Source organism: Phoenix dactylifera, chromosome 4 (assembly GCF_051530095.1).
Source record: "Phoenix dactylifera cultivar Ajwa chromosome 4, Ajwa_hap1_PhDact_Kaust_v1.1, whole genome shotgun sequence".
In the NCBI taxonomy this organism is placed as follows: domain Eukaryota; kingdom Viridiplantae; phylum Streptophyta; class Magnoliopsida; order Arecales; family Arecaceae; genus Phoenix; species Phoenix dactylifera.
Window position 1 is genome coordinate 23,903,387 of NC_143193.1, and position 72,089 is coordinate 23,975,475.

At 41.6% G+C, this 72,089-nt stretch overlaps 3 pseudogenes; all 3 read left to right on the plus strand.

Moving 5' to 3' along the window:
- Positions 1-22,324: 22,324 nt before the first annotated feature.
- Positions 22,325-22,422, plus strand: LOC149753739 (small nucleolar RNA R71; annotated as a pseudogene).
- Positions 22,423-34,911: 12,489 nt separating this feature from the next.
- On the plus strand, positions 34,912-35,009 carry LOC120106694 (small nucleolar RNA R71; annotated as a pseudogene).
- Positions 35,010-47,499: 12,490 nt separating this feature from the next.
- On the plus strand, positions 47,500-47,597 carry LOC149753740 (small nucleolar RNA R71; annotated as a pseudogene).
- The last annotated feature ends 24,492 nt before the right edge of the window (positions 47,598-72,089 follow it).

Below are 72,089 nucleotides of genomic sequence, written 5' to 3' on the forward strand. Positions count from 1 at the left end.
AACTTCGACTTCCTCTCCCGGGAAGGATTTACTTTAGGGCATCACCTTAGAGCCCAAGGCCTAGATCATTTTTGCTCCCTTGACCTCCCTACATACCCAGGGTTAGTTAGGAAATTCTATGGGACCGTCACACGGGGTGGCGGTTGTATCCAAGGGACTATAGCAAATGTCTCTATTTCTGTTTCGGAGGATCTCATTGCTCGAGTCCTCCACCTCTTCCGAGAGGGAATTGCTCCCACAAATCCCACTGATAGGACTGAGGCCCTTACGGCCATCTTACGGAGACCACCTCAATCCCCCATAGAGGAGGTGTTTGCAAATCAACTTTCAGCTGAAATGCGACTCCTCCTGAGTATCATCTCTAGGACTCGATTCTCTAAGACCGGTAGGTTTGATTTCATCTCAGAAAAAGACCTAGCATTGATGTTCTACATTCTACATGACATTTCCCTAAACTTTCCAAAACTTATCTATAGCTACATCTGTGAACCCCTAGGCAAGCCTAGGTTGAGTCTCCCCTACGGTATGCTTTTTATACTCATCTTTAGGGAGTTAGAAGTCCCTATCCCTGAGGGAGAACCCTCTCGCTCACTCAGGTATACCGATCATATGGGTGAGGGGCTCTCCACCGGATGGGTTTCCACAAGGTGGAGGGGACTTGGGTTAGGAAGTCATCCACATCCACACCATCTGAGCCCACTACTCATCACTCACCTACCTCTGACCATGATCAGGACCACTTCACAGAACCTTCCACCTTTCCATCCACAGCTGGTCCCTCATTCACTACCGAGCCCTCGACCTCTGCTGGACCTTCCACAGTCCCACCACCTCAGTAGCCACTAGAGGTCAGGATTAGTCCTGAACAGTTTCGAGAGTGGAGGGATGATATAGTGAGGAAACTTAGGGGTACCTCCAGTGCACCCTCCACTGACCTCACCCCCTCCACAGTAGCAGTCTCCATGATGGTAGCTGAAGTAAAAGAGGAGCTGTCAAGTCTAAGGGGTCTAGTTCAGGGTCAGTACTTGAGCCTTACAGCTATTAAGGAAGACACGAGGCAAATGCGAGACAATATTAGATCAGAGCTGCTAAGGAAAAGTCAAGGTGCAGAAAGACTTGCAAATGTATTGATAGACAAGCTTGACACAATCAATGAAAGTGTGACCCAACTGACCCAGACACACGCTACGACGAACTCAGAGATTATTGCACAACTAGGGAATGTGTCTGAAGAAATAAGCTTGGTTATGCAGGCTCATCGGCGGAGCATGGGCGCATCATCCTCTTCTACTAGACGTCCTTAGATTTGTACTTTTATGTAATCATTTAAAGTCCTTTTGAACTTTCCATCATGTACTCAAATTTTGTAATCAATGAACTGAAGTCATTTTCTGAAAAATTGAGCATTGTGTCTTTTGTGTTATGACTTTGTGTGTTATGTGCTTCTACATTGATTCTTTGATACTTCACCTTTTTGCTATGATGGCAAAAAGGGGGAGAAAATATGATACATTGAATGTAAAAGGAATCTCTAAACAAAAATTTTTTTTTAAGCAAAATATGATTTGTCTTTGTGGATTTGATACCTCGAGGCTCATTATCTCTCTGTTGGAGCTCTTCAAGGAGTAATCTCCAGAATCTATTCAAGAGAATATTCGGAGATTAGTTGAATCATATTCAAGAACAAATCATCAAATTTTTCCTTCTATAATTAAGAATTTCAAGTTTAAAACATTAAATGAAAATTCAAACAAAATTGAATGCACATACTGAGGGGGAGAATCTAAAATTTTAAGAAAGCAAATTCATTAAAAATATATAAGCCAAACAATTGATTGCATGATTTGAAGGCTTATATAATTCCAAATGAAAGGAGGAGCTTTAATTTCAAAGTATACTGACTCATACCTTTCAATTTTGGATACACTAAATGACTAGACATTTGAATTCATTTCGAAACTTTATTACAATTCACTTCTTGATTGAGCAATTCACTTTACAAATACTCAATATTTTGTCATCATCAAAAAGGGGGAGATTGTGGAGTGATTGAGTAAATCTGTGGAGTGATTGATTAAAACCCTATTTGATTTTGATGAGCTCAAAGCATTTGAGTATATCTTTTGTCTACTAATGAATTCAATTGAGTGTTTCAGTGAAAATCTTGTCTAAGTGTCCCTAGACTTGGTTCAAGATATTTTGGATAAGTTAAGAAGTCAGTTTGAACCAAAGTCTGAGACTCGAGTCGACTCCAGGATATTACGAGTCGACTCCAAGCGTATCAGGATCACTGGCACGGGCTCGAGTCGACTCCGGATCATTATGAGTCGACTCCGACTGAGAACAGACAGATAGACAGAAGGAATCAACTTAAAATCTGTCAGCGAGTCGACTTCGATGTTTACCGAGTCGACTCCGGAGAAGTATGAGTCGACTCCAAGGAGTTACAGGCAGAAAAGTCAGAGAGCGGTTTTCGACCCTGAGATTCAAGTCGACTCCTGTGGAACGCGAGTCGACTCCAAGGATTGGCAGGTCGACTCCAAAGAAAGCGAGAGTCGACTCTCAGCGGTACACAAAGAAAAAGTCAGAGGGCAGTTTTTTGACTCTGAGATTCGAGTCGACTCCCGCATTGCACGAGTCGACTCAGAGACACCGCGACCCCAAAGAAGACAGAAGACCAATTTGCTGTCTCTGAGATTCGAGTCGACTCCCAGACAGCTCGAGTCGACTCCAAGGCAGCGCTTCACTAAAAACACAGAAGACTAAGTTTCGGAAACTGAGAGCCGAATCGACTCCGGAACAGTTCGAGTCGACTCCAAGACTGGACGAGCCAAAAGACAGTAGATCGGGATTTCGGGCTCTGAGCGCCGAGTCGACTCCCAGGATTGTTGAGTCGACTCGAGTGGACCAAATTCAAAAATAGATCCACGGACTTCATGGGATGAGCCGACTCCGAAAAAGCCAAGTCAGCTCCAGAAGTTGGCGAGTCGACTCCGGGTCAAGTCGAGTCGACTCCCAGTCGAAGAGGCGACTTTAATTCAAATCCGGAACAGCTGCCGAGTCGACTCCAGAAAAGCATGAGTCGACTCCCGCTACAGCCGAGTCGACTCCTGATCGCGCGAGTCGACTCCAACCCACCAACGGACATATTGTCAGGCTGTGCAGAGTGTGCAGAACGGGCAGAAAAAGGTCTCTAACGGCTAGTTTCCGTGGGGGATGGCTTAAATAGCCTCAGAGGACTGTAGCAAGGCAGAGAACAACTATTCCACTCAAAGAAATCAAGCATTCAATCTCTGCAACCTGTTCTTCAACGGAAAAGAGGGAAGAGCGACATTAACTCCATCCAACTTCCTCTTCCCAGCATTTAAGGAAGCCTCCTCCTGCATTCAAGTCGATCACACATTCAAGAGGAGACCCGAAGTTCGAGAAGCCCTACTCAACTCCAACTCAAACGTGTTTGAGGGCTTCTAACTTCTCTTCTGTTTATATTGTTGCTTATCTGCTTTTGAGAAGCTTTGTTTTCTATTTGTCCCTTTTATTTACAACTTGTCTTTGCTTGATTCAATCGAGGGATTGAATCAAGAGTCTTGAGGTTGGTTGGTGAGCCGAGTGTAAAACCAACGTGTGTAAGGGTTCGATTGTGATCCCGGGAAAACAATCGGGGTGGTTCTAGTCGGTGAGCCTGGGAAAACCGACCGAGTTCGTTGTGAGCTCGTAAAACAACAAGTTTGGTTGTGAGCTTGTAAAACAACCGGCTGTAATCCAAGGGGTTATAGTGAATTCCCAAGTGAGACTTGGGGAGTGGACGTAGGAGCAAGGGTTAGCTCCGAACCACTATAAAATCCTTGTGTTTGTGATTGTTTGTCTCTTTCCTTTACTCTCATTTCATTCACAGCACATAGCAATTAATTAATCATCTGGGTAAAGCATTAATTAGTCATCCACAACGTTTTAAATAGCTAAATTCTTTTAAATCCCAATTCACCCCCCCCCCCTCTTGGGTTGTCTATCTGGGCAACAAAATCCCTATATGATTTTGATGAGCTCAAAGCATATGAGTATATTTTATGTTGTATTAATAAATTCAATCTAGTGTTTCAAACAAATATGTGTGAATTTCTAGTTAAGTGCCTTAAGCCTTGGTTCAAAGTAATTTGGATAAATATTGGACTCAATTTGAACCAAAGTCTGCATCCCAACTCGACTCCGGAAGATTACAAGTTGACTTCGGATGGTTTAAAGGTTCTGGCACAAGCTCGAGTCGACTCCGATACTCTACGAGTCGACTCCGACTGAGAACAGACAGAAAGACAGAAAGAAGAGTTTCAGACACTGTCAGCGAGTCGACTCCAAAATGTTTCGAGTCGACTCCGATGCTTGCCGAGTCGACTCCCGACGGATCCGAGTCGACTCCAAAGGGTAATAGACAGAAAGACAGAACGATGAATTTTAGACCCTGTTACCGAGTCGACTCCAGAAGGTTACGAGTCGACTCCGACGTTTGGCGAGTCGACTCCTATTTATGTTCGAGTCGACTCCCAGAGGAAAGCAGTCTGAAAGACAGAGAACCAATCTTGGAAACCCTATGAACAAGTCGACTCCAAGAGTTCTAGAGTCGACCCCCAAGTCAGCCGAGTCGACTCCAACAAAGCGTGAGTCGACTCCGAGGCAGATCAGTTCAATAAACAGAGAATCGATTTTTCGGACTCTGAGAGCGAGTCGTCTCCCGAAGATCTCGAATCGCCTCTCAAGAGAGCCGAGTTGAATCCAAGAATACCCGAGTCGACTCGAGGAAGAAAAACAGAAAGATGGGATTCTGGAATCCTGAGAACGAGCCGACTCCTAAGTGCCCGAGTCATCTCCAGATGTTGGCGAGTCGACTCGAGGTTTGATCCGAGTCGATTTCTGGACGGGATAAGCACTTTAATTCAAATCCTGAACAACGGGCGAGTCGTCTCCAGTAAAGCATGAGTCAACTCCAGCAACAGCCGAGTCGACTCCAGATCGCATGAGTCAACTCCGATCCCAACGGATATATTGTCAGGATGTGCAGACTGGACAGAACGACTCCAAATCACTCTCTAACGGCTAATTTTTGAATAGAACCACTTAAATAGCTAGAGTGAACAATAGTAGACAATAGGAGAGCTATTCCATCTAAGCATTAAAGCATTTCAACCACCAAGAGCTTCCGTTGAGTAAATCCAAGAAAAAGAAGGAAGAAGTGCATTCAACTCAAATCTGAAAGTGCTTCCTTCGCATTCAAGGCTCTACTACTGTCCTCCATCATTCGGCACATTCAAGAGGAGACTCAGAAAATGAGAAGCCCCCACTTTCTTATCTGAAATCTGTTTGTGGGCTTCTAACTCTACTTTGCTTATATTATTCTCACACTTGCTTTTTTAGAAGCTTTCTTTGTGAACTCCCAACCTTTGTTTTTCTTACTTGATTCAATCAGGGGATTGAATCAAGAATTGTAAGGTTTGTTGGTGAGCCAAAGATAAAACCAACGGTGTAAGGTTGTGGTTGGTGAACCGAGAAAAATCAACTGGGTTTGATTATGAACCCGCCAAAACAATCGGATGGTTCTAGTCAGTGAGCCTATGAAAACTGACCGAGTTCGTTGTGATCTCGTGAAAACAACAAGTTGGGTTGTGAGCTTGTAAAACAATAGGCTGTAATCCTAGGGATTATAGTGAACTCCCAAGTGCGGCTTGGGGAGTGGACGTAGGAGCAAGAGTCATTGGCTCCGAACCACTATAAACTTTTCTGTGTTTGTATTGGTTGTTATCTCTTTCTCTCTCTTCACTCACTGCATCTAGTGAACTAACTAATTTGCTTGCAATAGATTTAGTTAATTACTCATTATATTTTTAATTGATCAATATTTAATTAAAATCCAATTCACCCCCCTCTTGGGTTGTCTTGTTGGGCAACAACAAGTTATGTAAGCGCCCTAGAATAGATAATATCACGGATGTCTACTGATGCAAAAATAAAATTGTTCTCCCAAGTGCAGGAGAATCACACAAGTAGTAAAATCTCGGGAGTCCGAGATCGAATCCTCAGGGAACGAAATATATATTAGATTATTTAATATAATTTTAGATTAATTAATTCAATAAATTCGTGGATTAAGATGGTGTTTTGATTTTCAGAAATTAAAAACAAAGAATGATATGCAACTAAACAAAGTTCAATGAAATAAAGATGGTAGGGATCTGGAATCCCCCTTAATGATATTGCATCCAAGAAATAAACTTTATGATTTTTGATTAAAAATGAATGGTAGGATAGATCTAATCATGGTATATGTTTCATGAACATATGAACTCAATTTCTAAGCATTCATCGTGCTTTCTACGTCTACGACGAATCAAATACTAAAGCAATCCATATATCAATAATCATAATCCATTAAAGAGCTATCTACGAAATAACTATGCATGGATCAAAAACATATCAGTAAATATGATTCATTGAAGGCAAAAGTTTAGAGTTTACTTCAAAGAGCAATACATCAAAGGTTCCTCCATCTCCCTCCTAAGAAATCAGCCACCCATTTTAAAAATTAGTCCCCCTTTCATTTTCCTCTTTTCCTTTCTTTCTTTTTCTTTTCGGAAACAGGGGAGGCCCTGTTTCCTCTCTCTGTTTTTTTCTTTGAATGGGGACTGAGGCAGCCTCTGTTTTTCTTCTCTTTTAAACTGTCACGACCCCCGCCCCGTTCCCGGCGGGCCGCCGCGACGGTCCTAGGGTGCGGGTAGGCATAAGGCCACCAGCCACCGCGTAGAACCCTACTACCTATCAATCATCAATAAATCTTGAAAACTTTGGCATGATGCATGCACAAAATGATCACTTTTCCTATAGTGACCTGTCAGGATTATCTCAATACATACAACACACTACCTGTCAGAGCAGCAATCACATAATCCGTCACATAATGAACCTGGATAATATATATCAATACATTATCTCAGGCATATAACTCATATGTATAAAATCTGGTTCCCATTCCATCCATGGTCAAACCCATATCCACAACAGGATCTATGACTGTAACTATATACTATATACAACAGAAGGTTTATAATACACCAAAAGGGTATAAACCTCTATCTACATTATACTATACTATACTATGGAGCGGCACAGCTAGCAGGCAATCTCTAACCCTGCTCTTCTCTATACAATACCTGCCCTGCAATCAAAAACACCAAACTGGGGAGTGAGTATATAAATACTCAGTGAGTGGAGTAGAGAGTACTATGCACATGAGACAGAATATAATCATGGCTCGAGATGAAATCTCAAGATCAATAACAACATGAACATGAACTCAACATAGAGAATATAGAGTAAATCATCAATATCACCACAATCAATATCAACTCATCTGAAGCATATATGGAATAATCAAGTAAACATATATGCTACTCATGAATATGCTCAACAGATCATAATGCTGGAACATACAAATCAGGTGTCAATATGCTGAAATCATCACTAGACAGCTGTCGGGAGGTGGGTTTTACGCCCCAGGCGAACCAGCAACAACTCCCTACTGTCACATGCATATGCAGGATAAGACACCATATCGATAATGTAAATGCTAGACAGCTGTCGGAAGGTGGGTTTTACGCCCCAGGCGAACCAGCAACAACTCCCTACTGTCACATGCATATGCAGGATAAGACACCACACTAATCATGTAAATGCTGGCCAGTATCCAGAACAGAAATCCATCTCACATCTACATACTAAACGGCACCTCGCGGGAATTCTACATCCGCGGAAAGCCATACTGCACCTCGCGGGATCTTACTATGCCCGGCGGCAAGCAGAATATAAGTCGTAGGACCGGCCGATCCTACGCCTAGGGCCGTGTCCCCCCAAGGAAGGAACTGGGCTCCGCCCACCCAGAAGGCTACTATGTGCACAAAGGCCGATGTTCAACCCCATCGACTATAGGTGTCCTGCAGATACTGTCAAGCCATGCATGAATGCCATAATGCACCCTCCCAATACTCTACTAAAAATGAGTATAATCAAGACTACCACTCACTTGATCATGACCCAATCATAAACTAACATCAGGGTTAGGAGTGAGGGGTCAAGGGTGTGCAATGCAACTCAATATACCACTGAAATGGGCTCTACAAATCTTTGAAATAGAGGAAATGAAATCAATTTACAAAAGAAGTCATTTCACAATTCAGATCCAATTTAATTACTCATAAAGGAGTATAATCAAGGCTACCACTCACAAGTCTTTGAAATGGAGGAAATGAAATCAATTTACAAAAGAAGTTATTTCACAATTTGGAACCAATTTAATTACTCATAAAAGAGTATAATCAAGCTACGACTCACAAGTCTTTAAAATAGAGGAAATAAAATCAATTTACAAAAGAAATCATTTCACAATTCGGAATCAATTTGATTACTCATCAACCTCTCGTAATTCCTCTCAATGTTCCCTCAAATGCATGTACAGAATAATCAAGCATGGAGAATCAAGATTATAGAGGAATCAACTACAATATCAATCAATATGCTCAAGTGGAATCAATTCACACTTGGCGACATTCATGAAAATGAATTAAGGATGCTCATGGTGCAAAGTACATGACTCCCACTCACCTGTCAATCTGGCACAGCCTCGATACGCCTTTAGAATTTTACAGTAGGCAGCAGGGGACTTCTTCCTCTTGTTCCCTAGCTTCTTGCCCAACTGTGACATGCATTTACAATACATTTAGTTTTGTATCAAGGGCTATAATCTACGTGCCAATTATAACATAGGGAACTTTAATTGATTCAACTTCCCTGTTCCCTAAATCTTTTCTTTTCTTTCTTTTTTTCTTTTTCTATTAAATAACTCATCATTTATGTATACCAGGGATTCCCTTGCATGAGTACAAGGTCCCTTTTAGCTTGATCTAGGCTTAATACTCTATTATAGCATGAAATTCCCTATTTTCCACCCGGATAAACAGTAACCCGGACCGACAGCCGGTTACTTCATCCCGGGTTTGATCCACTTTTCAGACTCCAAATTTGATGAAATTTTTACCTAACATTCTACACTCATAGAGGATTCCAAAGAGATAACATGCATCGCTATCGGAGGTCGTTTGACCCCCTAAATAATTCGCCGAAGTTGGGACTTCGACACAGTTTTTCCGTAGTGCCGGAAAAATTTGTCAAAATCCGATTCTTCCTCTTTTAACCGCCTCTACAACCCATATCCGACCTCTCTAGACTATATCCACCCTTTGTATAGCCTAATGTCATCAAAAGACTAGATAGGAATGGATATTTACCTTTTTCTTTTTGGAAATCGAAGTCCTTGCGTAGAGGGGAAGGAGATCTACGTTTTTCCCTTCAGCTGGAAGTGCAACCGGGATCCCTTTCCCTCTCGAATCCCCTTCCTCTTCTTCTTTCTTCTTCTTCTTCTTCTCTTTTTCTTTCTTTCTTTCCTCTCTGTTTCACGCCTGAGACTCCCTCTCTCTCGGTTTCATTCCACCGACAGCACAACCCTCTAATTAAATCACATCAAAACACTATTCACCCTTTGTTTAATATTATTAAATTCCCATTTTGCCCTTGCCACTTCGATATATCTGCAATTATGCCATTATCTTTTGATTCCTTCCTATTTTGCCCCTAACACTTCAACGCATCTACTATTATGCCATTAACTTTTGATTCCTTCCAATTTTACCCCTTATATTAATTTTAAAGGACTATTCTATCCCTTTTTATAAAAAAAATTTTGGGGTTGTTACATCCTCCCCCCCTTATATTAAATTCGTCCTCGAATTTAAAAGGGTAAATTACCTGATTACTCAAAGGGGTGACTGTATCTGCTCTTCATATTCTGCTCGGTGTGGTATTGAGAATCAAATAAATTGGGAGTGTTTTACCTTCTATCTCTACCACATAGGTAGGATATACATACTTCGCTTCTATACTATCCCCTACAGGTGTACTAATAGCTAAGGGGATATGCATTAATATCTTATCCTTAGCTAACTTTTTAGCAAAATAAGGGTACACAAATAAATGGGTAGCTCCACAATCAAACAACACTCTAGCTTTAATCTTATCAATGAGGAGCATACATGTCACAGCTGCATTCGATGCCTGTGCCTCTTGTGGATTTACCGTGAACACCCTTCCTTGCCCTCTACCTACTGGAGCTGATGGCTGAGATGGTCCAGCATTCTGCTGTGACACTGGTGTCTGACCTCTGCCTCTGCCTACAGGCCCCCTACTACTAGGCCTGTCCATCTGTACAGAAGAGTAGGATGTTAAAGGCACAAACTGCTGGGTGGCACCCTGCGGGCATTCTCTGACAAAATGACCCAGCTGTCCACATCTGTAGCACACTCCCTGACCCATTCTGCATCTGCCAGGGTGCTGCTTCCCACATATGCTACATACTGGCCATGATTGGAACCTAGATTCAGTTCTGGCCATAGTGACTGGAGGATGAGGTACTGATGGTAGAAAAGTATCTTGTGATTGACCTCTTTCCCTCCATTTCCTCTTACGTGGGGCAGGTGGAGCTGAGCGTACAGACTGCTCCGTCGGGCCCTCCGAGAGATCTACTCCCTCAGATCTATTTCTACTGCTTTGCTCCTTCCCCACACTCATTTTCCTCTGTTCTCTTTCATCCCTTTCCTCTTTGTTTCTGATCTCCCACTGTTTTGCTTTATCAATCAGCTTAGACAAGGTGGGGACCTCTACTGCCAGTACTGCATTATAAAGCGGGAAAATCAGACCTCGTCTGAACCTTTCTATCCTGGCAGCTTCAGTGGGGATGATGTAAGGAGCATACTTCCCCAATCTAGTGAACTCACGAGCGTACTCAGATACGCTCATTCCGGGCATCTGCTTCAGCCTCTCAAACTGAAGAGCCCGATTCTCTCTCTCAGCCGGAGACAAGAACTCATCCATCACTGCTTGCCTGAACTCTTCCCAGGTTGGAGGATTCCTACTGTACAATCTGTCCTCCACTTGTCTCTGGTACCAGTCCCAGGCATCTTCCTTCATTGTAAGCCCTACAAGTTCTATAGCTCTTGCATCAGAACAGGGCAATCTCCGTATCATCTTTTCAGTCTCCTCCAGGAATCTCTGAGGATCTTCACCTTCTTCCCCCTTAAACTCCGGGGTTCTGAGCCTCAGAAACTCCTGTACAGTAATCCCCTCATCATCTAGAGCCCGCCTGGCCAAACTTCTTGGCACGGGTACAGGAGGTGGGATAGATACTACTGACGGGGCAGGAGGTTTCCCCCGAGCAATCTGCTCCCTCAGAGCCTGATTCTCCGCCAGTAACTGTTCCATTAATGCATCTCTACTTCCTACCTCTCCTTGATCATCAACCCTCCGTCTATCAGCAGGAGGAGATTTTTCTCTTTGGGGCTCGACATGTGCGGAACCCGCATCCAATGCTATATCTGGCTCCATCCTCCTTCCAGGACGAGCAGATTCTCTCCTTGGAGGTATTTTTTATATGTCTCTAAAAGAGTTAAAAAGAGAGGGCAGTCGTTACACACTGAGTCATAATATATTTTACTGAATTGTAAATGACTCATAAATTAACATACAGAAAAACCTTATGCTCCATAGTATAATCCTATACTTAATCCTGACTCACCCTATTGCTCTGACAGGACTCTTCTTAACCTTTGCTCTGATACCAAGCTTTGTCACGACCCCCGCCCCGTTCCCGGCGGGCCGCCGCGACGGTCCTAGGGTGTGGGTAGGCATAAGGCCACCAGCCACCGCGTAGAACCCTACTACCTATCAATCATCAATAAATCTTGAAAACTTTGGCATGATGCATGCACAAAATGATCACTTTTCCTATAGTGACCTGTCAGGATTATCTCAATACATACAACACACTACCTGTCAGAGCAGCAATCACATAATCCGTCACATAATGAACCTGGATAATATATATCAATACATTATCTCAGGCATATAACTCATATGTATAAAAATCTGGTTCCCATTCCATCCATGGTCAAACCCATATCCACAACAGGATCTATGACTGTAACTATATACTATATACAACAGAAGGTTTATAATACACCAAAAGGGTATAAACCTCTATCTACATTATACTATACTATACTATGGAGCGGCACAGCTAGCAGGCAATCTCTAACCCTGCTCTTCTCTATACAATACCTGCCCTGCAATCAAAAATACCAAACTGGGGAGTGAGTATATAAATACTCAGTGAGTGGAGTAGAGAGTACTATGCACATGAGACAGAATATAATCATGGCTCGAGATGAAATCTCAAGATCAATAACAACATGAACATGAACTCAACATAGAGAATATAGAGTAAATCATCAATATCACCACAATCAATATCAACTCATCTGAAGCATATATGGAATAATCAAGTAAACATATATGCTACTCATGAATATGCTCAACAGATCATAATGCTGGAACATACAAATCAGGTGTCAATATGCTGAAATCATCACTAGACAGCTGTCGGGAGGTGGGTTTTACGCCCCAGGCGAACCAGCAACAACTCCCTACTGTCACATGCATATGCAGGATAAGACACCATATCGATAATGTAAATGCTAGACAGCTGTCGGAAGGTGGGTTTTACGCCCCAGGCGAACCAGCAACAACTCCCTACTGTCACATGCATATGCAGGATAAGACACCACACTAATCATGTAAATGCTGGCCAGTATCCAGAACAGAAATCCATCTCACATCTACATACTAAACGGCACCTCGCGGGAATTCTACATCCGCGGAAAGCCATACTGCACCTCGCGGGGTCTTACTATGCCCGGCGGCAAGCAGAATATAAGTCGTAGGACCGGCCGATCCTACGCCTAGGGCCGTGTCCCCCCTAGGAAGGGACTGGGCTCCGCCCACCCAGAAGGCTACTATGTGCACAAAGGCCGATGTTCAACCCCATCGACTATAGGTGTCCTGCAGATACTGTCAAGCCATGCATGAATGCCATAATGCACCCTCCCAATACTCTACTAAAAATGAGTATAATCAAGACTACCACTCACTTGATCATGACCCAATCATAAACTAACATCAGGGTTAGGAGTGAGGGGTCAAGGGTGTGCAATGCAACTCAATATACCACTGAAATGGGCTCTACAAATCTTTGAAATAGAGGAAATGAAATCAATTTACAAAAGAAGTCATTTCACAATTCAGATCCAATTTAATTACTCATAAAGGAGTATAATCAAGGCTACCACTCACAAGTCTTTGAAATGGAGGAAATGAAATCAATTTACAAAAGAAGTTATTTCACAATTTGGAACCAATTTAATTACTCATAAAAGAGTATAATCAAGCTACGACTCACAAGTCTTTAAAATAGAGGAAATAAAATCAATTTACAAAAGAAATCATTTCACAATTCGGAATCAATTTGATTACTCATCAACCTCTCGTAATTCCTCTCAATGTTCCCTCAAATGCATGTACAGAATAATCAAGCATGGAGAATCAAGATTATAGAGGAATCTACTACAATATCAATCAATATGCTCAAGTGGAATCAATTCACACTTGGCGACATTCATGAAAATGAATTAAGGATGCTCATGGTGCAAAGTACATGACTCCCACTCACCTGTCAATCTGGCACAGCCTCGATACGCCTCTAGAATTTTACAGTAGGCAGCAGGGGACTTCTTCCTCTTGTTCCCTAGCTTCTTGCCCAACTGTGACATGCATTTACAATACATTTAGTTTTGTATCAAGGGCTATAATCTACGTGCCAATTATAACATAGGGAACTTTAATTGATTCAACTCTCCTGTTCCCTAAATCTTTTCTTTTCTTTCTTTTTTTCTTTTTCTATTAAATAACTCATCATTTATGTATACCAGGGATTCCCTTGCATGAGTACAAGGTCCCTTTTAGCTTGATCTAGGCTTAATACTCTATTATAGCATGAAATCCCCTATTTTCCACCGGATGAACAGTAACCCGGACCGACAGCCGGTTACTTCATCCCGGGTTTGATCCACTTTTCAGACTCCAAATTTGATGAAATTTTTACCTAACATTCTACACTCATAGAGAATTCCAAAGAGATAACATGCATCACTATCGAAGGTCGTTTGACCCCCTAAATAATTCGCCGAAGTTGGGACTTCGACACAGTTTTTCCGTAGTGCCGGAAAAATTTGTCAAAATCCGATTCTTCCTCTTTTAACCGCCTCTACAACCCATATCCGACCCCTCTAGACTATATCCACCCTTTGTATAGCCTAATGTCATCAAAAGACTAGATAGGGATGGATATTTACCTTTTTCTTTTTGGAAATCGAAGTCCTTGCGTAGAGGGGAAGGAGATCTACGTTTTTCCCTTCAGCTGGAAGTGCAATCGGGATCCCTTTCCCTCTCGAATCCCCTTCCTCTTCTTCTTTCTTCTTCTTCTTCTTCTCTTTTTCTTTCTTTCTTTCCTCTCTGTTTCACGCCTGAGACTCCCTCTCTCTCGGTTTCATTCCACCGACAGCACAACCCTCTAATTAAATCACATCAAAACACTATTCACCCTTTGTTTAATATTATTAAATTCCCATTTTGCCCTTGCCACTTCGATATATCTGCAATTATGCCATTATCTTTTGATTCCTTCCTATTTTGCCCCTAACACTTCAACGCATCTACTATTATGCCATTAACTTTTGATTCCTTCCAATTTTACCCCTTATATTAATTTTAAAGGACTATTCTATCCCTTTTTATAAAAAAAATTTTGGGGTTGTTACATAAACCCCCCGAGAGCCTCCCTTCCCTTCCCAGCCGAGAGGGACATGCGGTGGAGATGGCCGGATGAGATGAAATCCCGGGAGAAGGGGATGGACGTGGACGGCTAGAGATGCTCGCGGACGGAAGGATGAAGCTATGGATCCGGAAGAAGTGGATGGATGCGAACGGGAGATGATCACTGATGCTGAGATCACGGGATGCCGGGATCTTCGGACGCGGACGTGGCGGATGGGTGCGAGGAGGATCGTTAGGACGCACGGACGCGGGTGATGCCTCGCAGGATGCTGGAAACTCGGACGATTTGCTGGATGATCACCAAGCTGGAGATGAATCTTGGACTCAAGAGGCCTGGACGGATGGAGCTTGATCGTTGGAGCTGGGACGCGTGGACTGCGAGGAAGACGGAAGCCGCGGACGTGAACAGATGCTGAGATACGGGATGCCGACCTACACGCGGACGGATGAAGCTGAAGCGCGTGAGAGGATGCTTCACGGGCGCCGGGAGCTGATAGCAGAAGCTTGGGATCTCAGGACGTTGGGAGGTTGGGTGGTCGTTCGAAGCATACATCCCGGCTGAGAGCTGGATCTCCGGACGCGTGAAGGAAGCTGATCACAGACGTGGCATGCTGGGATGAGGTGCGAACGAGGCGTGCGCTCGTGAGGAACTCGGACGTGGACGCTTAGATGAAGTCGGATGGAGCTTGGATGCAGACATGGAAGCTTCACAGGCAGATCACGATCACGGAGCTGGGAGGCGCTGTGAACCGAAATCACGGGTGATGAACCTGAGACGCTGGCGCTGAGATCACGGAACTGGGAGCTTAATATGAGATGGTGGATGGATGAACTCGGGCTCGCGAGCGAAGCGGACTCATATGCAGAGAAGATGGACTCGAAATGCTGGCCGCAGGATGAGATTTGGGTGCTGGGAGGTTGCACGAACGTGATGAGAGATCACACGCTAGGCTCGTAGAAGACTGAAGCTGCAATGAAGTGGACAGCTGATCTTGACCTCCTTCTAGTGTGCAACTGGGGTTGACACAAGCGGTTGGCTGATCACCTGCAGTGATGCATATTTTTAGACCCAATGTGCATTTTAGCTTGATTTCTGATCACCTGCACCCTACAAAAATATAATATTAATACAGCACTTCTATAATCATTTGTTAGCAATAATACTAATTTGAGTGATGTGTAGATTGCACTTTTGTGCTCTCATCACACCCCCCAACTAGCTTATTGCTAGTCTCTAGCAATTAACGAGCAGATAATAAAATGAGAGTGCAAAAGGTGTTGGTTGATCCTTTGATGTTTTATTAGAACTAATTGCATAAAATTAAGATAAGTACTCACTTTCGTAGGAATCACGATTGCACTTAGCACGTGCAACAAGCTGTTAAACCCCTAGGTTACCCTAGTGGACGAGTGTTGTCTCGTGAGGGTTTTCAGGGATGTTACCCACAAACATCATGAATTATATGACATGAGATTCTAATAAAAATAAACCCTAAGCTAATACACATGTAATTAATTGACATATATTTTCAAGTATGGCAACCGTCAAAGCAAGGAATATAAAAGTGTAGTCTGCATCAAATCATATGACTTTCTCAGAGTACTAATACCTCCACCACAACAGAGCACCGCCTGAGTTTTAGGTGCACTACTCAAATCCACAAATGTTTTCTACACTTTATTAGAACCTGATCCATCAAATTTTCAGAATATCACTTGTTGACTAAATTTGTCAAGAATGGTTCGCATATAAAGAAAGAGCTATCAATCTCAACTAAACAACCCGGGTACACAGAGGTCCAATACAATGGAGTCAAACCAGCCATTACCACATGTCACTAGGTTCAGCCTAACCAACTCATTCATGCTTATTTTTATTTCATTTTTTTTTTTCAATACACATGACAACTACAGCTATCCAACCCCATTAGGCTCTAGTAAGGTCCATGTAGCGAGCTTTCAGTCAATGACCCCCGATCCAGTTGGCTCAAGACATTAGGTGAAACACCCCTCGGACTTAATTACTCGAACCAGACTACGCCACGAGGCCAGACTTGTCATCATAAGTTTTTTTTTTTTTTGAATAATAATTATGCAAGAAAAGAAATGATAGACTGAACCATATAAATATTTTTATTATATATGTGACTGCATCGTGACTATAGGTCAACCAAAGTCGGATCATAAGGCACCTAAGTAATCTAGTCGGGATATTCAACCTCTATCTTTATGTGAAAACCAAATCCTGAATCTTATGGTACGAACAAGGATACTCATACTTCTTTTATGGATAAGGCTAACAAAAATGCAGTTAACAAATATGAACTCCTGAGGCCTTCCTATTGTCATTAAGTACACGTGTGGAGATCTAATAATAGGTCTCTAATCAGTCATAGTATGCATGTGTTCCTTGCCTTAATAGTTGTACACACTCAATATGAAAATACATGTGCATTTGCTCAGAAAAGAAAGTAATAGAATAAATCAAATACAAAAAACAAGTTTTTTTTTTTTTTTTGTCAAAATATTTCCCTCCCCCCAACTTAAACATTGCATTGTCCTCAATGTAAAAAAATGCAAGAAAACTATATATGAGAGACAATAGAGAAAATAATAGAGAGAAGAAGAATACCTTGAGCTGTTGATTTTCAGAAAAGAAGACCTACAAAATAAGAAGAAAACTAGAAATAAAAGAAAAAAATAATAATTCTAACTAATATACACATACCTTGGCCTTCATGTTCAGTCATAAGAAGGCTCCCCTAAGAAAAAGGAGTCCTCTTCATCTGCAAAATTTTCAAGAAAAGGTTTTAATCTGTGTCCATTAACCTTAAAAATTTTGCCATCCTGTGGATTCTCAATTTCAATTGCCCCGTGTGGAAAAACAGTTTTTACAATGAAAGGACCTGTCCATCTTGATCGTAACTTTCCAGAAAACAGATGTAAGCGAGAGTCATACAAAAGAACTTTTTGTGCAGGCTCAAAAGATTTTCTTAGAATTGAGTTATCATGCCTAATTTTCATTCGTTCTTTACAAAGTCTAGTATTGTCATACGCATCCCGACGAATTTCATTCAATTCACTTAATTGTAATTTTCTAGCGAAACCAGCATCTGACAGTTCAAAGTTTAATTTTCTAATGGCCCAATATGATTTATGCTCTATTTCAACAGGTAGATGACATGCTTTTCCATAGACTAGCCGATACGGGAACATACCAAGAATAGTTTTATAAGCAGTACGGTAAGCCCACAATGCATCAGAAAGTTTTAAAGACCAGTCTTTGCGTGATGGATTCACCGTTTTCTCTAAAATTCGTTTAATCTCCCGATTGGCTAGCTCTACTTGGCCACTAGTCTGCGGGTGATAAGGAGTTGCAATTCTATGAGTGACACCGTACTTTCGTAATAGGATCTCAAAAGGCTTATTACAGAAATGTTTTCCCCCATCACTAATTATAACCTTGGGCATCCCAAATCGTGAAAAAATATTTTCTTTTAGAAATTTCAAAACAGGTTTGTGATCATTAGTTCTACAGGCAACAGCTTCTACCCATTTTGACACATACTCAACACCAACTAAAATATACTCATATCCAAAAGACGGTGGGAATGGGCCCATAAAATCGATGCTCCACATGTCAAAAATTTCAATAGCAGTAATGGGCTGAAGAGGCATCATTTGCCTACGAGTTAGACTTCCAACACGTTGACATGGGTCACATGTCCTACAGAACTCGTGGGCATCTTTAAATAGTGTAGGCCAATAAAAACCACATTGCAACACCTTAGCTGCCGTTTTCTTAGATGCAAAGTGTCCTCCACAAGCACTGGCATGACAAAAAGAGAGTACACTTTGTATCTCATGTTCCGGAATGCATCTTCTAAAGATTTGATCATTGCAATACTTGAACAAATAAGGAGCATCATAATAATAATTTCTTACTTCACGCAAGAAATTATTCTTATCATTCGATCCCCAATGCTCCGGCATCCGGTTAGTGACAAGAAAGTTTACAATATCAGCATACCATGGCATAGTAGAAAGTGCAAACAATTGCTCTTCAGGGAACGAGTCCTTGATGGGCAACTGTGGCACCGAGTTATTAAAAACTAGCCGTGATAAATGGTCAGCAACAACATTCTCTACTCCCTTTTTATCTTTGATAGTGATGTCAAATTCTTGGAGTAGAAGTATCCATCGTATTAAGCGTGGTTTAGCCTCTTTCTTATCCAGTAAATATTTTAGCGCTGCATGATCCGTAAAGATAACAATAGGAGCACCAAGGATATAAGAGCGAAATTTGTCTAATGCAAATACTACTGCAAGCAATTCCTTTTCGGTGGTGGTGTAATTCATTTGAGCATCATTTAAAGTTTTGCTTGCATAGTAAATGACATATGGCTTATTATCCTTGCGTTGTCCTAGGACAGCTCCTATCGCATAGTCACTAGCATCACACATGATCTCAAAAGGTAATGACCAATCGGGTGGTCGCACGATGGGTGCAGTGCTAAGCATAGACTTCAACTTTTCGAATGCCTCTTGACAGGTTTCAGTCCAATTGAACGGTGTATCAAGGGATAGGAGGTTACATAATGGTCGGGCTATGACACTAAAGTCCTTGATGAACCTCCTATAAAATCCGGCATGACCCAAAAATGATCTAACATCTCTAACCATCTTGGGTGCAGGTAGCTTGGCGATTAAGTCAATCTTAGCTCTATCAACTTCCATGCCCTTCGATGAAACAATATGTCCTAGGACAATTCCCTTTGGCACCATGAAGTGGCATTTCTCCCAATTCAGTATCAGGTTCTTTTCTATACACCGAGCTAAGACAGCTTGTAAATGTAGTAAACAATCATCAAAAGAATCGCCAAAAATAGAAAAATCATCCATGAACACTTCCAAAAACTTCTCGTTCATGTCTTCAAAAATACTGAGCATGCATCTTTGAAATGTTGCAGGTGCATTACATAACCCGAACGGCATCTGACGGAAAGCGAATGTACCAAAAGGACAAGTGAAAGTAGTCTTCTCTTGATCTTCTGGTGAAATCTCGATTTGGTAGTATCCGGAATAGCCATCGAGAAAACAATAAAAATTATGTCCTGCAACTCTTTCCAAAACTTGGTCTAGGAAGGGTAAGGGAAAGTGATCTTTCCTAGTGACCAAATTCAATTTTCGATAGTCAACACACATGCGCCAACTCGTGGGGACACGAGTCGGGACTAACTCACCCTGCTCATTTTTGACTACCGTCAGACCTGCTTTTTTGGGCACGACTTGAGTAGGACTTACCCACTTGCTATCGGAAATTGGGTAAATAATACCCACGTCAAGCAACTTGAGGACTTCTGCTTTAACCACATCTCTCATCATAGGATTCAACCTGCGTTGCATTTGCCTTGTGGTTTTGGCATTGTCCTCCAAATATATCCGGTGCGTGCAAATTAAAGGGCTAATCCCCTTCAAGTCTGCAATAGACCACCCTAAAGCTCCTCTATGATTCTTTAGAACACCAAGTAATTTTCTTTCTTGGGCATGATCAAGATCAGATGAGATGATTATAGGAAAAGTGTCATCGGATCCAAGAAAGGCATACTTGAGTTCCTTCGGTAAAGGTTTCAACTCGAGCTTAGGTGCTTGTTCATGGGATGGTACTATCTTTGCTCCTCGAGATGGCAAATATTCAAATTCCTCTATTCTTGGTCTCCACCCATTGACCATCATGACATCCAAGTTATCTAAAATAGGTGGGACCGTATCATCAGCAGTACCTTCAGAACACCAATCTATCAAACCATTGTCGGCCGATTCAGTAAATATTTCTTTTAACAAATATTCTTCCGCAATGGTTTCAACCCATTCAACTTCTTTACTTTCTTCATGATCACTGGGTTGTTTACCTATACTAAAGACGTTCAGTTCCAAGGTCATATTTCCAAAAGAAAGTTTCATGACACCATTCCTACAATTGATCAATGCATTAGAAGTTGCAAGGAATGGGCGTCCTAAGATGACCGGAATCTGAGATGGTGAATTGGAAGCCGGATGTGTTTCCAATATGATAAAATCAACAGGAAAATAGAACTTGTCTACTTGGACCAACACATCTTCGATAATCCCTCTAGGAACCTTCACTGACCTGTCAGCTAATTGTAAGGTCACAGTTGTTGGCTTCAACTCACCCAAACCGAGTTGCTCATATACCGTATATGGCAACAAATTCACACTTGCTCCTAAATCTAGCAATGCTCGCTCAATCCTAAAATTGCCAATGATGCACGAGATAGTTGGGCAACCTGGATCCTTATATTTAGGAAGAATGTTATGCTGTAAAATTGCACTCACATTTTCAGCCAGAAATGCCTTCTTCTTGACATTTAAACGACGCTTGACAGTGCACAAATCTTTTAAAAATTTTGCATAGGAAGGCACTTGTTTTATTGCATCAAGAAGAGGTACATTGATTTTTACTTGCTTAAAAAGCTCAAGAATTTCAGAGTTTGGTTCAAGCTTTTGCAAGGGCTTTAATCTTTGTGGAAATGGTGCAGGAAAAGGACATTCAATTTTTTCAGTAGATGTTGGTGCTTCAGTTTCTTCATTATCCTTTTCTTTTGTCTTGGGAGGGTCAGAATCCAGTATGACTTGTGTTTGTTCTGGGACTGGTCGGTCAATAATCTTTCCACTTCGCAAAGTTATTATACTCTTTGCTTGCTCTTTATGCGAAGTTGAAGATGATGCATTACTACCGCCATAGACTTGAGGATTAGGTTGTGGTTGAGCTGGTAGCTTACCTTTCTCTTGAGCACTTAAAACAGTGGTCAGCGTTGTCAGTTGATTTCTTAATTCATCATTGATTTTGGCTTGACCTTGCATGAAAGATTGCAAAGTTTCTTCGAGACTGGATTTTTGAGGGGGTGGGTGTGCATAATGAGGTTGCGGAGGTGGAGGAGTTGGGTTATATACTTGTTGAGGTTGGTCATTCCTCCACCTGAAATTTGGATGGTTCTTCCATCCAGGGTTGTAAGTACCCGAAAAAGGATTATTGAAAGATTTTTGATAGGTATTCATAACATTGGCCTGATCGTGCAAGACTTCCTTGAATGCGGGTATTGTGGGGCAATCAGTGATGAGATGGCCAGGCATCTCGCAAATCCTACAACACTCGCTGTTATGTTCTACGGTCTTGACGGGTTCAATCCTTCTAAGTTCAATTTCCTCTACCTTCCTAGTAAGGGCTGCCATTTTAGCTTGAATATCATCCTGAGTATTAAGGTTGTAAAGGCCCCCGTGTGGAATGCTAGTAGTCTTAGGCAAAGGTTTATTCACTCTATCCCCTGTATCCCATAATTGTGCAGTCTCTGCGAGAGAGTCTAAATAGTCCCATGCCTCATCGGGTTGCTTTTCCAGAAATAGACCATTGCACATAGTCTCTATAAATTGTTTCAACTGTGGGGACAACCCTTCGTAAAAGAAACTAATGGTTCTCCATGTTTCAAACCCATGATGAGGACAAGAGAGAAGCAAATCTTTAAATCTCTCCCAGCATTCATAAAATGTTTCATGGTCTTTTTGCTGGAAATTACTAATGTGCCTTTTCAAAAAGTTAGTCCTTTGTGCGGAAAAGAATTTTTTCAAGAATTCTCTTTGCATATCATGCCATGTTCCTAACGATTTTGGTCTCAAGGAGTTCAGCCATGTTTTGGCTTTATCCTTCAAGGAAAAAGGAAACAAGGTTAATTTAAGGACATCTTCCGATACATTTGGCACTCTAAATGTGATACTAATTTCCTCAAAATTCTTAAGATGAAGATAAGGGTTCTCGGATTCCATTCCATGATACTTTGGCAGCAATTGAATTACTCCTGGTTTGATTTCAAAGTGTCCTACATTTTCAGGAATAATCATGCATGAAGGTTGACTAGTCCTAGTGGGATGTAAGTATTGTCGAAGTGTCATAACTGGGGGTCTACCTTCATTACCATGGTGACTTCCTACATCATCAGCCATCTCACCAGATCTGAGATTTTGCGAAAAAGTTTCAATAATGTGATCTAAGGAATTGTCAAAAGGTTGTCGACTCAGACGTCCAGTGTTGTCCCTATTCCAACCTAGCATACAAAATTTCAGAGTTTATTTATTTGTTTGTTTTTTTTTTTGTTTTTTTTGTTTTTTTAATGATTACCCTTGATCTTTTCTTAAAGTTCTTATCAATTTTCAAGTAGCAACAAGGGTTAATGAGATATGATGATAATAAAATTTTGATTCACAGAAAATTCAAAGCAGACAGCAGCAAAGTTTATATTACTTTAATGGTCGTAAAAGTATCCGAATATCAATCAGACCATTCAGATGAAAGAAACATGTGTCCTACAGCAGCCGACGAAATTTGAGTGCAATCAGACGGTGGATTACTCAGATATCAGAGTTTGATGCAGACTGTGCAGGAAATAAAAACAGCAGAATTTTTTTTTTTTTTGAAAGAAAAAGACTAAATAATAAGATACTGATTAAATCTAAAATTATACTAATAAATCAGCCGTTCCCCGGCAACGGCGCCAAAAACTTGATGCAAAAATAAAATTGTTCTCCCAAGTGCAGGAGAATCGCACAAGTAGTAAAATCTCGGGAGTCCGAGGTCGAATCCTCAGGAAACGAAATATATATTAGATTATTTAATATAATTTTAGATTAATTAATTCAATAAATTCGTGGATTAAGATGGTGTTTTGATTTTCAGAAATTAAAAACAAAGAATGATATGCAACTAAACAAAGTTCAATGAAATAAAGATGGTAGGGATCTGGAATCCCCCTTAATGATATTGCATCCAAGAAATAAACTCTATGGTTTTTGATTAAAAATGAATGGTAGGATAGATCTAATCATGGTATATGTTTCATGAACATATGAACTCAATTTCTAAGCATTCATCGTGCTTTCTACGTCTACGACGAATCAAATACTAAAGCAATCCATATATCAATAATCATAATCCATTAAAGAGCTATCTACGAAATAACTATGCATGGATCAAAAACATATCAGTAAATATGATTCATGGAAGGCAAAAGTTTAGAGTTTACTTCAAAGAGCAATACATCAAAGGTTCCTCCATCTCCCTCCTAAGAAATCAGCCACCCATTTTAAAAATTAGTCCCCCTTTCATTTTCCTCTTTTCCTTTCTTTTTCTTTTCGAAAACAGGGGAGGCCCTGTTTCCTCTCTCTGTTTTTTTCTTTGAATGGGGACTGAGGCAGCCTCTGTTTTTCTTCTCTTTTAAACCCCCCGAGAGCCTCCCTTCCCTTCCCAGCCGAGAGGGACATGCGGTGGAGATGGCCGGATGAGATGAAATCCTGGGAGAAGGGGATGGACGTGGACGGCTAGAGATGCTCGCGGACGGAAGGATGAAGCTGTGGATCCGGAAGAAGTGGATGGATGCGAACGGGAGATGATCGCTGATGCTGAGATCACGGGATGCCGGGATCTTCGGACGCGGACGTGGCGGATGGGTGCGAGGAGGATCGTTAGGACGCACGGACGCGGGTGATGCCTCGCAGGATGCTGGAAACTCGGACGATTTGCTGGATGATCACCAAGCTGGAGATGAATCTTGGACTCAAGAGGCCTGGACGGATGGAGCTTGATCGTTGGAGCTGGGACGCGTGGACTGCGAGGAAGACGGAAGCCGCAGACGTGAACAGATGCTGAGATACGGGATGCCGACCTACACGCGGACGGATGAAGCTGAAGCGCGTGAGAGGATGCTTCACGGGCGCCGGGAGCTGATAGCAGAAGCTTGGGATCTCAGGACGTTGGGAGGTTGGGTGGTCATTCGAAGCATACATCCCGGCTGAGAGCTGGATCTCCGGACGCGTGAAGGAAGCTGATCACGGACGTGGCATGCTGGGATGAGGTGCGGACGAGGCGTGCGCTCGTGAGGAACTCGGACGTGGACGCTTAGATGAAGTCGGATGGAGCTTGGATGCAGACATGGAAGCTTCACGGGCGGATCACGATCACGGAGCTGGGAGGCGCTGTGAACCGAAATCACGGGTGATGAACCTGAGACGCTGGCGCTGAGATCACGGAACTGGGAGCTTGATATGACATGGTGGATGGATGAACTTGGGCTCGCGGGCGAAGCGGACTCATATGCAGAGAAGATGGACTCGAAATGCTGGCCGCAGGATGAGATTTGGGTGCTGGGAGGTTGCACGGACGCGATGAGAGATCACACGCTGGGCTCGTAGAAGACTGAAGCTGCAATGAAGTGGACAGCTGATCTTGACCTCCTTCTAGTGTGCAACTGGGGTTGACACAAGCGGTTGGCTGATCACCTGCAGTGATGCATATTTTTGGACCCAATGTGCATTTTAGCTTAATTTCCGATCACCTGCACCCTACAAAAATATAATATTAATACAGCACTTCTATAATCATTTGTTAGCAATAATACTAATTTGAGTGATGTGTAGATTGCACTTTTGTGCTCTCATCATCTACCTTTGGTATCATAGATTAGGTCATATTAACAAGAACAGGATGAACAGGTTAAGTAAAGAGGAATTCCTCGATGTTAATGATTGTAAATCATTGACAACCTGTGAATCATGCCTTCTTGGTAAAATGACCAAATCACCTTTTACTGGATAAGGTGAATGAGCCAGTGATTTATTGACCCTTGTACATTTTGATGTATGTGGGCCAATGAGTACAAATGCTAGAGGTGGATATTCATATTTCATTACGTTTACAGACGATTTTTCTAGATATGGTTATGTCTCTTTAATGAGACATAAATCTGAATCATTTGAAATGTTCAAATTATATCGTAATGAAGTAAAAAAATAAACTGGAAAGAGTATTAAAACTCTTCGATCAGATCGAGGAGGTGAATACCTCTCCAGTGAGTTTTTGACATATCTAGGAGAGAATGGGATTCTTTCCTAATGGACTCTTCCTGGTACACCGCAATATAATGGTGTGTCAAAAAGGAGAAATCGAACTCTATTAGGCATGGTTCGATCCATGATGGGGTTTGTTGATTTGCCCATATTCTTTTGGGGATATGCATTTGAGTCAGCCTGTTATATACTTAATAAGGTTTCAAGTAAATCTGTGAATAAAACACCACATGAGATGTGGATGGGACGGAAATCGGTACTCTCTCACCTTAGAATTTGGGGGTGTCCGGCATACGTCAAATGTTTGAAGACAGACAAACTTGAACATAAGTCTGATAAATATTTCTTTGTTGGTTACCCTAAATAAACTAAAGGATATTACTTCTACTTTGCTGAAGAACAAAAGTTGTTCGTAAGCAATAGAGCAATTTTCTTAGAGAAGTAATTACTTGGTGAAGGAACAAATAGCTCTAATGTTGAGCTTAGAGAAATACAATTTGTAGAAGATCCGACACCATCTACTGAACCAATTGAGTCGGATTTGATTAGATCAGATCCAGAACCCATATTAGATGCACCATTAAGGTGATCGGGTAGAGTACCATGTCAGCCGGATAGATACTACGGTTTTTTGGTCCGAGACGGAAATCCTATCGAACTTGATGAAAACAATGAGGATCCGATCATATATATGGATTCAATGCAGAGGTATGACTCTGATAAATGGCTTGGAGCCATACAATCCGAAATGGAATCCATGAAGGTCAATGATGTATGGACATTAGTTGACCCACCCAAAGGGATTAAACCCATAGGGTGTAAGTGGATATTCAAAAGAAAATGGAGTGCAGACAGAAAGGTAGACCTATAAAATCCGTCTGGTTGCCAAGGGATATCGTCAATGTTATGGTATTGATAAGTGCTAAATAATACATAGATTAACCTCTTTCTCATAGCACTTATCACTATTTTAATTCACATATTTTGTAAATTTAACCATAAAAGATGTGTTTCCTTGCATGATTGTATTTTAATAAATTATTAGAGATAATTTAAGTTTGATTTGATTATATATTGTCGAGCCTAATATATACAGGTCAAGTCAAACCCAATTGGATGATGCCTAAACCCACACTGCACTATTTTACAAGTCCACATCCAATCGAGTTCAACCTCTTGTTCATGTTCCAACCTTCTTTCCCAAAATCTCCCACGTTGCACTGTTTGAGCCCGTATCATGTCTATGGATTAGTCTTCATCCCAGTGGAAATCAGCCATTCAAGTCATCCCATCATCCATGAATTAACTCCCCTGCTTTACATCTCTTCCACGCGTCTCTCTTCTAACTCCTCCACATCCTTCCCAGCTCCCGTGTCCCACGAACAAAACCAAGACATCAGCCGAATCTAGACTCGCCTTATCTATGGATTCACCCCAGCATCCAAGCCAATCGACAACCCACTCCTTCCAGCCGAATCCAAACCTCCACGTCCTTCCCAGCTCCCATGTTCCCCAACATTCATCTAGAACCGAATCTAGATTAGAACATCAACATCCCCTATTTCTCCGCATCCTTTTTCCGTCCGCGATCGCATCCATCATCCAGCTGCTCAACCGCATGCATCCCGGCATTCCGGATTGACGACAAGCCAATCTCCTCCGGATTACGTCCACGAACAGATCCAAGCTTCATCCCTTCCGCTAGTTCCCAAGGTTATCCTCTCACATCTTCCTCTGCTTTGGAACCAAGTCCCAGATCCCATCTTTTCCATGATCAACTCCAAGAACAAACTTCCTCTTCTTCTGGATCGATCTCACGTTCATTCCGTTTGTAACCGTCCTTATCCCAAAGCCAGTCCCATGCTCCATCCCACGATTAACCTCTTCAATCTCCCTCCGCGTTGTAACCATGTCACCTTCTTCCCAGATTTCCTCTCAGCCGCTTCCCAAATCGAGATCCTCACAATCTTCTTCCGGATTCCTCTCTCCCACGATCGTAATCCAGTCATCCGCAGCCTTCCTCCCAGCTCACGAATCTGTCCGAGTTCATCCTTATCCCACGACCAGCCAGGATTCAACGTCATCCTCCCGGGCTTCACGGATCAGCAGACTCGGCATCCATCTCCTCTTCATCACGGATCAGAGCCTCCATCTTCCACGGATGGGTCCCAGTTCGTTCCCAGCCATCCGCATCCTGATAAGTGCTGATTAATCTATAATTGAATATTCTTTTTTCAGCACTTATCAATGTTCTTAAACGGATAACTACTTATTTTACCATAAAATTGAACAATCTTTGAAATAAATTTAGTATATGGTAAGAAGTAAATAATTCACATGTTCCCGCCTTCCGAGCGTACCAGCTGACACATCTCAGTTCAATAACAGTGGATTTTAGCCCAATGCCCAGCTGCCATGCATGCACCCAACTTCAGACAACTTCCGGAATAGAGATTCCCACTCTCACTTCATCACAAAGAAAAGGAACTTTTCCTGAAATTACTATTCATGCTGAAATCACTGTTCATATGAATAGTGTTCCGTGAAAACACTGTTCATATGAACAGTGTTACGAAAAATAAACTCATTTCACTGTTCTTCTTCTTCCTCCCGCAGTGCATCACGACCGTCCATCTTCCACGGTGTCCTCCCATCGATCCTGCGGCCAGCCCCTCTTCCCAGTCGTCCGTGATCAACGATCCAGCGCATCCAGTAGCACGCCTCCGACCCAGCAATCTCCCAATGCCCATCAAGTCGTGATCGGCTCCTCCCAGCTCCATTCCATCGATCCCACGGCCAGCTCCTCTTCTCCCGTCCGTATTCAGCTTCCATGGATCAAGCTTCCACGAGTAATGCATCCAAGGATTCCCGCTTCCAATTCGGCACACAAAGAAGGAAATCCCAGCATCCGTTTCTCCTTCCGTCGATCCCACAGCACCCGTTCCACAACGCATCTCAGCCTCCCATCTCATCTTCTTCCGTCCGCACGTCAACCTCCCAGAATCCCAGCGGCCAGCTCTATTGATCCGGCCATCTGCAATCAGTCCGGCGCTCCACGGATCACGCCTTTCTCCCGAGATCCGGCCATTCTCCCACGGATTGACCCCCTTCATCCTCTTCGTTCGCGATCTGCCCTCCAGCATCATGCCCGAGAATCAGCAGCCCGTGATCCATTCTCCCTTCCCAAATGAGCACCCCGGACGATCCTCTCCACGCGATCCATCATTGGCTTCAAGGTGGAGTCTATATAAGGAGGAGGGTGGCCATCGGCTGAAGGGAAGAGAGGGGGATGCTCTGTTTTGAAAGGGAAGAAAGAAAGAAAATGAAAAACAGGGAGTGCTCTGTTTTGAAGAGAAAGAAAGAATAAAAAAAAGAATAGAGGGAGGCTGGGAGCGGATCAATTAGCGAAAGGGGGGAAGGACTTGAGGCGGATGGCGTGGAGCATCTCAGCAAACCGACTAAAGTCGCCGAGCATCATGAGTGGCTGAACCCTGGTTTAGGGGTTTGATGAAGTCGTGGATGAGTATTTATGTTGCATTTCTTTGATTTTTAGCATTGTAAGACAGTTGCATATTTAATAAAATTATGATCTTGAAATGTCTTGTTTAATTTGTGTAAGATGTTTATCTTGTAGAAAGCCTTTGCATGAATTAATCTAGTTTATCGAAATCGAATCCAATACCTATGGTTTGGAGGAGATTGTTATGCAACTACCAGATTTATCTTTGAGAAATTAATCATCAGAGAATCATGCTAAATAGGACAGACCATGCCTATCCTTAGAGAAGATGGTTTGTATCAGGCTTAGATGACTCATACTGTGGGTTAGATTTCAACTTTTTGTATGATTGCCCTAACTTGTAGTTAAAAGCAATCAGATCATACACGCATCTAAGTCATTGAAAGCATCACACTTACGAATCCATCGGTGGATTCTAACCCTAAACATCTCTTTCCATAAAATATTTTTACTGTTGCATTCATCCTACTTTTTAGTTCTTATTAATCGATAACTTAAAATTCTTTTTTTTACTCTAGCTTAAGCCCTTTGAACTAATTATTTAATTAAAAAAAATAACTTGTCTCCAATCCCTGTGGATCGACATCCGTAATCACTATCCTACAGGATATGTGCTATTGCGTGGTTTACTTTTGAAATTGAAAGAACCGATCAATTTTTAGCGCCATTGCCGGAGATTGCTAGCATAGTTGTTTTTCTTTTCATTTAAAAAAAAACTTTCAAAAAAATAATAATATATATATCTAAAATAAAATAAAAATATTTTCTATTTTTGTTACTTTTCTTATCTCCTTTTTCTCTCTTACTAATTTTTGATTTTTCTTTTGAAATTATTTAAGCAGGAATCGAAGAGAAAATCTAGGACGATCAAAAAAGGAACTGCTGGAAAAGGAATGCTGTAGAGGTTTGCTTAAAAAAAAAAAATTATTGGGGAAATTTCTTTTGGTAACCTCTAAACCTTTCTTGTTTAAATTGATTCCCAACTAGCTTGAAATTTTGTGGTGATTGTTTGATTTTAATTTTAGCAAAAGTGTGAATGCATGTTCGATACACATACACCAATTAATCCAAACTTAGTAAGGGCAATCACCCCAACAAGATAAGAGCCGAATTTCATCACCGGACTCTTGCTCAACTTAGGTGAACTCAATCTCACATAGTGTCAGCTTAATTAAAATCAATCAGACGTTGGCCCCTAGGGACATTCGAGCTCAATAGGACGAAGATTACCGAAGGTTGCACCAATTTTGCTTTGTGGCTCAGTTGATGTCTAGGCAAGCTTTGTCCCTATAAGGGAGACAGATCATCTGTTCGAGGCAAGTAGTTTTTAAGTGGAACTTTTGCAAACACATCGTGACCCCCCCACTTACTTGGGAGCTTACCTGGTCAACTCAGTTCATTAGACCGGATTGGAGGCTTAGGTGCCCTCTTCAAACCAATTAGGAGCTGTCTAGTGATTTTAGGGCAAATACAAGGATTTGATGTATTTTTCTTTTACTGCATGCTTGATTGATCAAGTATTAGTTTATGCAAGAGAGTCGTTCTAGAGTACGCGACCTATTATCCTTTGACCCTGAAATAGAACGGACCCTTAGGAATATTCGAGCTGGAACCAAAACATTAGAATCATCCCCACCTCTTGAAATGGCTAAAGAACAACCAAAACTCTTGAGGGAGTACTTTACTCCCACCATTTACACTTCCCCATCTTGCATTCAATTACCTGAGGTAGTAGCTGTACAATATGAAATAAAGTCTAGTATGATCCAAATGCTCCCATCTTTTTATGGGCTCACCAACGAAGACCCATATAAACACCTAGATGAATTTTTTGAGACTGTCTGTTGGTGTTCCCCACAGCGGCGCTACGATCGCGGCGGAATCCGCATGCCGGGCCTGGTGCATCGCATACGCCAGAACAGGATCGGGTGAATTCAAAAATTTTCTGATTCAGAACGATTCAGAACCTTTTTGAATTCAGATGGGGACTAAACTAAGATCTAATAAGTAATTATGAATTGTTAAACTACCAGCAAATCAGAAATCTAAAAATTCAAATGAAGATCTCATCTTCACCTTTGTGCGGGTAGAAGAACACCGCAACCGATGATCGTGGTTTGGTTCCTTGTAGCCGCACGTGCGGCCTCTACAAGTATCCACACGAGATTGCTGAAGATCAAAGATGGGGCTTCACCGGGGTACTAGCTCCTTGCAAAAATCTCTCTTGGATGTAGAAGAAGAAGGAGGAAGAAATCACAAGGATCCCACCTTGTGCAGCCTTAAAAGGAAGAAGAAATGCTTTCTTTGTTTTGATTCTCTCCTTGCTGATTTAAAAATCCCAAAAAATTCCTCATTGCTGCCCCACGCCTGGGAGAAGAATTCTTGAAAAACTTGGGGCGTGGGGCTCCTTTTTTATAGGGTTCAAAACCCTAGGCGCCAAGGGTCCTAGTCCCACTAGGATTCCTTGGTGCCTCCCTTTTTTTAATTGGATGGCCCCTTGATTCTTGGAAAGAATTAAGGGGTGCCGGCTGAAAGCAAAGAAGGAGAGGGTGCCACGCCACTCCTTGCCCTATTGGCTGCCCCCTCTTGCCTATTTTGACCCCTCAAAATAAGGCATCAAGAGGAAGGCTCCAATAATAGGAAAAAGGCTGAATTAGGCAGGGTTTTTAGGGACTCGATCTAGCCAACTCTTGACTAGGATTTGAGTCAAATTTCTTTGGGTCAGACCCAACATAATTTGACTCAATTAATCAGCAATAAAAGACTTAATTATAATCTAATTATAATTATTTAATTCTTCCATTTAACTCACTAACTCTTAGTGGGTTATTTCGAACATCAATCTTATTGACAATTGACATTGTGATTCCAAATCACAATTCGACAATCCTAATAATCAGAACCCCTTATGTCCTAGGACAATTCCCTTTGGCACCATGAAGTGGCATTTCTCCCAATTCAGTATCAGGTTCTTTTCTATACACCGAGCTAAGACAGCTTGTAAATGTAGTAAACAATCATCAAAAGAATCGCCAAAAATAGAAAAATCATCCATGAACACTTCCAAAAACTTCTCGTTCATGTCTTCAAAAATACTGAGCATGCATCTTTGAAATGTTGCAGGTGCATTACATAACCCGAACGGCATCTGACGGAAAGCGAATGTACCAAAAGGACAAGTGAAAGTAGTCTTCTCTTGATCTTCTGGTGAAATCTCGATTTGGTAGTATCCGGAATAGCCATCGAGAAAACAATAAAAATTATGTCCTGCAACTCTTTCCAAAACTTGGTCTAGGAAGGGTAAGGGAAAGTGATCTTTCCTAGTGACCAAATTCAATTTTCGATAGTCAACACACATGCGCCAACTCGTGGGGACACGAGTCGGGACTAACTCACCCTGCTCATTTTTGACTACCGTCAGACCTGCTTTTTTGGGCACGACTTGAGTAGGACTTACCCACTTGCTATCGGAAATTGGGTAAATAATACCCACGTCAAGCAACTTGAGGACTTCTGCTTTAACCACATCTCTCATCATAGGATTCAACCTGCGTTGCATTTGCCTTGTGGTTTTGGCATTGTCCTCCAAATATATCCGGTGCGTGCAAATTAAAGGGCTAATCCCCTTCAAGTCTGCAATAGACCACCCTAAAGCTCCTCTATGATTCTTTAGAACACCAAGTAATTTTCTTTCTTGGGCATGATCAAGATCAGATGAGATGATTATAGGAAAAGTGTCATCGGATCCAAGAAAGGCATACTTGAGTTCCTTCGGTAAAGGTTTCAACTCGAGCTTAGGTGCTTGTTCATGGGATGGTACTATCTTTGCTCCTCGAGATGGCAAATATTCAAATTCCTCTATTCTTGGTCTCCACCCATTGACCATCATGACATCCAAGTTATCTAAAATAGGTGGGACCGTATCATCAGCAGTACCTTCAGAACACCAATCTATCAAACCATTGTCGGCCGATTCAGTAAATATTTCTTTTAACAAATATTCTTCCGCAATGGTTTCAACCCATTCAACTTCTTTACTTTCTTCATGATCACTGGGTTGTTTACCTATACTAAAGACGTTCAGTTCCAAGGTCATATTTCCAAAAGAAAGTTTCATGACACCATTCCTACAATTGATCAATGCATTAGAAGTTGCAAGGAATGGGCGTCCTAAGATGACCGGAATCTGAGATGGTGAATTGGAAGCCGGATGTGTTTCCAATATGATAAAATCAACAGGAAAATAGAACTTGTCTACTTGGACCAACACATCTTCGATAATCCCTCTAGGAACCTTCACTGACCTGTCAGCTAATTGTAAGGTCACAGTTGTTGGCTTCAACTCACCCAAACCGAGTTGCTCATATACCGTATATGGCAACAAATTCACACTTGCTCCTAAATCTAGCAATGCTCGCTCAATCCTAAAATTGCCAATGATGCACGAGATAGTTGGGCAACCTGGATCCTTATATTTAGGAAGAATGTTATGCTGTAAAATTGCACTCACATTTTCAGCCAGAAATGCCTTCTTCTTGACATTTAAACGACGCTTGACAGTGCACAAATCTTTTAAAAATTTTGCATAGGAAGGCACTTGTTTTATTGCATCAAGAAGAGGTACATTGATTTTTACTTGCTTAAAAAGCTCAAGAATTTCAGAGTTTGGTTCAAGCTTTTGCAAGGGCTTTAATCTTTGTGGAAATGGTGCAGGAAAAGGACATTCAATTTTTTCAGTAGATGTTGGTGCTTCAGTTTCTTCATTATCCTTTTCTTTTGTCTTGGGAGGGTCAGAATCCAGTATGACTTGTGTTTGTTCTGGGACTGGTCGGTCAATAATCTTTCCACTTCGCAAAGTTATTATACTCTTTGCTTGCTCTTTATGCGAAGTTGAAGATGATGCATTACTACCGCCATAGACTTGAGGATTAGGTTGTGGTTGAGCTGGTAGCTTACCTTTCTCTTGAGCACTTAAAACAGTGGTCAGCGTTGTCAGTTGATTTCTTAATTCATCATTGATTTTGGCTTGACCTTGCATGAAAGATTGCAAAGTTTCTTCGAGACTGGATTTTTGAGGGGGTGGGTGTGCATAATGAGGTTGCGGAGGTGGAGGAGTTGGGTTATATACTTGTTGAGGTTGGTCATTCCTCCACCTGAAATTTGGATGGTTCTTCCATCCAGGGTTGTAAGTACCCGAAAAAGGATTATTGAAAGATTTTTGATAGGTATTCATAACATTGGCCTGATCGTGCAAGACTTCCTTGAATGCGGGTATTGTGGGGCAATCAGTGATGAGATGGCCAGGCATCTCGCAAATCCTACAACACTCGCTGTTATGTTCTACGGTCTTGACGGGTTCAATCCTTCTAAGTTCAATTTCCTCTACCTTCCTAGTAAGGGCTGCCATTTTAGCTTGAATATCATCCTGAGTATTAAGGTTGTAAAGGCCCCCGTGTGGAATGCTAGTAGTCTTAGGCAAAGGTTTATTCACTCTATCCCCTGTATCCCATAATTGTGCAGTCTCTGCGAGAGAGTCTAAATAGTCCCATGCCTCATCGGGTTGCTTTTCCAGAAATAGACCATTGCACATAGTCTCTATAAATTGTTTCAACTGTGGGGACAACCCTTCGTAAAAGAAACTAATGGTTCTCCATGTTTCAAACCCATGATGAGGACAAGAGAGAAGCAAATCTTTAAATCTCTCCCAGCATTCATAAAATGTTTCATGGTCTTTTTGCTGGAAATTACTAATGTGCCTTTTCAAAAAGTTAGTCCTTTGTGCGGAAAAGAATTTTTTCAAGAATTCTCTTTGCATATCATGCCATGTTCCTAACGATTTTGGTCTCAAGGAGTTCAGCCATGTTTTGGCTTTATCCTTCAAGGAAAAAGGAAACAAGGTTAATTTAAGGACATCTTCCGATACATTTGGCACTCTAAATGTGATACTAATTTCCTCAAAATTCTTAAGATGAAGATAAGGGTTCTCGGATTCCATTCCATGATACTTTGGCAGCAATTGAATTACTCCTGGTTTGATTTCAAAGTGTCCTACATTTTCAGGAATAATCATGCATGAAGGTTGACTAGTCCTAGTGGGATGTAAGTATTGTCGAAGTGTCATAACTGGGGGTCTACCTTCATTACCATGGTGACTTCCTACATCATCAGCCATCTCACCAGATCTGAGATTTTGCGAAAAAGTTTCAATAATGTGATCTAAGGAATTGTCAAAAGGTTGTCGACTCAGACGTCCAGTGTTGTCCCTATTCCAACCTAGCATACAAAATTTCAGAGTTTATTTATTTGTTTGTTTTTTTTTTTGTTTTTTTTGTTTTTTTAATGATTACCCTTGATCTTTTCTTAAAGTTCTTATCAATTTTCAAGTAGCAACAAGGGTTAATGAGATATGATGATAATAAAATTTTGATTCACAGAAAATTCAAAGCAGACAGCAGCAAAGTTTATATTACTTTAATGGTCGTAAAAGTATCCGAATATCAATCAGACCATTCAGATGAAAGAAACATGTGTCCTACAGCAGCCGACGAAATTTGAGTGCAATCAGACGGTGGATTACTCAGATATCAGAGTTTGATGCAGACTGTGCAGGAAATAAAAACAGCAGAATTTTTTTTTTTTTTTGAAAGAAAAAGACTAAATAATAAGATACTGATTAAATCTAAAATTATACTAATAAATCAGCCGTTCCCCGGCAACGGCGCCAAAAACTTGATGCAAAAATAAAATTGTTCTCCCAAGTGCAGGAGAATCGCACAAGTAGTAAAATCTCGGGAGTCCGAGGTCGAATCCTCAGGAAACGAAATATATATTAGATTATTTAATATAATTTTAGATTAATTAATTCAATAAATTCGTGGATTAAGATGGTGTTTTGATTTTCAGAAATTAAAAACAAAGAATGATATGCAACTAAACAAAGTTCAATGAAATAAAGATGGTAGGGATCTGGAATCCCCCTTAATGATATTGCATCCAAGAAATAAACTCTATGGTTTTTGATTAAAAATGAATGGTAGGATAGATCTAATCATGGTATATGTTTCATGAACATATGAACTCAATTTCTAAGCATTCATCGTGCTTTCTACGTCTACGACGAATCAAATACTAAAGCAATCCATATATCAATAATCATAATCCATTAAAGAGCTATCTACGAAATAACTATGCATGGATCAAAAACATATCAGTAAATATGATTCATGGAAGGCAAAAGTTTAGAGTTTACTTCAAAGAGCAATACATCAAAGGTTCCTCCATCTCCCTCCTAAGAAATCAGCCACCCATTTTAAAAATTAGTCCCCCTTTCATTTTCCTCTTTTCCTTTCTTTTTCTTTTCGAAAACAGGGGAGGCCCTGTTTCCTCTCTCTGTTTTTTTCTTTGAATGGGGACTGAGGCAGCCTCTGTTTTTCTTCTCTTTTAAACCCCCCGAGAGCCTCCCTTCCCTTCCCAGCCGAGAGGGACATGCGGTGGAGATGGCCGGATGAGATGAAATCCTGGGAGAAGGGGATGGACGTGGACGGCTAGAGATGCTCGCGGACGGAAGGATGAAGCTGTGGATCCGGAAGAAGTGGATGGATGCGAACGGGAGATGATCGCTGATGCTGAGATCACGGGATGCCGGGATCTTCGGACGCGGACGTGGCGGATGGGTGCGAGGAGGATCGTTAGGACGCACGGACGCGGGTGATGCCTCGCAGGATGCTGGAAACTCGGACGATTTGCTGGATGATCACCAAGCTGGAGATGAATCTTGGACTCAAGAGGCCTGGACGGATGGAGCTTGATCGTTGGAGCTGGGACGCGTGGACTGCGAGGAAGACGGAAGCCGCAGACGTGAACAGATGCTGAGATACGGGATGCCGACCTACACGCGGACGGATGAAGCTGAAGCGCGTGAGAGGATGCTTCACGGGCGCCGGGAGCTGATAGCAGAAGCTTGGGATCTCAGGACGTTGGGAGGTTGGGTGGTCATTCGAAGCATACATCCCGGCTGAGAGCTGGATCTCCGGACGCGTGAAGGAAGCTGATCACGGACGTGGCATGCTGGGATGAGGTGCGGACGAGGCGTGCGCTCGTGAGGAACTCGGACGTGGACGCTTAGATGAAGTCGGATGGAGCTTGGATGCAGACATGGAAGCTTCACGGGCGGATCACGATCACGGAGCTGGGAGGCGCTGTGAACCGAAATCACGGGTGATGAACCTGAGACGCTGGCGCTGAGATCACGGAACTGGGAGCTTGATATGACATGGTGGATGGATGAACTTGGGCTCGCGGGCGAAGCGGACTCATATGCAGAGAAGATGGACTCGAAATGCTGGCCGCAGGATGAGATTTGGGTGCTGGGAGGTTGCACGGACGCGATGAGAGATCACACGCTGGGCTCGTAGAAGACTGAAGCTGCAATGAAGTGGACAGCTGATCTTGACCTCCTTCTAGTGTGCAACTGGGGTTGACACAAGCGGTTGGCTGATCACCTGCAGTGATGCATATTTTTGGACCCAATGTGCATTTTAGCTTAATTTCCGATCACCTGCACCCTACAAAAATATAATATTAATACAGCACTTCTATAATCATTTGTTAGCAATAATACTAATTTGAGTGATGTGTAGATTGCACTTTTGTGCTCTCATCATCTACCTTTGGTATCATAGATTAGGTCATATTAACAAGAACAGGATGAACAGGTTAAGTAAAGAGGAATTCCTCGATGTTAATGATTGTAAATCATTGACAACCTGTGAATCATGCCTTCTTGGTAAAATGACCAAATCACCTTTTACTGGATAAGGTGAATGAGCCAGTGATTTATTGACCCTTGTACATTTTGATGTATGTGGGCCAATGAGTACAAATGCTAGAGGTGGATATTCATATTTCATTACGTTTACAGACGATTTTTCTAGATATGGTTATGTCTCTTTAATGAGACATAAATCTGAATCATTTGAAATGTTCAAATTATATCGTAATGAAGTAAAAAAATAAACTGGAAAGAGTATTAAAACTCTTCGATCAGATCGAGGAGGTGAATACCTCTCCAGTGAGTTTTTGACATATCTAGGAGAGAATGGGATTCTTTCCTAATGGACTCTTCCTGGTACACCGCAATATAATGGTGTGTCAAAAAGGAGAAATCGAACTCTATTAGGCATGGTTCGATCCATGATGGGGTTTGTTGATTTGCCCATATTCTTTTGGGGATATGCATTTGAGTCAGCCTGTTATATACTTAATAAGGTTTCAAGTAAATCTGTGAATAAAACACCACATGAGATGTGGATGGGACGGAAATCGGTACTCTCTCACCTTAGAATTTGGGGGTGTCCGGCATACGTCAAATGTTTGAAGACAGACAAACTTGAACATAAGTCTGATAAATATTTCTTTGTTGGTTACCCTAAATAAACTAAAGGATATTACTTCTACTTTGCTGAAGAACAAAAGTTGTTCGTAAGCAATAGAGCAATTTTCTTAGAGAAGTAATTACTTGGTGAAGGAACAAATAGCTCTAATGTTGAGCTTAGAGAAATACAATTTGTAGAAGATCCGACACCATCTACTGAACCAATTGAGTCGGATTTGATTAGATCAGATCCAGAACCCATATTAGATGCACCATTAAGGTGATCGGGTAGAGTACCATGTCAGCCGGATAGATACTACGGTTTTTTGGTCCGAGACGGAAATCCTATCGAACTTGATGAAAACAATGAGGATCCGATCATATATATGGATTCAATGCAGAGGTATGACTCTGATAAATGGCTTGGAGCCATACAATCCGAAATGGAATCCATGAAGGTCAATGATGTATGGACATTAGTTGACCCACCCAAAGGGATTAAACCCATAGGGTGTAAGTGGATATTCAAAAGAAAATGGAGTGCAGACAGAAAGGTAGACCTATAAAATCCGTCTGGTTGCCAAGGGATATCGTCAATGTTATGGTATTGATAAGTGCTAAATAATACATAGATTAACCTCTTTCTCATAGCACTTATCACTATTTTAATTCACATATTTTGTAAATTTAACCATAAAAGATGTGTTTCCTTGCATGATTGTATTTTAATAAATTATTAGAGATAATTTAAGTTTGATTTGATTATATATTGTCGAGCCTAATATATACAGGTCAAGTCAAACCCAATTGGATGATGCCTAAACCCACACTGCACTATTTTACAAGTCCACATCCAATCGAGTTCAACCTCTTGTTCATGTTCCAACCTTCTTTCCCAAAATCTCCCACGTTGCACTGTTTGAGCCCGTATCATGTCTATGGATTAGTCTTCATCCCAGTGGAAATCAGCCATTCAAGTCATCCCATCATCCATGAATTAACTCCCCTGCTTTACATCTCTTCCACGCGTCTCTCTTCTAACTCCTCCACATCCTTCCCAGCTCCCGTGTCCCACGAACAAAACCAAGACATCAGCCGAATCTAGACTCGCCTTATCTATGGATTCACCCCAGCATCCAAGCCAATCGACAACCCACTCCTTCCAGCCGAATCCAAACCTCCACGTCCTTCCCAGCTCCCATGTTCCCCAACATTCATCTAGAACCGAATCTAGATTAGAACATCAACATCCCCTATTTCTCCGCATCCTTTTTCCGTCCGCGATCGCATCCATCATCCAGCTGCTCAACCGCATGCATCCCGGCATTCCGGATTGACGACAAGCCAATCTCCTCCGGATTACGTCCACGAACAGATCCAAGCTTCATCCCTTCCGCTAGTTCCCAAGGTTATCCTCTCACATCTTCCTCTGCTTTGGAACCAAGTCCCAGATCCCATCTTTTCCATGATCAACTCCAAGAACAAACTTCCTCTTCTTCTGGATCGATCTCACGTTCATTCCGTTTGTAACCGTCCTTATCCCAAAGCCAGTCCCATGCTCCATCCCACGATTAACCTCTTCAATCTCCCTCCGCGTTGTAACCATGTCACCTTCTTCCCAGATTTCCTCTCAGCCGCTTCCCAAATCGAGATCCTCACAATCTTCTTCCGGATTCCTCTCTCCCACGATCGTAATCCAGTCATCCGCAGCCTTCCTCCCAGCTCACGAATCTGTCCGAGTTCATCCTTATCCCACGACCAGCCAGGATTCAACGTCATCCTCCCGGGCTTCACGGATCAGCAGACTCGGCATCCATCTCCTCTTCATCACGGATCAGAGCCTCCATCTTCCACGGATGGGTCCCAGTTCGTTCCCAGCCATCCGCATCCTGATAAGTGCTGATTAATCTATAATTGAATATTCTTTTTTCAGCACTTATCAATGTTCTTAAACGGATAACTACTTATTTTACCATAAAATTGAACAATCTTTGAAATAAATTTAGTATATGGTAAGAAGTAAATAATTCACATGTTCCCGCCTTCCGAGCGTACCAGCTGACACATCTCAGTTCAATAACAGTGGATTTTAGCCCAATGCCCAGCTGCCATGCATGCACCCAACTTCAGACAACTTCCGGAATAGAGATTCCCACTCTCACTTCATCACAAAGAAAAGGAACTTTTCCTGAAATTACTATTCATGCTGAAATCACTGTTCATATGAATAGTATTCCGTGAAAACACTGTTCATATGAACAGTGTTACGAAAAATAAACTCATTTCACTGTTCTTCTTCTTCCTCCCGCAGTGCATCACGACCGTCCATCTTCCACGGTGTCCTCCCATCGATCCTGCGGCCAGCCCCTCTTCCCAGTCGTCCGTGATCAACGATCCAGCGCATCCAGTAGCACGCCTCCGACCCAGCAATCTCCCAATGCCCATCAAGTCGTGATCGGCTCCTCCCAGCTCCATTCCATCGATCCCACGGCCAGCTCCTCTTCTCCCGTCCGTATTCAGCTTCCATGGATCAAGCTTCCACGAGTAATGCATCCAAGGATTCCCGCTTCCAATCCGGCACACAAAGAAGGAAATCCCAGCATCCGTTTCTCCTTCCGTCGATCCCACAGCACCCGTTCCACAACGCATCTCAGCCTCCCATCTCATCTTCTTCCGTCCGCACGTCAACCTCCCAGAATCCCAGCGGCCAGCTCCATTGATCCGGCCATCTGCAATCAGTCCGGCGCTCCACGGATCACGCCTTTCTCCCGAGATCCGGCCATTCTCCCACGGATTGACCCCCTTCATCCTCTTCGTTCGCGATCTGCCCTCCAGCATCATGCCCGAGAATCAGCAGCCCGTGATCCATTCTCCCTTCCCAAATGAGCACCCCGGACGATCCTCTCCACGCGATCCATCATTGGCTTCAAGGTGGAGTCTATATAAGGAGGAGGGTGGCCATCGGCTGAAGGGAAGAGAGGGGGATGCTCTGTTTTGAAAGGGAAGAAAGAAAGAAAATGAAAAACAGGGAGTGCTCTGTTTTGAAGAGAAAGAAAGAATAAAAAAAAGAATAGAGGGAGGCTGGGAGCGGATCAATTAGCGAAAGGGGGGAAGGACTTGAGGCGGATGGCGTGGAGCATCTCAGCAAACCGACTAAAGTCGCCGAGCATCATGAGTGGCTGAACCCTGGTTTAGGGGTTTGATGAAGTCGTGGATGAGTATTTATGTTGCATTTCTTTGATTTTTAGCATTGTAAGACAGTTGCATATTTAATAAAATTATGATCTTGAAATGTCTTGTTTAATTTGTGTAAGATGTTTATCTTGTAGAAAGCCTTTGCATGAATTAATCTAGTTTATCGAAATCGAATCCAATACCTATGGTTTGGAGGAGATTGTTATGCAACTACCAGATTTATCTTTGAGAAATTAATCATCAGAGAATCATGCTAAATAGGACAGACCATGCCTATCCTTAGAGAAGATGGTTTGTATCAGGCTTAGATGACTCATACTGTGGGTTAGATTTCAACTTTTTGTATGATTGCCCTAACTTGTAGTTAAAAGCAATCAGATCATACACGCATCTAAGTCATTGAAAGCATCACACTTACGAATCCATCGGTGGATTCTAACCCTAAACATCTCTTTCCATAAAATATTTTTACTGTTGCATTCATCCTACTTTTTAGTTCTTATTAATCGATAACTTAAAATTCTTTTTTTTACTCTAGCTTAAGCCCTTTGAACTAATTATTTAATTAAAAAAAATAACTTGTCTCCAATCCCTGTGGATCGACATCCGTAATCACTATCCTACAGGATATGTGCTATTGCGTGGTTTACTTTTGAAATTGAAAGAACCGATCAATTTTTAGCGCCATTGCCGGAGATTGCTAGCATAGTTGTTTTTCTTTTCATTTAAAAAAAAACTTTCAAAAAAATAATAATATATATATCTAAAATAAAATAAAAATATTTTCTATTTTTGTTACTTTTCTTATCTCCTTTTTCTCTCTTACTAATTTTTGATTTTTCTTTTGAAATTATTTAAGCAGGAATCGAAGAGAAAATCTAGGACGATCAAAAAAGGAACTGCTGGAAAAGGAATGCTGTAGAGGTTTGCTTAAAAAAAAAAAATTATTGGGGAAATTTCTTTTGGTAACCTCTAAACCTTTCTTGTTTAAATTGATTCCCAACTAGCTTGAAATTTTGTGGTGATTGTTTGATTTTAATTTTAGCAAAAGTGTGAATGCATGTTCGATACACATACACCAATTAATCCAAACTTAGTAAGGGCAATCACCCCAACAAGATAAGAGCCGAATTTCATCACCGGACTCTTGCTCAACTTAGGTGAACTCAATCTCACATAGTGTCAGCTTAATTAAAATCAATCAGACGTTGGCCCCTAGGGACATTCGAGCTCAATAGGACGAAGATTACCGAAGGTTGCACCAATTTTGCTTTGTGGCTCAGTTGATGTCTAGGCAAGCTTTGTCCCTATAAGGGAGACAGATCATCTGTTCGAGGCAAGTAGTTTTTAAGTGGAACTTTTGCAAACACATCGTGACCCCCCCACTTACTTGGGAGCTTACCTGGTCAACTCAGTTCATTAGACCGGATTGGAGGCTTAGGTGCCCTCTTCAAACCAATTAGGAGCTGTCTAGTGATTTTAGGGCAAATACAAGGATTTGATGTATTTTTCTTTTACTGCATGCTTGATTGATCAAGTATTAGTTTATGCAAGAGAGTCGTTCTAGAGTACGCGACCTATTATCCTTTGACCCTGAAATAGAACGGACCCTTAGGAATATTCGAGCTGGAACCAAAACATTAGAATCATCCCCACCTCTTGAAATGGCTAAAGAACAACCAAAACTCTTGAGGGAGTACTTTACTCCCACCATTTACACTTCCCCATCTTGCATTCAATTACCTGAGGTAGTAGCTGTACAATATGAAATAAAGTCTAGTATGATCCAAATGCTCCCATCTTTTTATGGGCTCACCAACGAAGACCCATATAAACACCTAGATGAATTTTTTGAGACTGTCTGTTGGTGTTCCCCACAGCGGCGCTACGATCGCGGCGGAATCCGCATGCCGGGCCTGGTGCATCGCATACGCCAGAACAGGATCGGGTGAATTCAAAAATTTTCTGATTCAGAACGATTCAGAACCTTTTTGAATTCAGATGGGGACTAAACTAAGATCTAATAAGTAATTATGAATTGTTAAACTACCAGCAAATCAGAAATCTAAAAATTCAAATGAAGATCTCATCTTCACCTTTGTGCGGGTAGAAGAACACCGCAACCGATGATCGTGGTTTGGTTCCTTGTAGCCGCACGTGCGGCCTCTACAAGTATCCACACGAGATTGCTGAAGATCAAAGATGGGGCTTCACCGGGGTACTAGCTCCTTGCAAAAATCTCTCTTGGATGTAGAAGAAGAAGGAGGAAGAAATCACAAGGATCCCACCTTGTGCAGCCTTAAAAGGAAGAAGAAATGCTTTCTTTGTTTTGATTCTCTCCTTGCTGATTTAAAAATCCCAAAAAATTCCTCATTGCTGCCCCACGCCTGGGAGAAGAATTCTTGAAAAACTTGGGGCGTGGGGCTCCTTTTTTATAGGGTTCAAAACCCTAGGCGCCAAGGGTCCTAGTCCCACTAGGATTCCTTGGTGCCTCCCTTTTTTTAATTGGATGGCCCCTTGATTCTTGGAAAGAATTAAGGGGTGCCGGCTGAAAGCAAAGAAGGAGAGGGTGCCACGCCACTCCTTGCCCTATTGGCTGCCCCCTCTTGCCTATTTTGACCCCTCAAAATAAGGCATCAAGAGGAAGGCTCCAATAATAGGAAAAAGGCTGAATTAGGCAGGGTTTTTAGGGACTCGATCTAGCCAACTCTTGACTAGGATTTGAGTCAAATTTCTTTGGGTCAGACCCAACATAATTTGACTCAATTAATCAGCAATAAAAGACTTAATTATAATCTAATTATAATTATTTAATTCTTCCATTTAACTCACTAACTCTTAGTGGGTTATTTCGAACATCAATCTTATTGACAATTGACATTGTGATTCCAAATCACAATTCGACAATCCTAATAATCAGAACCCCTTATGTCCTAGGACAATTCCCTTTGGCACCATGAAGTGGCATTTCTCCCAATTCAGTATCAGGTTCTTTTCTATACACCGAGCTAAGACAGCTTGTAAATGTAGTAAACAATCATCAAAAGAATCGCCAAAAATAGAAAAATCATCCATGAACACTTCCAAAAACTTCTCGTTCATGTCTTCAAAAATACTGAGCATGCATCTTTGAAATGTTGCAGGTGCATTACATAACCCGAACGGCATCTGACGGAAAGCGAATGTACCAAAAGGACAAGTGAAAGTAGTCTTCTCTTGATCTTCTGGTGAAATCTCGATTTGGTAGTATCCGGAATAGCCATCGAGAAAACAATAAAAATTATGTCCTGCAACTCTTTCCAAAACTTGGTCTAGGAAGGGTAAGGGAAAGTGATCTTTCCTAGTGACCAAATTCAATTTTCGATAGTCAACACACATGCGCCAACTCGTGGGGACACGAGTCGGGACTAACTCACCCTGCTCATTTTTGACTACCGTCAGACCTGCTTTTTTGGGCACGACTTGAGTAGGACTTACCCACTTGCTATCGGAAATTGGGTAAATAATACCCACGTCAAGCAACTTGAGGACTTCTGCTTTAACCACATCTCTCATCATAGGATTCAACCTGCGTTGCATTTGCCTTGTGGTTTTGGCATTGTCCTCCAAATATATCCGGTGCGTGCAAATTAAAGGGCTAATCCCCTTCAAGTCTGCAATAGACCACCCTAAAGCTCCTCTATGATTCTTTAGAACACCAAGTAATTTTCTTTCTTGGGCATGATCAAGATCAGATGAGATGATTATAGGAAAAGTGTCATCGGATCCAAGAAAGGCATACTTGAGTTCCTTCGGTAAAGGTTTCAACTCGAGCTTAGGTGCTTGTTCATGGGATGGTACTATCTTTGCTCCTCGAGATGGCAAATATTCAAATTCCTCTATTCTTGGTCTCCACCCATTGACCATCATGACATCCAAGTTATCTAAAATAGGTGGGACCGTATCATCAGCAGTACCTTCAGAACACCAATCTATCAAACCATTGTCGGCCGATTCAGTAAATATTTCTTTTAACAAATATTCTTCCGCAATGGTTTCAACCCATTCAACTTCTTTACTTTCTTCATGATCACTGGGTTGTTTACCTATACTAAAGACGTTCAGTTCCAAGGTCATATTTCCAAAAGAAAGTTTCATGACACCATTCCTACAATTGATCAATGCATTAGAAGTTGCAAGGAATGGGCGTCCTAAGATGACCGGAATCTGAGATGGTGAATTGGAAGCCGGATGTGTTTCCAATATGATAAAATCAACAGGAAAATAGAACTTGTCTACTTGGACCAACACATCTTCGATAATCCCTCTAGGAACCTTCACTGACCTGTCAGCTAATTGTAAGGTCACAGTTGTTGGCTTCAACTCACCCAAACCGAGTTGCTCATATACCGTATATGGCAACAAATTCACACTTGCTCCTAAATCTAGCAATGCTCGCTCAATCCTAAAATTGCCAATGATGCACGAGATAGTTGGGCAACCTGGATCCTTATATTTAGGAAGAATGTTATGCTGTAAAATTGCACTCACATTTTCAGCCAGAAATGCCTTCTTCTTGACATTTAAACGACGCTTGACAGTGCACAAATCTTTTAAAAATTTTGCATAGGAAGGCACTTGTTTTATTGCATCAAGAAGAGGTACATTGATTTTTACTTGCTTAAAAAGCTCAAGAATTTCAGAGTTTGGTTCAAGCTTTTGCAAGGGCTTTAATCTTTGTGGAAATGGTGCAGGAAAAGGACATTCAATTTTTTCAGTAGATGTTGGTGCTTCAGTTTCTTCATTATCCTTTTCTTTTGTCTTGGGAGGGTCAGAATCCAGTATGACTTGTGTTTGTTCTGGGACTGGTCGGTCAATAATCTTTCCACTTCGCAAAGTTATTATACTCTTTGCTTGCTCTTTATGCGAAGTTGAAGATGATGCATTACTACCGCCATAGACTTGAGGATTAGGTTGTGGTTGAGCTGGTAGCTTACCTTTCTCTTGAGCACTTAAAACAGTGGTCAGCGTTGTCAGTTGATTTCTTAATTCATCATTGATTTTGGCTTGACCTTGCATGAAAGATTGCAAAGTTTCTTCGAGACTGGATTTTTGAGGGGGTGGGTGTGCATAATGAGGTTGCGGAGGTGGAGGAGTTGGGTTATATACTTGTTGAGGTTGGTCATTCCTCCACCTGAAATTTGGATGGTTCTTCCATCCAGGGTTGTAAGTACCCGAAAAAGGATTATTGAAAGATTTTTGATAGGTATTCATAACATTGGCCTGATCGTGCAAGACTTCCTTGAATGCGGGTATTGTGGGGCAATCAGTGATGAGATGGCCAGGCATCTCGCAAATCCTACAACACTCGCTGTTATGTTCTACGGTCTTGACGGGTTCAATCCTTCTAAGTTCAATTTCCTCTACCTTCCTAGTAAGGGCTGCCATTTTAGCTTGAATATCATCCTGAGTATTAAGGTTGTAAAGGCCCCCGTGTGGAATGCTAGTAGTCTTAGGCAAAGGTTTATTCACTCTATCCCCTGTATCCCATAATTGTGCAGTCTCTGCGAGAGAGTCTAAATAGTCCCATGCCTCATCGGGTTGCTTTTCCAGAAATAGACCATTGCACATAGTCTCTATAAATTGTTTCAACTGTGGGGACAACCCTTCGTAAAAGAAACTAATGGTTCTCCATGTTTCAAACCCATGATGAGGACAAGAGAGAAGCAAATCTTTAAATCTCTCCCAGCATTCATAAAATGTTTCATGGTCTTTTTGCTGGAAATTACTAATGTGCCTTTTCAAAAAGTTAGTCCTTTGTGCGGAAAAGAATTTTTTCAAGAATTCTCTTTGCATATCATGCCATGTTCCTAACGATTTTGGTCTCAAGGAGTTCAGCCATGTTTTGGCTTTATCCTTCAAGGAAAAAGGAAACAAGGTTAATTTAAGGACATCTTCCGATACATTTGGCACTCTAAATGTGATACTAATTTCCTCAAAATTCTTAAGATGAAGATAAGGGTTCTCGGATTCCATTCCATGATACTTTGGCAGCAATTGAATTACTCCTGGTTTGATTTCAAAGTGTCCTACATTTTCAGGAATAATCATGCATGAAGGTTGACTAGTCCTAGTGGGATGTAAGTATTGTCGAAGTGTCATAACTGGGGGTCTACCTTCATTACCATGGTGACTTCCTACATCATCAGCCATCTCACCAGATCTGAGATTTTGCGAAAAAGTTTCAATAATGTGATCTAAGGAATTGTCAAAAGGTTGTCGACTCAGACGTCCAGTGTTGTCCCTATTCCAACCTAGCATACAAAATTTCAGAGTTTATTTATTTGTTTGTTTTTTTTTTTGTTTTTTTTGTTTTTTTAATGATTACCCTTGATCTTTTCTTAAAGTTCTTATCAATTTTCAAGTAGCAACAAGGGTTAATGAGATATGATGATAATAAAATTTTGATTCACAGAAAATTCAAAGCAGACAGCAGCAAAGTTTATATTACTTTAATGGTCGTAAAAGTATCCGAATATCAATCAGACCATTCAGATGAAAGAAACATGTGTCCTACAGCAGCCGACGAAATTTGAGTGCAATCAGACGGTGGATTACTCAGATATCAGAGTTTGATGCAGACTGTGCAGGAAATAAAAACAGCAGAATTTTTTTTTTTTTTTGAAAGAAAAAGACTAAATAATAAGATACTGATTAAATCTAAAATTATACTAATAAATCAGCCGTTCCCCGGCAACGGCGCCAAAAACTTGATGCAAAAATAAAATTGTTCTCCCAAGTGCAGGAGAATCGCACAAGTAGTAAAATCTCGGGAGTCCGAGGTCGAATCCTCAGGAAACGAAATATATATTAGATTATTTAATATAATTTTAGATTAATTAATTCAATAAATTCGTGGATTAAGATGGTGTTTTGATTTTCAGAAATTAAAAACAAAGAATGATATGCAACTAAACAAAGTTCAATGAAATAAAGATGGTAGGGATCTGGAATCCCCCTTAATGATATTGCATCCAAGAAATAAACTCTATGGTTTTTGATTAAAAATGAATGGTAGGATAGATCTAATCATGGTATATGTTTCATGAACATATGAACTCAATTTCTAAGCATTCATCGTGCTTTCTACGTCTACGACGAATCAAATACTAAAGCAATCCATATATCAATAATCATAATCCATTAAAGAGCTATCTACGAAATAACTATGCATGGATCAAAAACATATCAGTAAATATGATTCATGGAAGGCAAAAGTTTAGAGTTTACTTCAAAGAGCAATACATCAAAGGTTCCTCCATCTCCCTCCTAAGAAATCAGCCACCCATTTTAAAAATTAGTCCCCCTTTCATTTTCCTCTTTTCCTTTCTTTTTCTTTTCGAAAACAGGGGAGGCCCTGTTTCCTCTCTCTGTTTTTTTCTTTGAATGGGGACTGAGGCAGCCTCTGTTTTTCTTCTCTTTTAAACCCCCCGAGAGCCTCCCTTCCCTTCCCAGCCGAGAGGGACATGCGGTGGAGATGGCCGGATGAGATGAAATCCTGGGAGAAGGGGATGGACGTGGACGGCTAGAGATGCTCGCGGACGGAAGGATGAAGCTGTGGATCCGGAAGAAGTGGATGGATGCGAACGGGAGATGATCGCTGATGCTGAGATCACGGGATGCCGGGATCTTCGGACGCGGACGTGGCGGATGGGTGCGAGGAGGATCGTTAGGACGCACGGACGCGGGTGATGCCTCGCAGGATGCTGGAAACTCGGACGATTTGCTGGATGATCACCAAGCTGGAGATGAATCTTGGACTCAAGAGGCCTGGACGGATGGAGCTTGATCGTTGGAGCTGGGACGCGTGGACTGCGAGGAAGACGGAAGCCGCAGACGTGAACAGATGCTGAGATACGGGATGCCGACCTACACGCGGACGGATGAAGCTGAAGCGCGTGAGAGGATGCTTCACGGGCGCCGGGAGCTGATAGCAGAAGCTTGGGATCTCAGGACGTTGGGAGGTTGGGTGGTCATTCGAAGCATACATCCCGGCTGAGAGCTGGATCTCCGGACGCGTGAAGGAAGCTGATCACGGACGTGGCATGCTGGGATGAGGTGCGGACGAGGCGTGCGCTCGTGAGGAACTCGGACGTGGACGCTTAGATGAAGTCGGATGGAGCTTGGATGCAGACATGGAAGCTTCACGGGCGGATCACGATCACGGAGCTGGGAGGCGCTGTGAACCGAAATCACGGGTGATGAACCTGAGACGCTGGCGCTGAGATCACGGAACTGGGAGCTTGATATGACATGGTGGATGGATGAACTTGGGCTCGCGGGCGAAGCGGACTCATATGCAGAGAAGATGGACTCGAAATGCTGGCCGCAGGATGAGATTTGGGTGCTGGGAGGTTGCACGGACGCGATGAGAGATCACACGCTGGGCTCGTAGAAGACTGAAGCTGCAATGAAGTGGACAGCTGATCTTGACCTCCTTCTAGTGTGCAACTGGGGTTGACACAAGCGGTTGGCTGATCACCTGCAGTGATGCATATTTTTGGACCCAATGTGCATTTTAGCTTAATTTCCGATCACCTGCACCCTACAAAAATATAATATTAATACAGCACTTCTATAATCATTTGTTAGCAATAATACTAATTTGAGTGATGTGTAGATTGCACTTTTGTGCTCTCATCATCTACCTTTGGTATCATAGATTAGGTCATATTAACAAGAACAGGATGAACAGGTTAAGTAAAGAGGAATTCCTCGATGTTAATGATTGTAAATCATTGACAACCTGTGAATCATGCCTTCTTGGTAAAATGACCAAATCACCTTTTACTGGATAAGGTGAATGAGCCAGTGATTTATTGACCCTTGTACATTTTGATGTATGTGGGCCAATGAGTACAAATGCTAGAGGTGGATATTCATATTTCATTACGTTTACAGACGATTTTTCTAGATATGGTTATGTCTCTTTAATGAGACATAAATCTGAATCATTTGAAATGTTCAAATTATATCGTAATGAAGTAAAAAAATAAACTGGAAAGAGTATTAAAACTCTTCGATCAGATCGAGGAGGTGAATACCTCTCCAGTGAGTTTTTGACATATCTAGGAGAGAATGGGATTCTTTCCTAATGGACTCTTCCTGGTACACCGCAATATAATGGTGTGTCAAAAAGGAGAAATCGAACTCTATTAGGCATGGTTCGATCCATGATGGGGTTTGTTGATTTGCCCATATTCTTTTGGGGATATGCATTTGAGTCAGCCTGTTATATACTTAATAAGGTTTCAAGTAAATCTGTGAATAAAACACCACATGAGATGTGGATGGGACGGAAATCGGTACTCTCTCACCTTAGAATTTGGGGGTGTCCGGCATACGTCAAATGTTTGAAGACAGACAAACTTGAACATAAGTCTGATAAATATTTCTTTGTTGGTTACCCTAAATAAACTAAAGGATATTACTTCTACTTTGCTGAAGAACAAAAGTTGTTCGTAAGCAATAGAGCAATTTTCTTAGAGAAGTAATTACTTGGTGAAGGAACAAATAGCTCTAATGTTGAGCTTAGAGAAATACAATTTGTAGAAGATCCGACACCATCTACTGAACCAATTGAGTCGGATTTGATTAGATCAGATCCAGAACCCATATTAGATGCACCATTAAGGTGATCGGGTAGAGTACCATGTCAGCCGGATAGATACTACGGTTTTTTGGTCCGAGACGGAAATCCTATCGAACTTGATGAAAACAATGAGGATCCGATCATATATATGGATTCAATGCAGAGGTATGACTCTGATAAATGGCTTGGAGCCATACAATCCGAAATGGAATCCATGAAGGTCAATGATGTATGGACATTAGTTGACCCACCCAAAGGGATTAAACCCATAGGGTGTAAGTGGATATTCAAAAGAAAATGGAGTGCAGACAGAAAGGTAGACCTATAAAATCCGTCTGGTTGCCAAGGGATATCGTCAATGTTATGGTATTGATAAGTGCTAAATAATACATAGATTAACCTCTTTCTCATAGCACTTATCACTATTTTAATTCACATATTTTGTAAATTTAACCATAAAAGATGTGTTTCCTTGCATGATTGTATTTTAATAAATTATTAGAGATAATTTAAGTTTGATTTGATTATATATTGTCGAGCCTAATATATACAGGTCAAGTCAAACCCAATTGGATGATGCCTAAACCCACACTGCACTATTTTACAAGTCCACATCCAATCGAGTTCAACCTCTTGTTCATGTTCCAACCTTCTTTCCCAAAATCTCCCACGTTGCACTGTTTGAGCCCGTATCATGTCTATGGATTAGTCTTCATCCCAGTGGAAATCAGCCATTCAAGTCATCCCATCATCCATGAATTAACTCCCCTGCTTTACATCTCTTCCACGCGTCTCTCTTCTAACTCCTCCACATCCTTCCCAGCTCCCGTGTCCCACGAACAAAACCAAGACATCAGCCGAATCTAGACTCGCCTTATCTATGGATTCACCCCAGCATCCAAGCCAATCGACAACCCACTCCTTCCAGCCGAATCCAAACCTCCACGTCCTTCCCAGCTCCCATGTTCCCCAACATTCATCTAGAACCGAATCTAGATTAGAACATCAACATCCCCTATTTCTCCGCATCCTTTTTCCGTCCGCGATCGCATCCATCATCCAGCTGCTCAACCGCATGCATCCCGGCATTCCGGATTGACGACAAGCCAATCTCCTCCGGATTACGTCCACGAACAGATCCAAGCTTCATCCCTTCCGCTAGTTCCCAAGGTTATCCTCTCACATCTTCCTCTGCTTTGGAACCAAGTCCCAGATCCCATCTTTTCCATGATCAACTCCAAGAACAAACTTCCTCTTCTTCTGGATCGATCTCACGTTCATTCCGTTTGTAACCGTCCTTATCCCAAAGCCAGTCCCATGCTCCATCCCACGATTAACCTCTTCAATCTCCCTCCGCGTTGTAACCATGTCACCTTCTTCCCAGATTTCCTCTCAGCCGCTTCCCAAATCGAGATCCTCACAATCTTCTTCCGGATTCCTCTCTCCCACGATCGTAATCCAGTCATCCGCAGCCTTCCTCCCAGCTCACGAATCTGTCCGAGTTCATCCTTATCCCACGACCAGCCAGGATTCAACGTCATCCTCCCGGGCTTCACGGATCAGCAGACTCGGCATCCATCTCCTCTTCATCACGGATCAGAGCCTCCATCTTCCACGGATGGGTCCCAGTTCGTTCCCAGCCATCCGCATCCTGATAAGTGCTGATTAATCTATAATTGAATATTCTTTTTTCAGCACTTATCAATGTTCTTAAACGGATAACTACTTATTTTACCATAAAATTGAACAATCTTTGAAATAAATTTAGTATATGGTAAGAAGTAAATAATTCACATGTTCCCGCCTTCCGAGCGTACCAGCTGACACATCTCAGTTCAATAACAGTGGATTTTAGCCCAATGCCCAGCTGCCATGCATGCACCCAACTTCAGACAACTTCCGGAATAGAGATTCCCACTCTCACTTCATCACAAAGAAAAGGAACTTTTCCTGAAATTACTATTCATGCTGAAATCACTGTTCATATGAATAGTGTTCCGTGAAAACACTGTTCATATGAACAGTGTTACGAAAAATAAACTCATTTCACTGTTCTTCTTCTTCCTCCCGCAGTGCATCACGACCGTCCATCTTCCACGGTGTCCTCCCATCGATCCTGCGGCCAGCCCCTCTTCCCAGTCGTCCGTGATCAACGATCCAGCGCATCCAGTAGCACGCCTCCGACCCAGCAATCTCCCAATGCCCATCAAGTCGTGATCGGCTCCTCCCAGCTCCATTCCATCGATCCCACGGCCAGCTCCTCTTCTCCCGTCCGTATTCAGCTTCCATGGATCAAGCTTCCACGAGTAATGCATCCAAGGATTCCCGCTTCCAATCCGGCACACAAAGAAGGAAATCCCAGCATCCGTTTCTCCTTCCGTCGATCCCACAGCACCCGTTCCACAACGCATCTCAGCCTCCCATCTCATCTTCTTCCGTCCGCACGTCAACCTCCCAGAATCCCAGCGGCCAGCTCCATTGATCCGGCCATCTGCAATCAGTCCGGCGCTCCACGGATCACGCCTTTCTCCCGAGATCCGGCCATTCTCCCACGGATTGACCCCCTTCATCCTCTTCGTTCGCGATCTGCCCTCCAGCATCATGCCCGAGAATCAGCAGCCCGTGATCCATTCTCCCTTCCCAAATGAGCACCCCGGACGATCCTCTCCACGCGATCCATCATTGGCTTCAAGGTGGAGTCTATATAAGGAGGAGGGTGGCCATCGGCTGAAGGGAAGAGAGGGGGATGCTCTGTTTTGAAAGGGAAGAAAGAAAGAAAATGAAAAACAGGGAGTGCTCTGTTTTGAAGAGAAAGAAAGAATAAAAAAAAGAATAGAGGGAGGCTGGGAGCGGATCAATTAGCGAAAGGGGGGAAGGACTTGAGGCGGATGGCGTGGAGCATCTCAGCAAACCGACTAAAGTCGCCGAGCATCATGAGTGGCTGAACCCTGGTTTAGGGGTTTGATGAAGTCGTGGATGAGTATTTATGTTGCATTTCTTTGATTTTTAGCATTGTAAGACAGTTGCATATTTAATAAAATTATGATCTTGAAATGTCTTGTTTAATTTGTGTAAGATGTTTATCTTGTAGAAAGCCTTTGCATGAATTAATCTAGTTTATCGAAATCGAATCCAATACCTATGGTTTGGAGGAGATTGTTATGCAACTACCAGATTTATCTTTGAGAAATTAATCATCAGAGAATCATGCTAAATAGGACAGACCATGCCTATCCTTAGAGAAGATGGTTTGTATCAGGCTTAGATGACTCATACTGTGGGTTAGATTTCAACTTTTTGTATGATTGCCCTAACTTGTAGTTAAAAGCAATCAGATCATACACGCATCTAAGTCATTGAAAGCATCACACTTACGAATCCATCGGTGGATTCTAACCCTAAACATCTCTTTCCATAAAATATTTTTACTGTTGCATTCATCCTACTTTTTAGTTCTTATTAATCGATAACTTAAAATTCTTTTTTTTACTCTAGCTTAAGCCCTTTGAACTAATTATTTAATTAAAAAAAATAACTTGTCTCCAATCCCTGTGGATCGACATCCGTAATCACTATCCTACAGGATATGTGCTATTGCGTGGTTTACTTTTGAAATTGAAAGAACCGATCAATTTTTAGCGCCATTGCCGGAGATTGCTAGCATAGTTGTTTTTCTTTTCATTTAAAAAAAAACTTTCAAAAAAATAATAATATATATATCTAAAATAAAATAAAAATATTTTCTATTTTTGTTACTTTTCTTATCTCCTTTTTCTCTCTTACTAATTTTTGATTTTTCTTTTGAAATTATTTAAGCAGGAATCGAAGAGAAAATCTAGGACGATCAAAAAAGGAACTGCTGGAAAAGGAATGCTGTAGAGGTTTGCTTAAAAAAAAAAAATTATTGGGGAAATTTCTTTTGGTAACCTCTAAACCTTTCTTGTTTAAATTGATTCCCAACTAGCTTGAAATTTTGTGGTGATTGTTTGATTTTAATTTTAGCAAAAGTGTGAATGCATGTTCGATACACATACACCAATTAATCCAAACTTAGTAAGGGCAATCACCCCAACAAGATAAGAGCCGAATTTCATCACCGGACTCTTGCTCAACTTAGGTGAACTCAATCTCACATAGTGTCAGCTTAATTAAAATCAATCAGACGTTGGCCCCTAGGGACATTCGAGCTCAATAGGACGAAGATTACCGAAGGTTGCACCAATTTTGCTTTGTGGCTCAGTTGATGTCTAGGCAAGCTTTGTCCCTATAAGGGAGACAGATCATCTGTTCGAGGCAAGTAGTTTTTAAGTGGAACTTTTGCAAACACATCGTGACCCCCCCACTTACTTGGGAGCTTACCTGGTCAACTCAGTTCATTAGACCGGATTGGAGGCTTAGGTGCCCTCTTCAAACCAATTAGGAGCTGTCTAGTGATTTTAGGGCAAATACAAGGATTTGATGTATTTTTCTTTTACTGCATGCTTGATTGATCAAGTATTAGTTTATGCAAGAGAGTCGTTCTAGAGTACGCGACCTATTATCCTTTGACCCTGAAATAGAACGGACCCTTAGGAATATTCGAGCTGGAACCAAAACATTAGAATCATCCCCACCTCTTGAAATGGCTAAAGAACAACCAAAACTCTTGAGGGAGTACTTTACTCCCACCATTTACACTTCCCCATCTTGCATTCAATTACCTGAGGTAGTAGCTGTACAATATGAAATAAAGTCTAGTATGATCCAAATGCTCCCATCTTTTTATGGGCTCACCAACGAAGACCCATATAAACACCTAGATGAATTTTTTGAGACTGTCTGTTGGTGTTCCCCACAGCGGCGCTACGATCGCGGCGGAATCCGCATGCCGGGCCTGGTGCATCGCATACGCCAGAACAGGATCGGGTGAATTCAAAAATTTTCTGATTCAGAACGATTCAGAACCTTTTTGAATTCAGATGGGGACTAAACTAAGATCTAATAAGTAATTATGAATTGTTAAACTACCAGCAAATCAGAAATCTAAAAATTCAAATGAAGATCTCATCTTCACCTTTGTGCGGGTAGAAGAACACCGCAACCGATGATCGTGGTTTGGTTCCTTGTAGCCGCACGTGCGGCCTCTACAAGTATCCACACGAGATTGCTGAAGATCAAAGATGGGGCTTCACCGGGGTACTAGCTCCTTGCAAAAATCTCTCTTGGATGTAGAAGAAGGAGGAAGAAATCACAAGGATCCCACCTTGTGCAGCCTTAAAAGGAAGAAGAAATGCTTTCTTTGTTTTGATTCTCTCCTTGCTGATTTAAAAATCCCAAAAAATTCCTCATTGCTGCCCCACGCCTGGGAGAAGAATTCTTGAAAAACTTGGGGCGTGGGGCTCCTTTTTTATAGGGTTCAAAACCCTAGGCGCCAAGGGTCCTAGTCCCACTAGGATTCCTTGGTGCCTCCCTTTTTTTAATTGGATGGCCCCTTGATTCTTGGAAAGAATTAAGGGGTGCCGGCTGAAAGCAAAGAAGGAGAGGGTGCCACGCCACTCCTTGCCCTATTGGCTGCCCCCTCTTGCCTATTTTGACCCCTCAAAATAAGGCATCAAGAGGAAGGCTCCAATAATAGGAAAAAGGCTGAATTAGGCAGGGTTTTTAGGGACTCGATCTAGCCAACTCTTGACTAGGATTTGAGTCAAATTTCTTTGGGTCAGACCCAACATAATTTGACTCAATTAATCAGCAATAAAAGACTTAATTATAATCTAATTATAATTATTTAATTCTTCCATTTAACTCACTAACTCTTAGTGGGTTATTTCGAACATCAATCTTATTGACAATTGACATTGTGATTCCAAATCACAATTCGACAATCCTAATAATCAGAACCCCTAATGTGTGTGACCTCGTAGGTTCTAATCTAACTGGTAATGAGACATATTGAGATCTCTATCTCAATATCACTGAAACACCTTTTAGTGGACTGAAACACTTTCAGTTCTACTCGTCAGGGTCTACCGATCATCAGGTGAATGCCCGTAAGTCCCAACATCCACAAGTGACACCTAGCAGTATGTAGTGGCAACCTAGTAGAGTAGAATAATAAACCTCTAGGTGCAGTTATCGTATGATACAGTCCTTCTATCGTGGATCCCTACAGGACGGAGGTCATGGACAACTCGTCAAACCCCATCGTTTGTCATATGTCAAGATTTATTCGATTTAAGTTCGAGAGTGAAAAACTCTTTCTCCACTATGTATACTGCCCCGACCGAGGTCTTACGAACTCCGTCTTATAAATCACATAGGATCTCTCCTTATCTATCAAGGTCGATAGATTCCATATAGGTGCACACCCTACTCCTATAATGAACCTACTGCAGCTAATCTACACTGCATGGATCCATATGTCTAGAGACCATGTATAGGTGCAGTCAAACTACAATAACCTCACTGTGAGTAGCCGAAACACCGCAGGTCAAAGGACCAGTCACACTACTGCAACATCAAGCAAGTCACTGACGAGTGGATAGACATCCAAGTGACTTCTTGTCTTGGTCACGCTCAGTACCCTTGTTCTCTAATAAGCACCTGCACTATTACTTCAGTGTCCCCACACCGTGGACTCGAGTCTCGTCCATCCACAAGGAAAGCAATGTGTGCACTGATCTCATAGGATCGATCACCGTCCTCGTGATGATCCATCGATCAGGAGCATTTAGAAATTAATCACCAATGATACATGGCTCAAATTCTCAACTCTTGAGAATATGCATCATCATCTTATTAATTCCTTGGACGATTCACAGACACATAAACAATATGAATGAAAAAGATGCCTTTTATTATTTAATAATAATGAAGTCAAGTACAAAATTATGTTCCAGAATTAATAATGTGTCAGCCAGATTGGCTTCTAGGGCATATATCTAACAATCTCCCATTTACACTAAAGCCAATCAGTCATATATCTAAGTCCCATCTTCTCAAGGTGGGCTTCAGTCTTTTGCTGACTCAGCTGCTTAGTGAACGGATTCGCCACGTTGTCTGCGGAGTCTACTCTCTACACCTCGATATATTTCTTCTTAACATAGTCGCGTATGAGGTGAAAGCGCCGCTCTATATACTTTGACTTCTGATGAGACCTTGGCTCCTTAGCAAGAGCTATGGTGCCATTATTATCGCAGTAGAGTGGTATGGCATCTGATGACATTACATCCAATTCCGCAATGAATTTTTTGAACCAGAAGCCTTCCTTAGCAGCTTCAGAGGTGGCAATATATTCAGCTTCCATAGTAGAATCAGCAATGATCGGTTGTTTAGAACTTTTCTAATTCACCGTACCACCATTGCACAAGAACACATATTCAGATGTAGACATTCTATCATCGATATCAGTCATGAAGTCTAAATCTATGTACCCTTCTACCTTTAACTCTGATGCTCCTCCAAAGATCAAGAATAAATCTTTAGTTCTTCTCAAGTACTTAAGAATATTCTTCACAGCTGTCCAGTGCTCTTCACCTGGATTCGAATGATATCTGCTAGTGACACTCACAGCAAGGGCTATATCAGGTCGTGTACACAGCATGGAGTCAAGAGGGAGAGTACTTTTGGGGTATTCTGGGAATGACTTCCCATAAGAAGAAATGAGGAAGTGCTGAGAGGGAGCTGTTTTCAGTGGAGTCTCCAGGGAGAATGAACAAATAGATGGAAGCCTGCTGCTGCGCTGTTGCCGTCGTCTGCAACTCCATGGAAAGCTGAGCTCTTCTCTAGGGCTGGATGCAGCCCTAACAAAGGAAGACGGGTTTTGTTTATTTAATTTCATGTTCTTGGAATTGTATAGACATTCTTGTTCTTAATAAATATCCTTTTACCTCATGCTTAAATTCTGTGATTTCAAGTATGGAGTCTATACAAAAGTTTTTCATGATCATTGAAGTAAAAATAAGATAGTTCATGCTTAAGAAAGATGCGATGTGCTGCCACCTTAGATTAGGGTAGACATTTCATGCTAACTGAAGATGGATTATGCCTAAATTATTTTTGTGAAATTTTATTCGAATGCTTATTAGGCTTGTAGCCAATTTGCATAATAATCCAAGAATGAAATAAATTACAAATAACCCTTATTCCTATATTAGTGGTGAATTCCTTGCCCTAGGTTCCTTCTACTCATATCATTATCAATTGCATTTTTATTAAATTTCTTAGTTTAATTTTCTTCACAAACTCTCTGCTGCCTAAGGCGACAAGCCAAGAGGGAGGGGGGGTGAATTGGTTTTTCTAAATTTTTCAATCCCTTAATTAAATTAATTGATGAGTGAGTGGTTTAGTTAATATTAATTGAGTGCGTGTAGTGAAGTTAGAACAATGCACAATACAAACACACAAGAAGTATAGTGGTTCGGTGCTCTTCTAAGCACCTACGTCCACTATCCAAGCATCCCCTTGGAAATTCACTATAATCCTGCGGATTACAGTTGGATTGTTTTCCGGGCTCACAATCCAAAAATCTTTACACTTTGGTTTTTCGGGATCCCCAAAAACCTATGTTGGTTTTGCAGGCTCACCAACAACCTACACCATTGGTTTTACGGGCTCACCAACAAATCTTACAAAGTAATTAAGTAGAAAGAGTTTGAAACTCCTAGAAGAGCAAACATAACAATTTTACACTAATAGAAGAGATAAGAAATAGTTATCGCTTTGAGGATGCTCTTCTCTTCTTTGCCAAGGTTACTTCACTTCACAATGGTTTAGTGGAGCTGTTGAATGCACACTCAGATTGCTCAGTCACCTCCTTTTTGAGACTTAAATGGAGAACCTTGATGAAGGATGCTAGGGCTTGCTTTTACTTGAATGAACTATTGATTTCTTAGCAAAAGATGCTTCCTCTGATGAATAGTGTCACTTTAAATACTTGCCCACCTCTATTGGTCACTCCCCATTGGTTAGATTTGAAAAACTAGCCGTTACTAGCCGTTGGAAGGTGAAAAAGTACTTCTGCAAAACTAGCCGTTATGCCCTTGCCCGTGCTGGGGTCGATTCAAACTTTCCTGGGGTCGACTCAACTTAGTATTCGTTAGACTTGGGGTTGACCCAACTCACTCTGGGGTCGACTCAAACTTCACTGGGGTCGACCCCTGCTACAGTGGGGTCGGCCTTCTCAGGAACCATAGAACCTTGCATTTTCGGCTGTTTTCACTGGGGTTGACTCAACCTTTCTTGGGGTTGACCCATGCTACAGTGGGATCGACTCAAGCTCCATTGGGGTCGACCCTCTCAGGGATTCCAGAGACGTGGTTTTGAGTATATATCCTTAGGGTCGGCTCATGTTCAGTTGGGGTCGGCTCCATTGGGGTCTGCTCAAGTGTTCCTGGGGTCGGCTCCATCTAGAGTCAACTCAAGAAAACTTGGGGTCGGCCCTCTCAGTAAATTTCAGAGAGTTATTTTCTTGAGGCTTGAAGCTGAGGTCGACTCAAAGTTCTTTGGGGTCGACTCAAAGATACATTGGGATCTGTGCTATTTTTGCAGGGGTGTGCCAGATGGTTCCAAGGTGTGCCAGGGTCGACTCCACTTAAGTTGGGGTCGACTCAATCCATACTTTCCTGCATCTTAAGGTTAGACTAATTTATATAATTAATGAAACATATTTCAAGCAATTTTGAATGCATGCCACAATAGAGCTACATACCCTTAACAATGAAAATTATTGTTTTGCCCTTAAGAGTATTTTTCACTTGAAACTTTGCTGAATTAGAATTAAGAGTTCTCTATCACTTTTCTACTACAAATGTTATCTCGTTGTCAATCATTGAAAGACGTCTTGATCTCATTCTCTTAATATATCATGAATGTATCGAAGGTGTCGTATTCATTAGTGATGTATCACATTAAACTGAATTATTAATTTGATATTCCCTCAATGGTTGTATTAATCATCGAAATAACACTATCATCCTCAATCTCTCCCATTTTGATGATTACAAAATATTGAGCACGAGCAAATTGACACTTATAGTGAATTTAGGAGTTTTGATTTATAAAGAGCTTAAGTTGCTGAATTTCAGCTTTTTCAAATTTAAAAGTGAAAGCTCCCCTTCTTTCATCCAAATATTGTCAATTTGAGCTTTTGATTTTCTTCCCCTTTATTTTGTATTTTATTAAAGATGAAACTTCAAGAATTTGAGATAAAGCAAGAATTTCAGGTTATATATCAAGGCATGAGGAGTATGTGCCAAATTCAGAAATTTTGATTGAAAAATCAGACTTTCTTATTTTGAAAATTTTTATTGTTATATATTGCTCCCCTTTAAGTGAATATAATCTCTTTCTTTAATTTTCAAACTTATTTCTCTCCCTATATCGCAACTTCTTTCTTTTCTTACTTCTCCCCCTTTTTGTTATCATCAAAAGAATGTATAGCAATAGATAAGTAGAAGCAATAAATGATAAAATCCAAATTTCATTGATCAAAATGAAACATTGTAGTACACTAATGCCAAAAGTACAATGTTCTTCAATTAAGGTGCAAAGTACATCAACAAAGTAAAATGCATATGAGAACTAGATAAATCCTAGGCACTAATCATGATGGACTCCTGTAGTGCTATCATCGGGCCTAGGGAGAATCTAAAGGCTGTGATCTAGTCCTCATCCTTCTAGCATAAGTGGCGAGGGGGGGGTCTGGCCTGATGGGACTGAGTCTGTCGTGGACCTCTGTGAGCTGGGTGACTCTGTGCCAAAATCTCTGACTCAGTTGCTCGGGGCACATATGGACCATGAGCCTCTCTCTCTCTAATGCTGTCACCTGGTCTCTGAGGCCTCTAATCTCAGCAGTCATACTGTCCATCCTGCTCATCATGCCATCAGAGAGAGTCCTCACCTGAGCTGACATAAGCTCAGTCATCTTACTCCAAAACTTCTCTGTACATCCCGTAGGCATAGATGACGAAGGTCCATCCTCTGAAGGTGCTGTAGGATGATCCGCAGGTATCTCAGGCTCAGGGATAGAGTCTCCAATCTCTGGTGCATCACCCTCTGGTGCATGTACCCGTGCACCTCCATGCACCCACTGACCGTCCACTTTCTCATAACCCATGCGCACTAGGGACCGTGCAGTGTAGGTGTCGGTAAATAGCAAATGCCTGTATATCTCTCCCTCCACACATATATTATGCTGCCTGAATATCAGGGTGAGTATCATACCGTTGGGCAAGGAGACTCTCGATTTGCATATGGCCTCTCGCATCTGCCTAATCATCATAGCTGGAAGATTCAGGGGAATACCCTGAATGACATGCTCCATAATGGCCAAGTCACGCTCAGATACATGATCAAATCTTCCACTCTTTGGAAACAATATCCGATCTATGAAGTTGTGCAATAACCTCATCTCAGCTGATAGAGAGCTAGCTACTAAGTTTTCTAAATAGTCCAAGTCATCTCTCTTAAAAATTATTTGTAGAGCCCTCAACTTGTTCTCTGGTTTTTCTGGTGTGGCTCCTTCGCAGGGGAGATGAAGCAACTCACTTAGGCTTTCCTCTGAAATACGAACTCGTACTCCTCGGAACTCAGACACAAGCCCTCCCGAACCGACTTTTAGAAATGCATAGAACTCACAAACTAAGCCTGGGTAGGTCACCAAATCTAGGGAGCAAAGATACTCCCATCCTTGCCTTCGGATCCAACCACCCAACCGGAACCCTTCTTGATCCAAAATTCAGAATGGATCCTTCTCCCCGTGGTTACCGGTCTTCCCACATATTTAGCAAGTTGAACTGAAGGGGAAGGAGGTGGAGGAGGCTCTACACGTGTCTCACCTTGTGGAGGCACTGTAGAAGATTCTCTAGCACGCCCTTCTACAATGGTTGGCCATGAGACTCTTCCGGATCTCTTAGCAACGGCTCGCTTGGGTCCCATTTTCACCAAGTGCTTCCTTAGGTCTTGATCTAACGGCTTAGGGAAGCAATCTAATACTGTTTGGAGTTGATTGGAAGGGATTAAAGAGTGGAAAATAGGATTTTAGGAAGAAGACAAAAGGAAGGAATGCCCTAAAATGGCTCACGGGTCCCCTTTAAAAATGGGGGTCCCTCCATTGGGTCGACCCCAGCTTTTGCTTGGGTCGACTCAAAGAGTGGTCGACCCCATTCTGGCTCGGGGCCCCAGTTCAGGACAATTTTTTTTTTTTTAATTCCTCCTTCTTTCTAATCCTTACCAAATCTTTATGGGACATTGATATATGAGTAAGGAATCTATAAATAAATGATTTTACTAATGTTTCATGAAATTTTCAAAATGGGAGGAGAGTATCATGAGACAACTTGTTCCTTTCATTTGTTTTTTTTTTTTAATCAAAGGGATCACATATGCCTAGTTCCCTTCTAAGCATGTAGAATCTATCTTCACTTAAAGATTTTGTGAATATGTCAGCTAATTGTTTCTCGGTACATGCATGCTTAATACATACATTCCCATTTTGCACATGATTTCTAATGAAATGATACCTTATTTCAATATGCTTGGCCTTAGAGTGCTGAACCGAATTTTTGGTAAGGTTAATGGAACTAGTGTTATCACACTTTATAGGAATTTTGTCTAGTTTGATTCCATAGTCCTCTAGTTGTTGCTTGAGCCATAGTACTTGAGCACAACAACTTTCGGCAACTATGTATTCGGCCTCAGCCGTTAACAATGCTACTGAATTTTGCTTTTTGCTAAACCATGATACTAAGTTATTCCCTAAAAATTGACATGTTCCACTAGTGCTCTTCCTATCTAATATGCATCCAGCAAAATCTGCATCAGAATATGCAAGCAAGTCTAGACAAGAGTCTCTAGAGTACCATAATCCTATGTTTGTGGTTCCTCTCAGATATCTAAGGATTCTTTTGACAGCACTTAGATGTGACTCCTTAGGATCTGATTGGTATCTAGCACATATTCCCACACTAAATAATATGTCAGGCCTACTAGCAGTGAGGTAAAGCAAAGATCCAATTAAGCCTCTATAGAGCTTCATATCTACATTTTTTCCTTTTTCATCTTTGTCTAGTTTACTAGTGGGGTTCATTGGGGTGCCTATTCCCTTGTGATTTTTATTTCCAAACTTCTTTTGTATTTTCTTTGTGTACTTAGTTTGATGAATAAAGATGCCTTCCTTAGTTTGCTTGATTTATAATCCGAGAAAAAAATTTAGTTCTCCCATCATACTCATCTCGAATTCTTCTTGCATTAATTCAGCAATTCTTTGCAAAGACTATCATTAGTAGCACCGAAAATTATGTCATCTACATATATTTGTATTACTAGCAGATTTTTGTCTTTTCTCTTGAGAAAAAGTGTTTTATCTACATTTCCTCTACTAAAATCATTATTTAACAAAAATTTGCTTAGTCGATCATACCATGCCCTAGGTGCTTGTTTCAATCCATATAGTGCCTTATGTAATCTAAATACATGATCAGGGAATTCATGATTCTCAAAACTAGAAGGTTGCTCTGCATATACTTCTTCTTCTATATAACCATTTAAGAAGATACTTTTTACATCCATTTGATATAATTTAAAATCTATGAAGCATGTAAAAGCTAGAAGTAATCTAATAGCTTCTAATCTAGTCACGGGAGCAAATGTTTCTTCAAAATCTATCCCTTCTTCTTGATTGTATCCCTTAGCTGATGGTGTGCATGCAGAGGGCTAAGCATGAATTTCAAAAAATTTTATGCGGAAAGAACGGGTTAAATATTTTAACCTAAAATATGCTTGATATTTTAGATATTTTGACTCTGGTACCAGTCGAAGACTATCTTCAACTGCACATCACATGTGGCGCGGGCTCAATCCCAATACATAGGGTGACACCCACATGTGCCTATCAAAGCACTCATTACATGCGCCCCCGGGTGGAGAGCCACGCTCTGTCACACGATCACGCGTGAGAGTTTCGAAAAATCGGATAGTCTCCACTAACCCTTTGCTTTGACACCAAATATCACAAAGCCCTCAGATCCCAAGGATTGTGTAATTCAAATAAATATGCATAAATCACAACTTCTTGTGATTTAAAGATTGAGATTATATCTCAACCATAAAAGAGATCAGATCTCTTACCTTTAAAAGGAGGTTCCTTCAAGAATGCTTCGCAGCTGCACAAGCGTCCGGCCTCGATGACTCATCCACGCGAAGCTCCGGAATGATCAGCTTCTTGAGGAGTGCTAGCTCGCAGGGAGGCAGAAGGTTGGCTAAAAGTGAGAAGAAGGAAGAAGATGGACTTTCATAGCTCAAGAACTCCTTCTTGGGCTTTTACCTTCGAAGCTTTTCTCTCCTCTCACTCTCTTTCTCTGGTGCTCTTGATCTCAAGAAGAAGGAAGAGGGGTGGCCTATTTATAGGCCAAGAAGAGGATGAGGTGTCTCTATGAGGTGTCTGATGAGGTATCGTGCCAGGACACATGTCGCATATGCAAGAAAAAGAGGTGTCCTGCTCCACCACATGTCACGCATGCAAAGGGGTGAGGTGGCTTGGAGGGCGATGTCATGAATGACCTCATGAGGCAGATGAGGTCATGGATGATATCAGGAGGAGTGTGAGGTGTCCAGGCCCGCCACATATCACACATGCAAACAAGAATATGCTTAAGAGCAGGCGGTCAGGATGTGGGTCCCATATATAATATGTGGGTCCCATAAATGCAGGACGTGGGTCCCACATACAGTATGAGGGTCCCACCTAAGCAGGACGTGAGTTCCATATACAGTATGTGGGTCCTACAAAGGAAAGGGAGTCCTAGTCATACTAGGACCATAATTGATTTCAATCTAATTTGACTCAAGCCAAATCTGATTTGGTTGGGGCAAATTTGATATTTTCACCAAACCAATTTCGGTGTCAATTATGGTTTTACCAATTTCAAATCATATTTGAATTTGGTCAAGCCCAATCTCTATTACTGAATCAAATTGAGTCTAATCAGTGATCCAATCACCAATTAACTTCTCCAAGCAACAATTGCTTAGGGCAATCAGTCAATCACATTGACTATTTTATCTCTAGATGATTCTCAATCGTCAATCAGCCATTTGATCAATTCAGAAACTTCTAAGCATATGATCTCATAGGTTCGAACCTAAGCCGGTAGTATAAGAACACTTCCTGCACTAATCGAAGTAACCATCTAGCAATAGGACCCGGCGACCAGATAGGCTGAATAGATGCAAAGCAACATTCTAGAACCTTTTCGACAATGGTTACCATATAATTCTGTTGGGAACCCGCCCATGCCGCAGAAAATTTAAAAAAATTCAGATGGCAGTGGAAGAGGCGTAAGCGGAATCAATCGTTCATCACATGAACGTTGTTCAAAGACCGTTCGTAGATAGATTAGAATTAAAACTTTTAAAACAATTATGAAGATTAGATCTTCACTTTATGCGGGTAGATGATCACCGCAAACTAAAGTTCATGGTTTAGAATGAAGGTTCGCTTGAAGCCGTTCATGCGTCCGGCCTCTACAGGTATCCACACGAGGTAGAGATCCGATTAAAGCTTCCTTGTCTCCCCGGGGTGCTAGCTCCCTTGCAGAGACAACTTTGGATGGCTGATTTCCTCCCTTTGAATCAATCCTTGATTGTGCTTGGGAGGAGGAAGAAGAAGGAGGAACTTGGATGAAGAACCAAAAGCTAGACCTGCAGCCTTTTCCCTTGCTTGCGTTGGAACTCAAGAGAGGGAGAGGAGGGATGCCGTCAAGACTTTCTTTGCTTTTCCCTTGCTTGCGGCTGAAGACCAAGGGGAGAAAGGGTGGCCACGAGTTGGAGAGGGAGAGGGCTTCAATGAAAGCCCTAGGGTGCCGCCCACTTCTCCTTTTAAAGGCATGAAGGGCTCCTACAAATTAGGAGCCCTTGATCTTTTTCCAAGAGGGGCGCCGGCCCCTCTTGTGTTGCCGCACCAAGGAGAAAAAGGGGGAGGGGCGCAAGCCCCTCCCTCATGGTTAACCCTAATCCTCATTAAGTAAGGATTGGGATGCCCTAATGTGGCTAAGCCCTAATCTAATTAGGCTTAGTCCAAGGGTGAACCAATTTTGGGTTTGATCCATGCAATGTCCTAATCCAATTAGAACTCAATGAATCATGACTCAATTGAACCCTTCAATCCTAATCTAATTAGGAGTCATTAGATTAATAATTAATTGGAACTTAAGAAATTCTAATCCAATTAGAACTAATTTTAGTCCTAATCCAATTAGGACTCTTCTTTGAATTCAAAGTCCTAATCCAATTAGGACTTTTAGGAATCCTATTCTAAGTAGGAATCCAAATTGAATTCAAAATCCTAATCTAATTAGGATTGTAGGAATCCTACTCCAAGTAGGACTCCCAGTCCTAGTCCAAGTAGGATTCCCAGTCCTAATCCAATTAGGACTCCAAGAATCCTACTCCAAGTAGGATTCGTGTTCCAAGTCCAATTAATCAATTTCCATTGTTCCTTCTTCAATTTGATTATCAATCGAATTGATTACTCGTGATTCATAATCACATTTCAACCATCGGATCGGTCAATACCTCTAGTGTATGTGACCCCATAGGTTCTATTCTGACTGGTAGTAAGATATATTGCGATCTCTATCATAATATCATTGAAAACTTCTTTCAATGGGTTGGAACAGTTCCAACTCAACTCATCAGGGTTTATCGATCATCAAGATATTTTCTGTGAGTCTCACCATCCACCAGTGACACCTAGCAGCATGTAGTGGCTACCCAGCAGAATGGAATGATGAACCTCTAGGTGCAGTTATCGTATAATACAGTCCTACTATCGTGGATCCCTACAGGACGGAGGTCACGGACAACTCGTCAAACCCCATCGTCTGTCATATGTCAAGATTTATTCGATTTAAGCTCGAGAGTGGAAAACTCTTTCTCCATTGTACAATCTGCCCCGGTCGAGGTCTTACGAACTCAGTCTTAAAAATCACATAGGATCTCTCCTTATCTATCAAGGTCGATAGATTTCTTATAGGTGCGTACCCTACTCCTACAGTGAACCTACTGCAGCCAATCTACACTGCATGGACCTATATGGCTAGAGACCATGTATGTGTGCAGTCAAACTGCAATAACCTCTCCGTGAGTAGCCGAAGCATCGCAGGTCAAAGGACCAGTCACACTATTGCAACATCAAACAAGTCACTGACGAATGGATAGACATCCAAGTGACTTCTTGTCTTGGTCATGCTCAATACCTTTGTTCTCTAACAAGCACCTGCACAATTGCTCCAGTGTCCCTACACTGTGGACTCAAAACTCGTCCATCAAAGAAAGCAATATGTGCACTAATCTCAGTGGATCAAGTACCGTCCTCGTGATGATCCATCGATCAGGAGCAATTCAGGAATTAATCACCAATGACACATACCTCAAATTCTCAACTCTTGAGAATATGAGTCATCATCTTATTAATTCCTTGGACGATTTATGGATACATAAGAACATGAATGAAAAGAATGTCCAACTTAATAAATTCATAATAAGATCAAGTACAAATTTATGTCCTAGAATAAAATAATGCGCCAGCCAAATTGGCTTCTAGAGCATACTTCTAACAATCTTCCACTTGCACTAAAGCTAATCAGCCATAAACCTAAAGCCCCATCTTCTCAAGATGCGCTTCAGTTTTCTGCCGACTTAGCTGCTTAGTCAATGGGTCCACCACATTTCCTGTGGAGTCTACTCTTTGATCCTCTACTTATTTCTTTTCGAGATAGTCACTTATTAGGTTAAACCGCCACTCTATGTGCTTCGATTTCTGGTGAGACCTTTCGCTCCTTAGCTAGTGCTATGGTGCCTTTGTTATTACAGAAGAGTGTTATGGCATCTGATGACATTACACCTAATTCTGCAATGAACTTTTAAACCAAAAGGTTTCCACTGCACCCTTAGAGACAGCTTAACATTTACCTTCTAAGGTAGAATCTACAATGATCGGTTGTTTGGAACTCTTCCAATTTACTGAACCATCATTGCACATATTCTGATGTAGACTTTTTATCATCAATATGTGTGCATCCTTCTACCTTCAACTCTGATACTCTTCCAAAGACCAAGAGCATGTTCTTAGTTCTTCTCAAGTACTTAAGACTGTTCTTCATAGCTATCCAATGCTTCTTGCCTGGATTTGACTGATATATGCTCGTGACACTCACAGCATATACTATATTATATCACGTACATAGCATGGTATACATGAGGCTCCCTATAGCCCAAGCATAAGGGATTTTGCTCATCCGCTGAATCTCTTCAGATGTGTTGGGGCACATCTTCTTGGAAAGATTTATCCCATGCCTAAGGGGTAATAATCCCCTTTTAGAGGTTTCCATGCCGAACCTCTTCAGCACTCCTTCTATGTAATATTCTGTGACAGGACAAGCATCCTTTTAGATCTATCTCTATAGACCTTAATTCCCAAAATATAGGATGCTTTTCCAAAGTCTTTTATGGAGAAATCCTTAGACAACCAAACCTTGACCTAAGTTAGCATGGGAACACCATTTCCAATTGGAAGAATATCATCCATGTACAATATGAGGAATACAATAGCCCTCCCACTAACCCTTCTTATAAACACATGGTTCCTCTTCGTTCTTGATGAAATCAAACGATTTGATTACATCATTGAAATGAGTATTCCAACTCCGAGATGCTTGCTTTAGTCCATAGAAGGACCTTTGCAGTTTGCAGACCTTGTGATCACCATCACAATATCTCATAATCATATTATGCTGCAATAGCAAGCAATATTCGAATGAACTTTAGCATGGCTACAGGTGAAAAAGTATCCTGATAATTAGTGCCTTCGCACTGACTATAACCTTTCGCCATTAGCCTTGCCTTATAGGTCTCTACCTAGCCATCCGAACTTAATTTTCTCTTGTAGATCCATTTACACCCAATAGGTACTATACCTTCTGGTGAATCTACTAAGGTTCAGACTTGGTTGGAATGCATGGAGTCCATCTCTGACTTCCTTGCTTCCAGCCATCTCTCGAAATCGATATCTAACATCGCCTCGTTGTAGGTATTGGGATCCTTACCTTGATCCCCATCTTCCATGAGGAACACTTCCTCTACGAGGTGGAGGAGGTACTACGTGTACTGGCTTAATAGGTTCTATAGGCACAATGGCTCGTTGCTCTTTAGAGACTTTCTCTTCAAGCTCAATTTTCCTCCCACTGTCTTTATCAAGGATAAACTATTTTCCATGAAGATAGCATCTAGGCTCACAAACATTTTGTGATCCTTTGGGACGAAAAAGTTGTATCCTAATGACTCTTTAGGATATCCTATAAAACGAGCATTAATTGTCGTATCCTCTAACTTGTCCGCCTGTTGTTGCTTGAGTTGAGCTGGACATCCCTAAATCTTGAGATTACCAAGACTCGGCTTCTTACCATGTCATATCTCATATGGTGTGGTAGGAACGGTCTTTAGAGAAAATTCTATTCAATAAGTAAATAGCTGAAAATAGAGTATCTATCTAAAGAAACAAGGGTAAATCAGTGAAGCTCATCATGGACCGGACCATATCCAATAGAGTCCGATTCCTCCTCTCTGACACTCCGTTGAGCTGAGGTGTACCAGAAGGAGTCCATTATGAAACTATACCATTCTCCTTGAGGTAATCACGGAACTCTCCACTAAGGTATTCACTTCCTCGATCTGATCGAAGAACCTTAATGAGTTTTTTCGTTTATTTTTCTACTTCATATCTCAACTCTTTGAACCTTTCAAAAGTTTCAGATTTATGTACCATACACATATCCATACCGTGAGTAATCATCGGTAAATAAAGTAAAAAATTACAACTCTTAGCCTGCACATCGAATGGGCCACACACATCAGTGTGTACTAGGGTAAGTATTTCAGTGGTCCTCCCTGTGTCCTACAAAGGATAATTTGGCCATCTTTACTCGAAGGCAGAATTTACAAATCGAATATGACTCGAAAATCAATGAGCCAAAAAGCTCATGTTTCTCCAATTTGTTTATTCTGTCTTCTCCTATATGGCCAAGCTTGAGGTGCCACAAATACTTTCGATTTTCTCATTTCTGGATCTATTAGATCCTATGGTATTCACTATTTGCTTAGATACATTCACAGATACATCCATATGTATGTGATAGAGACTGTCAATCATAAAACCACGTTGAACCAATTTATTTCTCAAATAAATGGAACAGTAGTCTTATAAAAATCTTTCTGTGCTAAACAAGATACAGAAATTAAATTTCTGCTAGCAATAGGTAACAGTCCCTAAGTATCCTGAGCATTTCTGACATACCTTCTGCAGGTCTATCACCCTTCATGTTCTTTATGCTTCCCATGTATGTAGGACAGTTCCTCTTCCAATGGCCGTCCATTATGCAATGGAAACACTTTTTCTTGCAATTGGCTTTTTTTTGGAACTTCCTTACTTGGCTTCTTGTCCTTTTTTTCCTTCTTTGCAGGCTTCTTTTTTTTCCAGATAGACTCTCTCTTGGAAGTAGAAACCAACTCGACAGTGAGAATGATGCCCCTTGAACTCTTCAAGATCCCTAAGGTAGTTACCAATTTATTTAACAATTCTGTTTTGGTGCATACAATCTTGTTCACAT